Source organism: Hordeum vulgare, chromosome 7H (assembly GCF_904849725.1).
Source record: "Hordeum vulgare subsp. vulgare chromosome 7H, MorexV3_pseudomolecules_assembly, whole genome shotgun sequence".
NCBI classification, from domain to species: Eukaryota; Viridiplantae; Streptophyta; class Magnoliopsida; order Poales; family Poaceae; genus Hordeum; species Hordeum vulgare.
In genome coordinates, this window is record NC_058524.1 from 581,489,228 (window position 1) to 581,561,316 (window position 72,089).

The following is a 72,089-nucleotide window of genomic DNA, read 5'->3' on the forward strand; positions in this document are numbered from 1 at the left end:
CGCCTTGCTTCTAAGCCATTAAGTATTTTGAACTGAACTATCGCGTAGTCATCAGAAACATGTATGTCGGATGTTCACAACATCCAGAGACGACGCTCGAGGTGCAGCACACCGAGTGGTGTATTAAGGACATAAGCCTTCTGCGCAGCAACGAGGACAATCCTCAGTTTTACAGACTAAGTCCGCAAAGTTTGCTACTATCAACTTTCAACTAAATTTTCTCTAGGAACATATAAAAATGTAGAGCTATAGCGCAAGCCAAATCGTAATTCGCAAAGACCATTAGACTATGTTCATGATAATTAGTTCAATTAATCATATTACTTAAGAACTCCCACTCGAAAAGTACATCTCTCTGGTCATTTGAGTGGTACATGATCCAAATCCACTATCTCAAGTCCGATCATCACGTGAGTCGAGAATAGTTTTAGTGGTAAGCATCTCTATGCTAATCATATCAACTATACGATTCATGCTCGACCTTTCGGTCTCTTGTGTTCCGAGGCCATGTGTGCACATGCTAGGCTCGTCAAGTTTAACCCGAGTGTTCCGCGTGTGCAACTGTTTTGCACCTGTTGTATGTGAACGTTGAGTCTATCACACTCGATCATCACGCGGTGTCTCGAAACGACGAACTGTCGCAACGGTGCACAGTCGGGGAGAACACAATTTCGTCTTGAAATTTTAGTGAGATATCAACTCATAATGCTACCGTCGTTCTAAGCAAGATAAGGTGCATAAAGGATTAACATCACATGCAATTCATAAGTGACATGATATGGCCACCATCAAGTGCTCCTTGATCTCCATCACCAAAGCACCGGTATGATCTTCTTGTCACCGGCGCCACACCATGATCCCCATCATCATGATCTCCATCATCGTGCCGCCATCGAGGTTGTCGTGCATGCTATGCTATTACTACTAAAGCTACGTCCTAGCAATATAGTAAACGCATCTGCAAACACAAACGTTAGTTTAAAGACAACCCTATGGCTCGTGCCGGTTGCCGTAGCATCGACGTGCAAGTCGATATTAACTATTACAACATGATCATCTCATACATCCAATATATCACATCACGTCGTTGGCCATATCACATCACAAGCATACCCTGCAAAAACAAGTTAGACGTCCTCTAATTGTTGTTGCATGTTTTACGTGGTTGCCATGGGTATCTAGTAGGATCGCATCTTACTTACGCAAACAGCACAACGGAGATGTATGAATTCCTATTTAACCTCTCTCCAAGGGTCTTCTGGCTATGAGCAAGGTGTTGTTGCTTGATAACTGTATCACATCATTGGGAGAATCATGTGATGGACTAGACCCAAACTAATAGACGTAGCATGTTGATCGTGTCATTTTGTTGCTACTGTTTTCTGCATGTCAAGTATTTATTTCTATGACCATGAGATCATATAACTCACTAACACCGGAGGAATGCTTTGTGTGTATCAAACATCACAACGTAACTGGGTGGCTATAAAGATGCTCTACAGGTATCTCCTAAGGTGTCCGTTGAGTTAGTATGGATCAAGACTGGGATTTGTCACTCCGTGTGACGGAGAGGTATCTCGGGGCCCACTCGGTAATACAACATCACACACAAGCCTTGCAAGCAATGTGACTTAGTATAAGTTGCGGGATCTTGTATTACGGAACGAGTAAAGAGACTTGCCCATAAACGAGATTGAAATAGGTATGCGGATACTGACGATCGAATCTCGGGCAAGTAACATACCGAAGGACAAAGGGAATGACATACGGGATTATATGAATCCTTGGCACTGAGGTTCAGACCATAAGATCTTCGTAGAATATGTAGGATCCAATATGGGCATCCAGGTCTCGTTGTTGGATATTGACCGAGGAGTCCCTCGGGTCATGTCTACATAGTTCTCGAACCCACAGGGTCTGCACACTTAAGGTTCGACGTTGTTTTATGCGTATTTGAGTTATATGGTTGGTTACCGAATGTTGTTCAGAGTCCCGGATGAGATCACGGACGTCACGAGGGTTTCAGGAATGGTCCGAAAACGAAGATTGATATATAGGATGACCTCATTTGATTACCGGAAGGTTTTCGGAGTTACCGGGAATGTACCGGGAATGACGAATGGGTTCCGGGAGTTCACCGGGGGGGGCAGCCCACCCCGGGGAAAGGCCTTAGGGGTGCCGCACCAGCCCTTAGTGGGCTGCTGGGCAAGCCCAGAGAGGCCCCCGTGCAGGAGATAAGAAAATCAAAGAGAAAAAAAGGGGGAAGTGGGAAGGAAGGGAAGGACTCCACCTTCCAATCCTAGTTGGACTAGGATTGTAGGAGGAATCCTCCTCCCCCCCCCATCGGACGAACCCCTTGGGGCCTCTTGAGCCCCAAGGCAAGGCTCCTCCCCTCCCACCTATATATAAGGAGGTTTTAGGGCTGATTTGAGACAACTTTTCCACGGCAGCCCGACCACATACCTCCACGGTTTTTCCTCTAGATCGCGTTTCTGCGGAACTCGGGTGGAGCCCTGCTGAGATTAGATCACCACCAACCTACGGAGCGTCGTCACGCTGCCGGAGAACTAATCTACCTCTCCGTCTCTCTTGCTAGATCAAGAAGGCCGAGATGATCGTCGAGCTGTACGTGTGCTGAACGCGGAGGTGCCGTCCGTTCGGCACTAGATCGTGGGACAGATCGCGGGACGGTTCATGGGACGGTTCACGGGGCGGATCGAGGGACGTGAGGACATTCCACTACATCAACTGCGTTCACTAACGCTTCTGCTGTGCGATCTACAAAGGTACGTAGATCGGAAATCCCCTCTCGTAGATGGACATCACCATGATAGGTTTTCGTGCGCGTAGGAAATTTTTTGTTTCCCATGCGACGTTCCCCAACAAGGAGTTCCACCCTTGAAGGTATAGTTAGCAAGCATGGTGGAAATCTCAACCTCAGGTATCCTCCTCTTATTAGTCACAATATCTTTCATGTACTTAGCATACAGAAACATCTTGAGCATATCCGTCAAACGCATTTGCAGAAAGACAGGTCTGATCATTTCAACAAATCGCTCAAAATCCTCATCATCCTTTTTCTTGGATGGTTTGGGAGGAAAGGGCATAGGTTTCTGAACCCACGGTTCCCTTTCCTTACCGTGCTTCCTAGCAGCGAAGTCATTCTTATCGTATCTCTTATTCTTAGGTTGTGGGTTATCAATATCAACACTAGGTTGAATCTCCACATCCTTATCATTACTAGGTTGAGCATCATCATGAACATCACTATTGATATTATCATTAGGATCATATCCATCACCAGATTGTGTTTCAGCATCAGAGACAGAGACATCGTTTGGACTCTCAGGTGTAGCAGCAACGGGGTTGCTAGCGTGCAGGTTCCTATCATCTTTCTTCTTCTTTCTAGGATGACTAGGTGCATCAGTGCTAACTCCTTGAGAATCTTGTTCAATTCTCTTAGGATGACCATCAGGATACAAAGGTTCCTGAGTCATTCTACCGCCTCTAGTGACGACTCTGACGGAATTGTCATTCAACTCATCGAGCAAGTCATTTTGAGCTTTAAGTACTTGTTCTACCTGAGTAGTAACCATAGAAGCATGTTTACTCACAAGCTTAAGATCATTGACATTTCTGTCCACACAAGCACTTAAATGACTAAGCATACGAGCATTCTGTTCCAATTGTCTGCTAACATAATCATTTAAACTTTGTTGTTTGGCAACGAAGTTATCAAATTCATCCATGCATAAGCTAGCAGGTTTATCAAAAGGAATATCACTCTCATCAAACCTACGCAGAGAATTTACTTCTACTACCTGTATCGGGTTATCGAGACCATGGACCTCTTTGATAGGTGGTAGATTTTTGACATCTTCAGATTTAATGCCTTCCTCTCGCATAGATTTCTTGGCTTCTTGCATATCTTCAGGACTGAGGAATAGAATACCTCTTTTCTTCGGAGTTGGCTTAGGAGGTGGTTCGGGAATAGTCCAAGCATTCTCACTGCACAAGATATTATTCAATAGAATCTCAGCTTGTTCTACGGTTCGTTCCCTAAAAACACAACTGGCACAACTATCTAGGTGGTCTTTGGAAGCATCGGTAAGTCCATTATAGAAGATATCAAGTATTTCATTCTTCTCAAGAGGGTGATCAGGCAAAGCATTCAGTAGCTGGATGAGCCTCCCCCAAGCTTGTGGGAGACTCTCTTCCTCAGCTTGAGCAAAGTTGTATATTTCCTGCAAGGCAGCTTGCTTCTTATGGGCAGGGAAATATTTTTCAGAGAAGTAGTAGACCATGTCCTGGGGGCTACGCACACAACCAGGAGCAAGAGAAGTGAACCAGGTCTTAGCATCATCCTTTAGTGAGAAAGGAAACAGCTTGAGGATATAGTAGTGGCGGATCTTTTCCTCACTAGTGAATAGGGTGGCTATATTGTGCAGTTTGGTAAGATGGGCTACAACCGTTTCAGACTCATAACCGTGAAAAGGATCAGATTCGACCAGAGTGATTAACTCAGGGTCGACAGAGAATTCATAATCCTTATCGGTCACAAAGATAGGCGAAGTGGCAAACTTCGGGTCGTATTTCATCTTAGCGTTCAGAGATTTTTCTTTCCACTTGCGCAGTAAATTCTCAACATCATAGCTATCCTTACACGCAAGAAAATCCTCAGGTATCTCTCCCTCCATAACATAACACGCATCAGGCATATCAGGCAATTCAGGCATAGGAGAGATAGTTCTAGCAGGCAAAATAGCAGGTTCTACTTCAATAGTATCAGCAGTTTCAGAAGTATCATCACATCTAGCAGCAACTCTAGCAATATGTGCATCAAGGAATGCACCAAGTGGCAAAGAAGTATCAAGCATAACATCATCAGGCATAGTATCAAGCATAGCATCATCAGACATAGTATCAAACATAGCATCATCATAAGCATCATGGGCAACAGAAGTAGCATCATCAAGCACAGGCGACATATCAAGATTTCTAGTAGGAGGTGGTGTCGCAAACTTACTCATAACTGAAGGTGAATCAAGTGCAGTGCTAGATGTCAGTTCCTTACCTGTCCTCATAGTGGAAGGCAAGACTTCAGTTCTTGGATCTTTCGGATTCCTCATAGTGATCAGCAGACGTAAATCCCAAGTGACTCAGAGAATATAGGTGTACCTCCCCGGCAACGGTGCCAGAAAATAGTCTTGATAACCCACAAGTGTAGGGCATCGCAACAGTTTTCGAGGGTAGAGTATTCAACCCAAATTTATTGATTCGACACAAAGGGAAACAAAAGAATATTCTCAAGTATTAGCAGCTGAGTTTGTCAGTTTCAACCATACTTGAAAGATTAGTGTCTGCAAGCAAAGTATTAGTAGCAAAGTGGTATGATAGCAACGGTGCCAGAAAAGGGTCTGTTGACGGCAGACTATTCCTAACTTGTTGTATCAATGGCGCCTAGAAAAGTCTTGCAACAAGTAGCAGCAAAGTAACAAGTAACAACAGTAGTGACTAGTGACAGCAGCATCAAGTAACAGCAGTAGCAAGTAGCAGCAGAGTAACAGCAGTATCAACAGTAGTAGCGACAAAGTAACATAGCAAGGACCAGTAGTAAAAGACTCGTAGGCATTGGATCGGTGATGGATGAGTATGACGGATGTGATTCATCATGTAAGAGCTATAACACGGAGAGATATGTAACTAGCTCCCGTTCGTCAATCTAATGTAGGCATGTATTCCGTATGTAGTCATACGTGCTTAGGGAAACGAACTTGCATGACATCTATTGTCCATCCCTCCCGTGGCAGCGGGATCCTAATGGAAACTACGGGATATTAAGGTTCTCCTTTTAATAAAGAACCGAACCAACGCATTAACACTTGGTGAATACATGAACTCCTCATACTATGGTCATCTCCGGGAGTGGTTCCGGCTATTGTCACTCCGGGGTTGCCGGGTCATAACACATAGTAGGTGACTACAACTTGCAAGATAGGATCTAAAACACACATATATTGGCGACAACATAATAGGTTCAGATCTGAAATCATGGCACTCGGGCCCTAGTGACAAGCATTAAGCATGGCAAAGTAGTAGCAACATCAATCTCAGAACATAGTGGATACTAGGGATCAATCCCCGTCAAAACTAACTTGAATACATGATAGATCTCATCCAACTCATCACCGTCCAGCAAGCCTACGATGAGATTACTCGCGAACGGTGAAGAGCATCATGGAATTGTCGATGGAGGAAGGCTGATGATGACGATGGCGACGATTTCCCCTCTCCGGAGCCCAAAACGGACTCCAGATCTGCCCTCGAGATGAAGAACAGGAGGTGGTGGCACCTCCGTATCGTAAAACACGATGAATCCTTCTCCCTGATTTTTTTCCGGGCGAAACGGAATATATAGAGCTAAGTTTGGAGGCGGTGGTGCCACATGGGCCCCACAAGCCCTCACGGCGCGGCCAGGGGGGGGGGGGTTGCCGCGGCCCCTGGGCTTGTGGCCCACTGGCACACCTCCTCCGGTGGATCTTTTGCGCAGGTATTTTTCATTTATTCCAGAAAAATTCTCCGTAAATTTTCAGGACATTCCGAAAACTTTTATTTCTGCACAAAAACAACACCATGGCAATTCTGCTGAAAACAACGTCAGTCCGGGTTAGTTCCATTCAAATCATGCAAATTAGAGTCCAAAACAAGGGCAAAAGAGTTCGGAAAAGTAGATACGACGGAGACGTATTAGAGGCCCAACATAGTCTACGAGAATAAAGTTGCTTAGTTGATATCAACGGTTCCTTAAACGGGCCTCAAACGCCCGGGCTGACTGGCACCCCTCACATCCAACCCAAATATGGAGCAGATATGGGGGCGCCCATGCGCGACCGTCATGTCGGACCCGAGAGCCCAACCTCGTCATAATTTGCGCCAAATCCACTAAACCCTTCCTCTAATATGCAGACTTCTTGTTGGTGAGAGCTTGGTTGACCACAACAATGGATCCAGTATGCGGCACCGAGCAAATGGTGATCAAGTGTTGGGAGAACATTTGATAGGAGAATCACGACCAAAAGGAATATGTGGAGCCTCACCCTATTGTGACCACCCACAATGTGGCATCTCTCCAACATCGATGGAGGATCATTCAAGGGGAAGTGAACAAAGTACGTCGGCTACTACTCACAAGTGACCAACTGCCCTCAAACTGAGATGGGAGTGGAAACTCACGTAAGCTCAATTGCTTCATCTTGTCACCATTTGCATATTCTTCTCGTGTTTACATTCTCGTGCTTATACATATGTTGTTTGCTAGTTGAAGGTGGCGGCCACTTTGTATCACGAAATGGAGAATAAGTCGTTTACTTTTAGCCATTGTTGGATCATATTGAATGAAGTGCCAAAGTGGACACAACTTGTGGCCGATCTCAAGGCAAACAAGAGGAGGAATGAAGACTCAAACTCCCACCAATTAATTGGGCTGGACGATGAAGAGGACGACATTGTCATCGAGAATGGAAGAGCCATCGTGCCAAAGGATAAGCGTCAAGTCATGGGAAACAAGTGGGAGAAGGCAAGGGCCTCCTGTGACGCCGCAACAACAAAAATGTCCTCCACATGGGCGTGCATTTTTTTCCGCGAGGGAGAACAAGAAAAAGGATAGGTACAAGCTCATGTTGAATGCACAAAAGGAGAGGATGGATTGGGACCGGAATAGGGCGAAGAAAAAGCTGGAAATTGAAAGGGAGAAGATTGAGTTGAAGAAACAAGAGGCGGCAATCAAATGGGAGCTCGAGAAGGCCAAGAAAATTGAAGAGATTGGGCTTGAAAATGAGAGATTGCAACTCGCACGAGACGCTGAGGATGTCAAGATCATGTTGGCGGACTACGTCCTCTTGAATGAGGAGCATGCAAAAAAGTGGCTTGCGAAGAAGAAAAAGTAGATGAACGAGCATTGGGGGGGACGAGCCGACGAGGGCGGTTGCGACTCCTGTTTAAGAATTTGTCCGATTAACGAGTTAACTTGCGATTAATCCCTACTTGTAGGCTCACCGAGTAACCGATTAACCGATAAATCGTGTGATTAATTGATTAAATGACCGATTAACTCTATTAACCCCTTACTCACCAACCAACCGAGAAGTTTCTAATTAACAATTTCCTCAACAATGGTTGCGACAACAACGGAGCATGCAACAATGATGCAAGGATGGCCTCGGAGCATGCGAAATACTCCCTATGTACCTAAATACTTGTAGTTGGAGGGAACTAGTCTAGTTCCCTCCAACTACAAGTATTTAGGTATAGATGGAATAGATGGCATCCGGCTAGTGATTTGACCAGCAAACGAGGCATCCGTCACGCTCGGATACTGATTTCATTTTGACATGTACGAAATGTTGAATTATAATTTACTTTGTTTTGTTTTGAACTATTGAATTTGAACAATTTGTATTGTATAATCGATGTTTATGGATTGCATAGATTTAAGCCTTCACATTTATGGTATATAGATGTACAACACTTTATATGAAAGACCGACGGGTGTTATTCACGGACACATTCTTTTTTTAACACAGTACAGACGCAAGTGCTCATATGCACGTGCATACACTCACCCGTATGAACGCACACACGCACACTCTACCCCCTATGAGCACCTCCGAGAGACTGATCCGACATATCATCTTGAGATTTACGAAGTCATCGTAGACGCCTCGTCGTTGACGGGAACATCTCCTTCAACTGAAAGCGTATCGCCGGAAATCCTGAAATAAATTCAGAAATAATGCAAACAACAGGATTTGAACCCTGATAGGACGAAGATACCGTTGTTTCTCTAAGATCCAATCATAGGTTGGTTTGCACGAACGTGTTCACGAGCGCATGGGTGTTCGGATTTGAGGAGTAGATGCTCTTAGCATTTTCTGGAAAGACCGGTCGGTAGTAAAAATCAGAAAACCGAATTCTTAAAAAAAACCGAGAAACCGAAAGCCCGGGCAGCGGCCCGTGCCCTCCACGCGCGGTTGACCCCAACAGGCCACCAGTAAACGAACTCCCCACCATCCCTCCTCGCTGGCCGCCGCCGCCGCCGCCGCCTCCCTCCCGCTAAATCCTCACCATCCGGTGAATTCACACCGTACCTCCTCGCGCCGCCTCGGCTCCCCTCCGCAGCTCCCTATTCTGCACTCCCGGCGCACTCCTCACCGGCGACTCTCACCCGGAACCCTAGGCAGCAGCGATCGCAGGCGAGCAGGCCATGGATGGCGGCGGCGCGGCGGAGCTGCGCGAGACCCACCGCCTGACGGGACACGCCGACCGCGCGTGGTCGCTCGCCTGGAACCCCAACCCGGGTGCCGGCGCCGGCCCCGTCCTCGCCTCCTGCGGCGGCGACAAGACCGTGCGCATCTGGAAGCGCGCCCCCGACGGCGTCTGGGACTGCTCGGTAAGGCCAATCTGCTTCAGCCTGTTCCAGAGCTCCACGCTGCGTTGCAGTGGTTCGTTTCCTTATCTGGCGTCCGTCCACCTCGCTTTGTTCAGGACGTGCTCGACGGCGTGCACGAACGCACGGTGAGGTCCTGCGCCTGGTCCCCGGACGGGAAGCTGTTGGCGACCGCGAGTTTCGATGGCACTACAGCGATTTGGGAGTACTCCGGTGGGGACTTCGAGTGCGTCGCCACATTGGAGGTGAAATTCTTGCTCAATTTGTTTTTTGGGTTCAGTGTCACCACTATTTGCTGTGGAGACTGCTGGTTACCTGTGGATGTTAACTCTCTGCTGGCGATGGGTAGGGGCATGATAATGAGGTGAAGAGCGTGTCGTGGAGCCAGTCCGGTTCGCTGCTCGCCACGTGCAGCCGGGACAAGGCTGTGTGGATATGGGAGGTGCAGCCAGGGAACGAGCACGAGTGTGTAGCCGTGCTGCAAGGGCACACTCAGGACGTGAAGATGGTCCAGTGGCACCCAATCCTTAATGTTCTGGTTTCTGTCAGCTATGACAATACTATCAGGGTATGAACTCTTATCAATTTAATTTGTAATGCACTAGTTCGGCCCGCGTTACTTTGCTGTCTAGTGCTTTTAGGCTGTGGATAGGCTGCTCTTGCTCTGTTCGGTTTGCAGTGTTTAAGTGGCATTAATCATTAAGATGGAAGCTTCGGTGTAGGTCTGGGCTGATGACGGCGATGATGACTGGCATTGTGTACAGACATTAACTGAAGCCGGTAACAGGTAATGAGGCTCTTCGGTCCAGCCCTTTTTGCCTTTCTATGGTTGATAAAACTTGTACTGCTTGTGGTATAATATGCTTTGACTTATTTACTCCCAGGCAATGAGTACATTGTAATATCTTGTAAATGCCCAGCTTATGTTTCTTTAGAAGATCAATCCCAGATTATTTACTCCCAGGCAATGAGTACATTGTAATATCGTGTAAATGCCCAGCTTATGTTTCTTTAGAAGATCAATCCCAGATTATTTGATGCTGATGATTCATGATTGTGAAAAAGATGTGATGCATGAAAACCCATTTTATGAGTCTTTTGACTGTTGATTTTATGATCTGGACTAAACTTCTGCCCCATGACCATATCGTCTTTTAATATGTTTGGATCTTGCATATTTTATTTTCCACTAGCAACCATGTACATGCACGCACGATTCTACCAATGTGTATTGGATGAAAATATAACTAGTAACATATTTCAGAAGATCATGCATTTACCCAACATCCCCCCCCCCCCCCCCCCCCCTCCTTAACAAACCACTTTATGGATGGAAAAAAATCCAAGGTCCAGGTAGTTAGCAAGCTTGATTCTGAACTAATTATAAAGTGTGTAATTAGTAAGAGATAATTCTAGGGATCCAACTTAAACCATGAGGTGTTGATGAGAGATTTATGGACAGTTAAGATCAATAGTATCGCATCAAACTGGTGTCCTTTTGTTTTGGTATAAATATCCCTTAATTATATCACTTCTATTTTTTTTCACAGTTCCCACTTTGCTAAAACATAATCTGGGATTACATGTCAATCATTGTAATGTGTTTGTGTTATGTTGCTATTAACTATTAAGATTACCCTGACACTGTTCCATCTTGTTTGGATGATTATGCTACACTTTTTGCTATCATCTTTAAAAATAATAGAGCATATATTTATCTCCTTTTGAAGTTTTGATTGTTCATTTCAATTGTTGAAGGACATTACGTTCTCTCATTAGTAACAGAACACTACTATATTGATTATTCTTTCTGGTGTTGGAGCTTAACTGATTATTGCATCTTGCCCTGCTATAGTTGATCTCCTTTTTTCTTGATTACAGTGGTCATTCCTCAACAGTATGGTCAGTATCTTTTAACCAGAAAGGGGATAGGATGGTCACATGCAGGTTCGCTCTACCATGCTTGATTAATATCCCTCTTTATTTTATAGGCTCTTTTTGGAACGTGATATTTTCCCAGATTCTCTAGCACTGCTGAATTCCTCTGTTCCAGACAGGCCCTAGCAAAAGCTACTAATGTCATATGTTTTTTATCCAGTGACGACTGTACTTTGAAGATTTGGGATACGAGTGTTGATTTGTCGCAGCCAACAACTGGAGAAGGTCATGAATCTTGGTAAGAGTTTTCGTATTGATATCATTTTTGACTTATATTTATCGTATAAGGTTCAATAACACTGAAATAACACAGCTATGCCTAAAAGATATGATTGCAGAAGTAGACAAGCTGTGTGGTAGTTCACGTTTAGTCTCCACCCAAAAATTAGACTATGCCAGTGATGAATCAAGTATGTTAGTGTTCTTGTGCTTTCTGTTGTTATTAGTCTGGCATATCTCTATATTTTCATATTATCTGCCACTTTACTCCCTGGAATAGTTGCAAACTAATAATTGGCGATGTGCCTGTTCTTCACGGGGAAGTGGTTGTTTGGTATAGTATTACCAATGTATAAGTTAGATGTACTCATCGTTATTGCTATTAAGATCAAATATCAATGCTTACATTGAGTAAAATTTTGCTTCGCTTTCACCGGAGTGCAAATCTAGTACTACTCAGCCCTTTCCAGGCATATGGTGGCTTTAGTGTATTGTTAAGGTTCTGATTAGTTGAGACATACTTGCTAGTTCTGACCATTCCCTCGCTTATGGACTATGAGTCGACTTCAGTGTTTTTGTGTAACTGTTCTAATTCTGCTGATATTGTTATTATCACATCACTGCAGTGACGCCGTCCAGTCCACACCACCCATTAACAGAATTATTATTATTTAATTTCAGGCAACATCTTTCTACATTATCTGGATATCATGGTCGAACTATTTTTTCAGCCCATTGGTCAAGGTTAGTTGAACTCCAATAACTAACACATATTTACTGCGAGGGAGCAAACAAAATTACTCTTTATCAGATAGAAGAACACAAGCATATTTATGAAATCAATCAACAATATAAATTTTATAAAAATAGTTTCTGGCTTCTGGTTGAAAACATTATATTTCTGCAGAAAGGAGGCTCATTCTATTTATGCAAGTAAGCTTTTGATTATATACATCAATATTCCTGTTGGACCGATGATCAGAATCCTGCAGAAAAAGCCGATCAAAGTCCTTAACTGTCAGTTCTACATGTTCACGAAAGATATCACTGACCATTTATGTATATGTTTTCAAAATACAATTGTCGTATATTTATATGGAACAAATGTTGATAGTTGACCATTCTTATCTACCCAAGTCTTTACATAAGTCGATTTGGATTGACATGCTGGATTGAAATAGAATAGTCTTTCACCTTTTGTACTATTCTTTGACATTTTTCATGCTCCTCTGTGCATGCAGCGAGGATATTATTGCCAGTGGGGCAGGTGATGATGCTATCTGTTTATTTACCGAGGAGAAGAGTACTATGGTATCTTATCCTTCAGCTGAACATTCAAATTCTCACCACTCTTGATTTATCTCTTATAGGATCTGCTTAGCTGACTAGTTTGTCCAAGTTACATTGCGGTAGATAGTGGAGTGCGATGTTTCAATGTGGAGTGCATACTTTTCTAGGGATTAATATTTGAGCTTTATTCATTAAATGCAGTGACAGCCCTTTTTATTTAAATATTAACAGTTACCTTGGACGGTGCAGGTTGAGGGGCCTTCCTACAGATTAATACTGAAGAAAGAGAAGGCACATGACATGGATATAAACTGTGTCAGATGGTGTCCTCAGGTAATCTCAGAAAAATAGCAAAAAATAGCCATGATTGTGTTAAGCTGGTAAAGGGTTTCAATTGTTTAGAAATTCATACCGTTATGAGACTATCACATCACTGCAGTGAAGCTGTTAAAGGGTTTCAACTGTTAAGCTGGCTTATCAAAATTGTCGTATAATGGTTCAAGTATCTTTTACTTTGGTTAGAAGTGACTAATTCTTGTCTAATAAACTCGTAGGATCCGAGGGTGTTGGCTTCCGCGAGCGATGACGGCACAGTGAAATTGTGGGAGCTGCGGGGGAATGTACTGGATTGAGTTGTAGTCTATCGGCTGCAATATGATTATAGTTCTAGCTGTGTACCTTAAAATTGCAGATCAGTGTAGGGATTGCCATTTTGTTTCTGGTTTCCAAAACAATGCTCCCTTAGGTTAGCTGATACTTCTTTACCTGCAAGAGGATGGTGGTGATCTTTTAACGGATTTGCCATCCAAGCCGTGAGCTCTGGCATCCTGACAGGGTGTGGGGCTGTTGGTGTATACAATATGAAGCGATAGCCGTGTTATCATATTATTATTATTATTACAAATGAGCTATGAAACATCAAATTAAGGTCCTGTACCGATATAACTGGCACATAGTTTTTGCCATTGGAAAATGGAAATCCCATATTGTTTGTCGCACTGCCTGGCGATTTGATGTCATTGTTGCTGCCTCTTTGATGAGATTTTGAGATTCCATATCATTTGATAGCCGGAGTACCTGTTATTTTCTAACCCAGCGAGATTTATCTGGCAAACGATCATGTTCACTGTTGCTGCACGGGGTTTATAGTGGAAAGCTTCAGGAGCAGAATATATTGGCTTGCCATTGAAACAAATGTTAAAATTTTGTAAAGCGGAGTAGATGGTTAGCATTACTGTTTGTAATTCCTGATGACCGTTTCGTGTGGTCTTTACCCGAAGGTTAGTATCTGTGGACCAAAGCGTCAAAGGGATTGCTTGGCCTTTTGCAATCTCTACGATATAGAGGAGGGAAATCTCTATGAATGAAGAACGGACAAAAACTCTAACATCGAAAACATCATAGAAGGTGTATATAAACTCCATTTCGATGAACTCAAGCTTGTCATGAAGATGACTGAGCTCTCAACGAATGATACGATCAAACTACTCCCTTGATAGTATGACAATTGATCCTATAACCCGGTCTCCCAACTACCACCATGAGACCGATAAAATAGAAAACCTATCAAGAGCAAACCTATACATTGCACATAGTCCACTTGAGCTAGATCAAGACGATATTGACTTTCTCAAGATGGACCACCTTTCTTGATTGTGTTGGCTCAATGAAATACCGAGAATTGGCCTCACAAGGTTGAACAATTTCCATAAAAAGGGATCGACGCATTCGATACCTTCTCCGGAAAAGGTGCGGCGGATATGTTGGATTGTCCAGGAAGTAGTCTTGCATCAACATCTCGTTTCCAAGATGGCGATTTCGAAGAATGCAAAGACGGACGGCGGTCGATCCTTGCTGCCTCTTTCGGTTCTCGTCTTCATGCCCCTTCATGGCAAAGGCCATCACCAACGTCTGCTGGCGATAGTTGACAAGCAGCGTCTCAACATCCAAGTCGTCCTGATCGTCGAGCAAAAACTTCTCGCATGGGCTCAATTCCTTCTAAATTCACAAATACGCGTGCCGCTTTAACCAACTATGTATACCGCTCAGCACAAGCACAAGTACAAACTCACCGACTGCTCGGCGACGGTGGCTATCTGGCGATGGATCGGCGGATCCGGGGAGCCGATGCAACGACTCGGTGGAAGAGGGTAGGGGCAGCCCCGCGGCATGATTCCACCCGCAGATATGGCCGGAATCACCGGCGACGGACGGGCGAAACCAATGACGGGCGACGGCGAAAGGGGTGGGGAAAGGGCGTGGGCTGAAATGTCCCTCCCGCCAACCGCTTTCCTGGGATACGGGGCACCGTAGGGACGAGGAGGAAACCTGCGTTTCCGCAGGTTGGGATGGGATTTTGGCACACCCCTCAAAAATATTTACTGGACGGACACGTTTGTGGGGTCTGGTCGAACAACATTTTCCATGTCGACCTACATTTTAACAGTTATTTTGTGGGTCGCGGCTTTATATGAGGTCTGCTAGAGATGCTTTAAGGGTTTCCGGTTGTAGATGCTGTAACTGAGCTTGCTTCAGAGGAACAACCACCCACCAGGGTTGATTCAAACCATAGCGCCCCTCGTTTAATCCTCGTAGCAACACCATGATTTAAATCAAGTTCTAGGCGTCAGTGCCCTCCTCTTATTAGCACAAATCCAAAAAGGAAATAAAATAGTGAAGCCGAAATACGTCTCACACAATTCCCACTCTGCTCTGGTTATCACAGGTCTGAATAGAGTGCCGAGATACTTGTTCACAGGAAGTCTACTGAACTGGCAACACCAACCAATGCACAGCAAAACAAATGCAACGACACCACCAAGAACCACCACAGCTGCAAATCATCTACCGTAGGATAAGCTGACAGAAGAACATGTCCAACATGCTTATGCCAGTGCAGACCACAGGACCAGGAACAGGCTCATCAGCCCCACGAAGCTGGCCGACATGGTACGGTGCCCGGCGCTCTTGCCACCTGATGGAGAAGAACTTGAACCTGCAATCAACAGGAAGATGTTTGTGAGGCCGTGTATCATTGTTTATTTTGGCTATTCGAAACAAAGATGGGGTCAAACTTCCTGCTTGGAGATCAGGTTTTTGTTGTGTTTTGAGCTAATCTCTTAAACTGAATTTTACAAGCAACATAAGGAAACCCCTTTATGAACATCAAATAAGTATGGCAACTATGGTACTAGTAACAACTAACAACTCAACAAAACCTTCACCATGATGATTTATGGTGAGAATAAACGATCATATTGGCACTTAATATGAATCTCCAATTTCAATTTTCAGGTACATTGAATGGAACAAGGCGTATTTGGTTGGCTCTAACAAGTTTGCTAAAATTATGCAGAGTGCAGGTATTTGGTTGGCTAGCAGCCTTAAAGGCAGATCTACGTCAAATAAATTCCAGCAGACAAATACCAGTTCCTACTTTGTAATGCAATGCATTTATCACCTTGCCATGGACATGTTTCCAAATGGATGAATACATACAATGACCCCATCTGCAAATGGATCTGCTACACTGTTGTCCACATCAATCCTTGGGACCATGTCTACTACTCTAGTGCATGTCTGACGGAAAAGGAAATTCAAGCTCATCTAGTGCACATTTGTGTATTTTAGCCGTGAATTGACCCTAAAGTCTGAATATGTCTTAACTCTTCTCACATGCAGTGTCTAGTTTCCCATAAGTAAATGTTTCACAGGCCATGGCGCATGTCCAAGACCTATGCTCATATTACTAAATGCAACTAGGGTGATTTGGCTCTATAATATATTTTCCCATGTATAATCACAAGCAGCCACGATCATCCGATAACTGACCAACACGAGGTTTCAGCTGGCAAAGTGTCATGATTCAGACAACAGGGCAGCGAAGCATAGCAAGTGGCAACTTTAGTATGTATACTAGTACCATTTAGAAAGTATAAGATGCATATGTTACCTGGAGGAGAGTTCGTCGGAGAGGTGCCTGTGGATTGAAAATGCAACGAGATCAGCAAGTGAAAGTAAGATATATATACTGAAATTATCAGAACAAAATACCAGCTGCTGCCAAGGTCAAAGAATAGATTATGACAGTTGGACAAGTACAGATCAAACTGGATAATTTTCAGAGCCGATTTAACCACCACAAAGAAAAATGGAGAAAACAATGTGTACAAGACTGGGCTTAGACTAATATCCCCATGGCAACGATTATGTCATATTAAATCGGCATAATCTGACAAACTGACACCCTAATGTCGCTGGATAAAACTCAAATCACCACCACATCTGGAGTTGGGAAAATGAAGGCATCTAGAACTTTTGATGCCTCCAAGCTCTTCTTTCTCTCCATTACAAGCCACCTGGTCCAAGATTTCACACCTAGATTTTGCTTTTTTTTCCTTGTATACGGCCATTTGATGGCGACAGTCACAGAATTGCTAAAGACCAACTTCCCTACGAAACCCGCAACGAAGTAACAAACGTGTCAACCTAAGTACCGGGTTTTCCTTGAGCCGGGATCAGGATCAACCCGTTTCCCACTACTTGGATAACAGAAACTAAAAGTTCAAACAGGGGAATTTTTTTATCATCCCTTTGCACATTTTGATCTGCCAAACGTGATGCTAACTACTACTAACAGGAGTAGCTTACGTCTTACTGTACTTGGTTGCTTAGACAGATTGGTCACGCAATTCAGCAGTAATTTCCACGATATATTCAGATCAAGCATGCATTAATTCACCATCTTCTGCAATCAACCGTCCTAGCAAAAAAAATCCTAAACCAGAATCGGGCAAACCAAATCGCATCCGAAAGAAAACGGAGGGCATATCGCGTGGTAAAAAAAAATCCAGAAAAAAAGAGAGGAGAGGGAGGGGGGGGGGGGGGGTGAATTACTGGGGCAGCTGCTGACGTCCTCGGTGACGCCGCAGCGCTTGGAGAGGCGGAGCGCGTCGGTGACGTTGATGGTGAAGGCCTTGAAGATCTCGGGCGAGGCGTAGAGCGCGCAGAGGCAGGCCCGCTCGTTCTTGACGGCGTCCCTCAGCGGGCCGCAGCAGGTCTCCGGCGGCTTCTCCGCGTCCGTGCCGTTCATGGAGCTGGCGCAGCCCACCAGCTTGGACGCGCACGCCGGCGTGCCCGACGACTGCGCCGCCGCGCCCGCCGCCAGCACGCTCGCCGCCATCAGCAGCACCGCCAGCGCCGCCCGCACCCGCATCGCCATCTCTCTCTCTCCCGGGGGAAGCTCTGCTGCGGTGTCACGAGCGAAGAAAGGTGGTGCCTTTTTTTTCTGGAGCGTGGACTGGCGGCTTCTACAGACTGAGAGGGTAGCGCTGCGCTGCTCTTTATGAGAGGAGTGCGCCGCGTGTTCCGAGAGAAGAGAAGGGTATTCGCTCGCGGTTTCCCATGTCGACTTTTCGGGTTCCAAGAAATGGCCATCGACACTTGGCAGCCTACTCCGTCTGTTTTTTTTTTTATCAAATTCAAATTCAAAGGCTGTAGTGAAATCTATATTTACAAATGCAACAAGTCATCTCTCGGATTCTATCAAAAAAATGGTGTAAAATCAATTGTTATCGGTAATGCTTTTATGGCAAACTATGTTGTTACGATGGCAAATCGACGTTTTTCATCGTTTGCCATGATAGAAAACATGACGTTCAGTTTGTAGCGGACCGAATGTTATTACTTCAAATCGAACCTCTCTATATTTGACCAGGTATATACCAAAAAATACACCACTCCATGTATTTTATGTAGTCCAAAAATACAATTCATGGTGTTCTATATTTTTTCTAATGCCCCCTTTGCCTCATTTAGTGATTGTCCAAGCGATTAGGGCTTCTTCGTCTCTTGTCGTCGTCGCCGCCAATCCGCGTCGTGTAGGTTGATCTTAGGGTCATGGCGGCGTGATGGATCTTGAACCTTGCTGATGGGATGATTCATGTTTTGTTTTTAGGTGTTTATTGAAGGTCTTGTGCCTTGCTTGGGAAGTCAAGGCGACACCGGTTTTCTGAAGGTGGAATAACTTTCTCCTCGTCTAGCTTCTGCCCCATCAGAGGGCATGTGGATGTGTGTATCTATCGTATGATTCGGTCGGTGTTGGTTTTTGGCAGATCTTTATGGATATGTTGGATGTTAGTTATAGATCAAACAGGAATGTGATGGAAAAGAAAAACTAAAAATAGGGGTTGGTTGGAGCATGGTCGAAATCATGATTTTTTTCAAAACACAATATAGACGTAAGCACTCATGTATGCGCGCATACACCCATCCTATAAACGCACACAGTCACATACTATCCCTATGTACACCTTGAGAAAACCGGATCGTTATATGAACTTGAGATTTACGAAGTCACTGTATGCGTCTTGTCGTCGACGGAAACGTCCCCTTTCATTGAATATGCATCGCCAAAAATCCTAAAATAAGTTCGAACACCGGGACTTGAATCCCGACGAGCTAGTAATAACCATAATTGTTCTTATAACCATCCAATCACAAGTTAAATTCTTTCCGATAGGGAGACTTCTTACTTAAACCAGCCTCCGTGTTTTTCGAATGAATCTCTTGATTGCTGAGAGGGTTGCCCAAACGCGATCATTAGTCATGGCATCACTGAACGGTAGCCCCCATATTGATATCCGGGCGAATTTTTGTTTCAGAAGAACACGCTAGTTTTAGTCTGTCCCCATCACACGTTTCTTCCTCCTTCCACGGCAGGGGAATGAGCAATATACGTGTGAGCGACTCGGGGCCGGCTCGGTTCAAACCTGCGACCGAGCCGCGTGGACGAATTCGTCGTGACTGGCGGTCTGACCGGACAGCAGCTGCGCCGCAGACGTCTCGTTTCGATCGCCGGCTGCGCGGAGACGAGACGACACGGGACGGCACCGCTCTGTATGTGATGTGACGTGACGTGAAAAGTCTACACGTCCACAACTTCCACCTGAATATGTGCTCCTCACGGAGGACGAAAAAACGCGCAAAGTTCCGACGGACGGCGGAGGAACGTGCCTGCCGTGCCAGCCAATCAATTCCACGTGAAGAAACGCTCCATGTGAACATTCCAACCGGCCACGTTTGACTAGTGTATTACTACTGAGCAATCACACAAGAACGGAAAGATGCACACTGCAGTAGTAATACTTGGTAGCTATTAGTACATGACTAGTTAGGATCATGATCAGCACCAGTGCGTGACGATCCCGGCACTCAACAGAGCGTTTAATAGATTTTTTTTTTTTAAAAAGGCGGAGAAACAAGCAGGCGGCACATCAGGCGTGCGTCTAACAAAAATCTGCCATAACGAACAGGCATCAAGGCCCAGAAAAAGAGAGAAGGACATTGGCGTTCCAAAACGCGCGAGCTAACAAACAGCAGCAGCAGCAGCACCGGAGTTGGGAGTTTGTTTATTTTAAGGATAATAATAATAATAGAATCTAAATGGTGGTCAGACAAAACGGTGCGCGAGATTTCAGCTCAGCTCTTGTGCTCTCGGATCTCCTTGATGATGCCTTCGGCCAGGGTGTCTTCATCGTAGTTCTTGCCGAAGAACTTGACGAACTCCATTTTCGGGTTCATCAAGTACCTGCACAAGTAGATAACCAACTATCTGGTCAGCATTTAACATGTACTACCAACGCGAAACGACGGCATGAACCAACATCATCAGGTCAGTATCTAGTCTAAATCCCGCAAAAGAAGGGTACCTAGTCTACCAGCAACCAACTTGCTAATTGCTAATTCTAGGTAAACATAGTCGGTACGACTAACTCTGCATTTCACCGAGTCAATATCATGATAATTTGAACTCTGTGATATACAGGCTGAAAATACCTCTTTGGTGGTAAACAGCAGTACACGCTTACTAGAGCTGATTAAGGATCTCTCAACGAATTTAGATTCAAGTTAACACAATAATGGTAAACAGGAGTACGGTCAATATCACAGTTAACTTTCATTATAGTTGTTGGCTACAAAAGTTGATGAAAATGAAGAACAACTCAATAATGGAGACAGTGACAGAGTCCACGGGCGTAGCTGGACAGCCATTCATCACCACTCATCACAACAGGGTATAATCTATAATGGGTGCCACATGGGTTGTACCCAATATTATTGCCTACTTGATAGGTTCAGTTTGGAAGGCACATTAATTAGTTGCAGCTGGCCTTATTACAAAGGACAATAGCCAGGTGAAGTCCCGTTTGAACAGGGCAACTTGACAGATCAGGCGTTTTAGTTTAAGACCTGGCACGGGCAAGAACGACCTGATTGTTTTCCCTCCAATGAAGGTCTTCTACTTTTGGTTTGTTACTATTGCATACAGTAAAATTGCTATTCTATTGATTAGTGCGTACCTACTGCAAACCAGACATACCATCAAAGTTGAAAGAAAGCAATAAGATAACAAAATTATAAGATTTAGTTTTTACATACATGACAATTGAATGATCAACAAGGTAGTCAGAACCCTCCTCCTCTGTCTTCATATAGTAGACTCGATAAGCACGAGCAACCTTTCTCACCTCATCAGAGGTACCAGTTAGTCCTATGAGATCTTGGTGGAACTCTGCAACACAGACAAGTGACAATTGTTAGACATCACAACTGAAAACAATATGGACTGATACAGCAACCTCAATATATATGATAGTAATATGCTTCAGAAACTTAACAAGAAGGATAAAGAAATTCCAATGCATGCTGAAAAATAAACTAATGAAGGTGGCAAAATGAGCAATCCTCAACTGCACAAAATTGCGTACCTTTAACATAGTCATGGACTTGCTCAACAGTGTCTCTTTCAGGATCAACCGAGATGAATACTGGCACAATTTCCAGTTTTGCCTTTTCCTCTGAAGCAAATTAAAGCAAAACTTCGTGAATCGTGATGATATACATAGCACACATCCAAAAAATGAACACACAATAATAATACTATGTCTGCTGGTGCTGTTTTGTTTCATTTTTTGCCCTTTTTTGGAATCTTAACTACGGCAAATCAAACTATACCCTGAAACTTCACTGCAGCACAATGTGTTACACAGGAGTTGAGTACAGCTGTACATGTAGCTGAAAGTCTAAACACTCTAAAGCAGATAAAACAATCACATCCTAATGTTTGTTGGGGCTCTAAAGTTATATTTCCACAATACAGGCTAACTGGGTAACTGGGTAATAATCAAATTTATTGGGGTTGGGCTTCAGTGAGAGGGAAAACAGAAACAACCAATTCATTTGTGTAGGTATTATGTAAGATAAAGATATGGGTGGTACACAAATTCCTTCTGCCAGTGTCAACAACAAAATGTAACCCATATGTGCAATATCATATAATTTTCATATAATAACAGTGTTTGCAGGTTATCAGTGAAACAGTGATAAATTGGCAATTAAACTGATTCATTGCCCAATAAAAGACCATTAGCTTGATGAAAAGCTGATAAGTATGTTTTATGATTAACTCTGTACGCAGCAGTTCTAGCCAAAGCAAGATTGAATTGACTTACTGATTTTGTTAATAGCAGCAGCCATCTTCTGCAGTTCATCTGGACAGATGTCAGGGCAGTGTGTGAACCCAAAATATAGCAGTGTCCATTTACCCAAGAAATCCTTTTCAGTGACAGCTTTCCCATCATGATTTAGGAGACTGAATGGACCACCAATAGCAGCAGTTCCTACTGATTGTGCTGGTTTTACTGAATTCGTATTGTTTTTCAGCTCTGATTAACAAGGGACACAAGATTAGTCATGATAGGTTCAACAACATAGAAGTTTAAGGAGTACATTGCTTTACGCATGGATGGCACTTCCACAACAAGTTAGTAAAGACATGGTAGCATTGGCCTCCCCCATATCCGATAAATAAATTGTTTTTCTCTCAATCAAGGGAAGTATCATGTCAAAATGCACAATATAAAACAGCAGAACATACTAACATCCAGCATCTCGGACCTAAATGGACTTATGTCTGGTATGAGTCACTATCTGCACGATCACATGATAGAGCTGGATGGAGCTAGAAATATTGTTGCTCAGGCAAAAGATATCGATAATCAGAAATGCCATTAGAATTGATTAATCAGCAGGTGTAGCATTAAAAATAGGTTAATTGATTGACACTTTAGTAAAAGAAGCAAAATATGACACTCTTCTGCATATTCACATGATACGGTAGCAGCTATAGAAAAAAAACGATTCTCAGGTGAAATAGTATTACAGTCATAAACATCAGAACTGATTAATCTGCAGATATATATAGCATAAAAAACAGATTGATCGGTTCGTCCAATCGTGCTTTTACTAATAAAAAGAACCAAAAGATGATACTATTCAATTGCTATCACTGTAAAATTCATCTCAGACTTTGACTCACTAAGCTGCCTGGGATTATACACATCTTCTCAAAACACATGAGGCTGTTATACAGTCCAACATTCTATCTGAAATGGTAGTATGAACAGCATCAGAGTTTCTCTTTAGCACTATTAATAGCCCACTACCACAAGTTGAAACATGATCACAATCCCCACACATGAAAAGATCCACGCAACATAAAACTACACTAACTCACCATAGTAATCTACCTTCAATGTGACGCTTCTTTTCCTTGTCGTAGTACACTATGATTCCTCCTCCGGTCACAAGAAGCAGCAGAAAACTCAGCCATGAGACGGGCTGCAAGCAAGCAATATAGCCATTGAGAATTACTCTACGACTACCACATATAGTATTCAATGACAGAAGGCAGAAATGACCCATTTCTGGCGTTCCATATTCAGAAGCTCACTAGTCCTAAATCTCTCAGTTCCACGATGTGGCATCGCAGAGGTTTCAGTAATTTCAATTCAGAACCCGCATCACACAGCAAAGAGCACATGTAAAAAAGTGGAGGGCGTCTGAAACAGCTTACCCCTCCTCGGACAGACTTCCCGGAGTCCCCTTGCTGCGACTGCCCATCCCGCCCGCCGCCATCGCCACCGCCATCAGAACCCGACGCCACAGCCGCGGGCTTCGAGCCGCCCTGCGCCGCGCCAGAAGACGCGGAGGCAGCCGCAGCCGCAGCCGCAGCGGACTTCGAACCGCCCTGCGCCGCGCCGGCAGCCGCGGACGCGCCTGCGGCAGCTTCGGTCGAGAAGAACCCCGTCGACGCTCTCAGCGCGGCGACCTGCCGCGCGAAGAAGACACGCACGCAAACACATCCATCAGCTGCTTTAGCGACAGGAGAGGAACGGCGGAACGACGACAGATTTGGGACGGGCGGGGGTTCGTGCTGACCTGATGTAGATGGCGCTGGGGATGAGGGTGAGGACGAGGAGCGGAGGTGCGCACCGCGCGCGCGACGAGCTGGAGCGCGTGCCTCCTCATCGCGGTCGCAGTCGTCGTCGTCTCGTGCTCCCGTGCGACGCGGCGGCGGAGGTGCGGGAGGAGGAGACGGCGCCGCCGGGGTTTGGAGCAAGCTTTCTTACTTGTTTAGCAAGTGAGGGCTTCGGGCTTACCGGCCCTTTACTTTATCGTTGGGCCCGTTAGACAGGTACATCCCAGTTGGCATGACGCTCATGTGGGATTGACCGGCCCATTGGAGTACATGTTATGAGGAGCATGCAATGTACTCCCTCCGTTCCTAAATATAAGTCTTTGTAAAGATTTCACTAATGGACTATATACAAATTTATATAGACATACTTTAGAGTGTACATTCAACCATTTTGCTCCGTATGTAGACACATAGTGAAATCGCTTAAAAGACTTATATTTAGGAACGGAGGGAGTACTCTACTTCCTCCATTCCTAAATATAATTCTTTTTAAAGATTGCACTAAATGATCACCTACGAAGCAAAATGATGAATCTATATTTTAAGGTGTATCTATATACATCCGTATGTAGTCTCCTAGTAAAAACTCTTAAAAGACTTATATTTAGGAACGCAGGAAGTAGTGCATGAATATGACTTTTTCTATTTATCGCTGCAGGCGCCGGTTTCTTTGATTTTGTATTAACCGGCGCCTGCAGCCACGTTCGTTGGGCTCAGCCCATTTTGTTCGCCTGCCGCGTGATATTTTAATTCGCCTGTCACATAAAGCGTAAAAAATATGATAGAACGGTATCAAACACAAGAGCTCCTAGTTCAGTGCACAGAGTGGTAACCACCCCTCCATGGAGCCATGATGTGCTTCAAAACGTCATTTTCTTGCTTACCATCGTTTTTTCGGTTTTTTTTTGTTTTCCATTTTCCATTTCTTCTTTTTTCTGTTTCTATTTTCGTTTCTTTTTCTTTTGAATTTTCCGTCTTCCTGAGTCGTTTATTGTTTTAATCCATACATTTTTTTTAAATGACGAACTTTTTCCTAATTCTGTGAACTCTTTTCAATTTTGATAAACTTGGTTATAAAATTTGATGAACTTTTTTAAAAATCGATGAACTTTCTTCAGGACTGAAGGTTTTTTCCTTTCAATATTTGAATTTTTTCCGAAATGATGAACATTTTTTAAATTTGATAAACTTTTTCAAAATTCACTGAACCTTTTTCAAATCCAATGAACTTTGTTTGAAAAGTTGGTGAACTGTTTTCAAGTTTGATGATTTTTTAATTTTTAAATCGGTGAACTTTTTTCCAAACTTCATGAACTTTTTTGTCAAAGGTATTGAACTTTTTTCCAAAAATGATTAACATTTTAAAAAAATCATTACATTTTTCTAAAATTGGTGAACGTTTTCTTCAAAAATGATCAATTATTTCAAAATTGATGAACTTGTTTTAAGTTTGTGAACTTTTGCCTCAAAATTGATGAACATTTTTACATTCATGGTTTTTTCTAAATCTAAGTGCTAAATATTTAGCGCGGCCGTACTAGTCCATTGACTTTTAGAGCTGCTAAAATCACAAGTGTCGAGTTGGTGTGATGGTCGGCTGAGATCGACTTGTGCGTTTTTCTAGCGATTTTTATTCGTTTTCCTTTGCCTTCGCGGGCCGGCCCAAGAAGTCGCTGCAGCGAGCGCCAAGGCGCCGAACAGGAGCTCCCCATGAATATCGGAGTTCGAATGGGTAAACCCTATTTGGCACTGCAGACGCCGGTTATAGTGCATTTTTGCTAACGGGCGTCTGCAGCGCACACGTCCTATCGCGCTTGGGCCGGCCCAATTAGCCCTCGTTTTTTTGTTCGTTTTTTTGTTTGAAACTCCAAAATTTAAATGCGACGTTGAGATTCGAACACGCAACCTCTTGGGTCGTGGACGCAGAGAGAACACTAGGCCATCACGGTCGATGTGAACACTATATTCCTTTTTCCTCTTTATCACTGTATGCATCCAGTTTTATCAGCCCGGTTTTTAAGGAAGGTTCTAGAAGTTTCACAAACCGGCGTTATTCAATTTTTTATTCTGTTTCAGCGGCGTTGTATTTTGTTTTTTTTAATTTGTGGAAATTGTTTTCAAATTCGTGAAAAAAATCAATTTCATGAAGCTTTTTCAAATTCAATAAACTGTTTCCAAATTTGATGATTTGTTCCAAAATCGATGGAATTTTCTAAAAATCAAAGAACTTTTCTGAAATTTCGATAAACTTTTTAAAAAAACATCTTTGAACTTTTCTCGAAATCGATGAACTGTTTTAAAATTCTATGAACTTTTTTTGAAATCGATGAACTCTTTTCAAATTCAATGAACTTTTTAAAAAAAATCGATGAACTTTTTTCGAAATTGATGAACTCTTTTCAAATTCGATGAACTGTTTTAAAAATTTGATGAACTTTTTCCAAATATGATTAACATTTTTTAAATTTCAATGAACTTTTTTGAAATTTGATGAACTTTTTTATAAAACCAATTATTATTTTAAAAAGTTTAATGTGCATTTTTTGAAATTGCTGAACTTTTTTTCATTGGAAGAACTTTCTTTTACAAAATTGATGTACTTTATTTTTTGAAAATTAATGAACAGTTTCAGGGCCTGCAGGGGCGTCAGATATATTTGCTAGGCCGGCCTAAGGCGGGGCACAGCAGGCGCCAAAAGGGCAAAAGGACGCCTGCAGCACCATATAAGAGGTCCCGTTCAATGTGAAGACTCGCAGTTTAGCGAAACATATTATGAGGTTAGGGGAAGGCCGACATGTATGGCTAGACATCCCGCGAGATTTCTCTTTTGTACCTTTGAACATTGATCAATAAAGTTTTGCGAGATTGTCTACAAAAATGTTAAATAAGCCGCACGCCTAAGAAATCGGCCGCACGCGCACGCGAAAGCAGCGTTCGAGGAGCCGTGCGATAAAATCAGGGAACTCCTATTCAGCGCCATCGGCGCCAACTAGCAAGCCTGACGCTCACGCGTGTGTTAAGCAGGCCATGGCCCATTAAGCGCTCATATGCCCGCTAGCTCGCTGGCCTTCGCTCCTTCATCCGGATGTTTGTAGTTGACTCGTGAAGTTGATCAGATTGGTGGACGAGGTCCGTTGACCAGTTGACATTCGGTGAAAAAATCAACAAAAAATATTGCAAAAATAAAAAAACTCACAGAATTCAACCAAAGTTGGTGCATTTAAAAAAGTTCATCAATTTTAAAGAAAGCTTCATGAATTTGAAAAACAGTTCATTAATTTAGAAAAAAAAATCATCAATTTGAAAAAAATCATGTAATTTAGGAAAAGTTCATTAAATTTTCAAAAAGTTCAGTAAATTTGAAAAGGTTCATAAAAAGTTCATTGAACTGAAAAAAAATCATAAATTTAAAATATTCATCTATTTATAAGAAGATGTTCATCAAATTTCAAAAAAGTTCATCAATATTAAAAAGTATTTGTTGAAATTTTAGAAAAGTTCATCAATATTCAAATAAGTTCACAGAATTTTCAGAAAAAAAGAAAGTGTCACAAAGCCTAGATGGGCCGGCCCAGTTGAAATGCCAAAGGCGCGAGTTAACGAAAATGCGGCGTCTCTGGTGCCAAATAGGAAATCCCATAAAAACGTGTGAGTGCGCCGGAAAAAATTGCATCGCGCGTGGCTTATTTGGTGCGCTTGTTCCAGCATGTTGAACTAACCAAACTCGTGCGCGAACCTCTAACAGTCACTGATCGCTCCGGCCGCGCCTCGCCCCGCGCCTCTGTCGGCGTAATTTCAGTGATGGACGGTCGTGCCGACATCCCTACAACCCCTCCCTATGCCCGCGACCCAGTGGTCGCCTCCGCCGTCGTTGGCTCAACCCCTTGCGCGGGGATGACCTCCAGCTTCACCTCCGATGCAGCACCAACTCCAAGCACCGGTCTCGCGTGCGGCCTTTTCATGGCTTTACGGACAAACTTGCAGGATGGCTTCGCGCCGCCGCCCGCCACGCAACCACGAAGCTCCGTCTCCAAGCGACCGTTGGCGGCGGCGGCGATGGCGTCGTCGATGGCGGTGACCCTAAAGAAAAAGAAGGTGGTGGGGAGAAGGAAACCAGCAGCGCCTCCGGCCCTGTCGATGTCGTCGCCGCCTGAATTTTTATTTAAAAAAAAGTCAAACTTGTCTAACTTTGACCAAGTTTGTACATCAAAATATCAAGGTCTAGAATACCAAATCATCATCACTAGATTCATCATGAAATATATTTTTATATTATATATATTTGATATTGTAACTCACTTTATATTTTGCTATAATGTTGGTCAAACATAGACATGGTTTAACTTAAAAAAAAACTAATATACTTTATATTTAAAAACGGAGGAAGTATATGTGAGCCTACTCAATGCCGAGTCATGGCGATTCATACGACCTTTTTTCTTGTACACATCAGTGTGTGGCTGCTCTCTTAGTGCTCTCCTTCCTCATGCAGCACTAAGGGCATATACAATGGTGTTATCTTAAGAGTGTCACATAGGATAAATGACGAGGTGGAGGAGAGAGAACTTGAAAAAAGGCTTTGCCTTCTCTTATTTAAGAGAAGACAAGAGATGATCTCTTAGCACAATATGTTTCATCATATTTTTAGGAATAACTGATTATATAAGATAAGGCTAAGAGATGATCCATTGTAGACTCTCTTTTTTGCATCGTTAAATTACATGCAAGATTTAAGATAAGACTATCTTATCAACCATTGTACATGCCCTAATGGTCCAGATTGTCAGCATGCGACCGGGTGTGGCAGTGTGGCATCAATAACAACCACGTATTGATTCCATGTTTTTTCTTTTATGTTCTTATTTATCAATGCTCTGATTTATTTTTCTTTTTGGTTTATGCGTGTTTTCTCTATTTTTTTTTTCTTTTGAGGATTTTCTATTTATAGTTTTTTTTTTACAAATACATGTTCACTCTATTTAAATATACATTGAACTTTTTGTTTATATGAGTTCTTCACTTTTCAGATACTCGTTAGATATTTTTCACAAATACATGTGCACAATTAATAAATTAAATACACGATGAACATTTTATAAACACACGTTGAATATTTTTGTTCAAGTACTAAGCTCCCGGTGCTTGGTGGCTCCTGGGGTCTTTATGGGCCCCATTTGTAAGGGGGGTTGTCGCTTGTTGGGAATAACACATGTGTATCTCTACTAATAAAGAAGAATCTGCCGTCGTCGTGATGGTTCAATCTCATCCTTCCACCTTCCCTTGTACAAAAAACCCTAAAAAAAGGGCAACAAGCGCCAGTCCGTCAGCCACGCACACACGCACCCATCTCCCCCAACCCCTCGCGCCCCTCACTTCCATCTCTCACCGAAAACAATCATCTGCGTCTCTGCCACGACGAGCCGCCCTTCTCGGTAGCCGTCAGCTGTTCATCGTCATCGCTACCTCGTCTTCCCCTTGCTGTTGCGTTTGGGATCACCGGTGTGGGAGGAGCCGCAGCCCATGGCACCATAGAAGCCTCCCTCATCAGACAACATGATGGTGAACCGGCCGACGAAGAATACGGTGGTGCCGAGCGCAACAGCACCCACTCAGACGCAAACATCAGCAAGGCCGCCGCCCTGGACTCCAATGCAACGACACGGTAGTCGACGCTTCCCCTCCCCTCCCAGGACATCTCTCCTCCCTCTAACTGCACTCTGTTCAACGTGCGACGGCTTGAATCTAGACCCCCATGAACATGACGGCCTGAACACCCTCTCTCCCATGCCATCTTTCTCTGGCTTGTTCTTCCTGTAACATGAAGAAGTCCAGGACCGACAGTCTCAAGTTGGGGGCTTATGGTTTAGTTTCTTGGTTGTAATGAATACAAATTTGGCCAAAGGATTTTTTTTGGCAGATGGGGGACTTGTTCACCATTATTGTAGCACGGAGACATCTTTCAGATATTTGACATGTCTTTGTATGGTTTCTTTTTTGTTCTGAATATGTATGCTCACATGCAGATCAAGTTGTTATGGAGGGAAAAATGGTGCATTGCAATATATATTTGACTATTAAATGCGTGGCATAATCTTTTGAGAAATACATTAGGTATGTGGAGTATGCTTCAGGTAATTACCCACTGCATCTTCTTCATCAATTATTTCTTTTCATTCACGAAACTCGAGTGTTTAAGTTCAGAAAAAGTTCTCCCATTGGGTTGCCACTAGAACGAAACGAGCTTATAAATAACTATTAAGCATACTCTGTTTTTGCTATTGAATGGAAATATTTCTGTCGGTCTATTGATAAAACTTAAAGAAATGCAACCTTCATAATTGAATGTATACATTCATTTTGGAAGATCGCAGAGCTATATATCACGCCACGCACAGTCGCCACAGGTCGCCATTTATTCTTTCCACGACAACCTACGACGGGAAGGAGGAGGAGGAGGTGGGTGAGGCGCTGAGGGCGACCGCAAACGGCAGGAGGAGTTGAATCGTTTATGGAACGTGGTGTAAGTCAAGGGCCACTAGCATGTGCGATGGGGTCGACCGGAGGTAATTAAGCAATCTTTCCTCTCTCACCTCTCATCTAGGCATCCTTCGCGCGTCTCCTCTCTCCTCTCTCTCGTGTCGCTGAAGCAAGGCATACTTGGTGGCGCTGGCGCACATGAAGATGGGTTTAGTAGGGCCCCAACGGGTGGGCAAGGACGGTCGTGGCAATCACTATCTATGTGTCAGCGAACATACTGAAACCGTGTGTGACAAGGACGAACATGGCATAGACAACATCGAGCGTGGTGCATAGGCGACTGTTGGAAGCATGATCCTACTTGATAAGGAGCAGATAGATCTGTGCGCGGGCAATGGTTGGCAGTAGCGCCGATGGTCAAGTGGGGGAAAACACAAAATATGAAGACCTGCAGCCGCATCAGGCATGTATGTATAGCTGATCCATGGCTTTGTATATTTGTGTTGGAATGGTTCAGATAGCCTTAACTGCAGGTGTGTACGTGCTTTGTTTGTATGCATGTATTTTCTTTTTATTATTGGAGAGAATGACCTAGCTAGGTTTGCAGTGGCACAAACAGACTATTTTAGTCTCATTTTCTCATGTTTTTGCAATTAATAAACAAAATATATGGACTAAAATAAAGATGTCCTGTATTAATTTGTCAATATGTATTTCCTTCACGGAATTACTTTCAGAGTACAATGTTGTGTATTCGTAAGTAGGTAGTATGTTCATCCAAAATGCATGTGTTGCTTTAAATTGTTTCGGTACGTGGTATATGTTCATGTGACATGCATGTGCTACTTTAAATTGTTTATACAGAACCCCTCAAAATTATCTTATAATCTGCTTTACAAAACATGATTTTATTTCCATGCATTTTCTTGCTTTACTAGGCTCGGTGGTGTATCCGACTTACATCGGGTAATAGTAAATCTGCGTGATATTTACATCGGGTAATAACATAAATCATCAATGGGAGAGAGATGTTCACTTATATATCAAAGTTTACAACGTTTGCAGCGATGAGAATTTGAGCACAATATATTCCTCTCCTTGCGCCCTTTTAGTTGCATTTCCTTTTAATTTTGGTTACATTGCTGGAATATAATGTGCCATGATAACCCAGATGTGAATTAGCTATCATGAAACCACTTAGAAGAATTATTGTAAATTTTGTAAGCGCCATTATTGCAGATCTTAAAGTTATATATTTAACACATTCGATGTTTATCCCCCGTTACAACGGACGGGTATTTAGCTAGTATGGTCATAAAGTACTATGCGTTTTTTCTGGTTTTCTCTATCTATTTTAATAAGTATGTTTTTTTTCCTGGTTTTCCTTTTCCTCGTTCTTTTTTTTAATCCTTTCAAATTTTAATTCATGAACATTTCAGAAAAATCTTGTATGTCTTTTGGGATTCATGATAAATATGTTTTAAGTTCATGAACATTATGAAATTCTAGAGTTTATTTTTTAGTTTGTGACCCTTTTTCAAATTCGAGAACATTCTTTGAGATCCAAAATATTTTAAAATTCATGAACATTTTATTTAAAAATATATTTTTAAAATTTGTAAAGCTTTATAAAATAGAATTGCGAACATATTTTAATTTAATAATTTTATTCAAATAGATATGTGATAATATGTTTTACCGAGGTAGCATTGGAGCGAATGGAAAAATGGAACTAAGCGAGCGAGCGAGAGCTTGATGGCCTGGCCCATAAGTGAGCATTATATCAGCAATTTCGTCGTTTTACTGTGGAATAGTTGCTTTCCAAAAGGGGAGCGCTCTGCGCCGGCGCACCGGCCGAAACTTTCGGCCGGCCACGCGTGGGCCGCACAATCTACCAACCCCCGCGCGTCTATACCGTTGAATCTCCATGCAACGTTTTTCCTTCGATGCAGCAAAATTTTGATGCGATGCAGTAATTTTTTTAACGGTTGCAACAAAAACAAAAAATTGTAGCAAAAAAATATCTACATGATCGTAGCAAAAAAACGAAGCTGATGGTATGTGGTAGCAAAAGTCAAACGCCGGTTGTAACAAATATTTACGTGACATGTATGCAACTTTTTTAACGAACGGTTGCAGCAAAAAATGATGCCGGTTGTAGCAAAAATTAACACGGTTGTAGCAAAAGTAAAAAAACATCGATTATAACGAAAAATTCGAAGAACTGAAGTTACAACCAAACGTATATGCAGCAAATATGACGCTGGTTGCAACAAATTTGCACGAGAAAAAAAGATGCAAGGAAAACGTTTGTATAAAAAAACACGGTTACAACAAATTTGACAGAAAAATGTTGCGAGCAACTGTCAGCGAGGCGCACGGCCCGCACGCGACCGGCCGAACGATTCGGCCGACGCGCCGGGTAAAAACGATTCCCTTTCCAAAAGGCTAACACAACCAACATTGGTTGAGACTGAGTTCGAAACGCGTAAGGACATCCAACCACGCACCGAACATCACCACTCAGCACGCCAACAAAATTCAGAAGAAAAAACCAGCAGCCCTGGTATGAAAAAAACAACGCCAGAACAAAAATTAAAACCGAACCAACGCAGATAAATCATACAACCGACCGCAATAACCGCAATAACGTGCTAAAGATAAAGAAGAAAAAGTTAATCCTACGGATGAAAACGGGCGCAGCAAAGCGCGCGGTCGCCTCTAGCTAGCTAGAAGATGGGTTCATGCATAGTAACTTTGAAGAAAGTTAGACTGGAGTACTGCAACGTTATGCGCCGGGGTACGGCCGCCCGGGGCCAGGTCGCTGCCTCGCCCCTGCTGTCCTGACGATATCCGAGCGACAGGGACAGACGGATGCGTGCACCGATTAGTTGGCGGTTGAGCTTGTTTTGTTTGCCATTGGCGACTTGGTGGTACCACGCCGTAGGAGCAGCGTTTCTCTTGGAAGAGGCACGCACCTACCGCGCCTACGCCACAGTGGTAAGGGTCGTCCCGGCTGCACTGTTTGAGAGCCCACTGATCGCCGGCGCCGTGCCCTTCTTCGTACTACATGCAAAATGCATGATATCCATATATATCCTGACCACGTACTACTAGTACGTCGCGTAATGTATATCGGCTACGGCTAGTTCCTCCCGGATGGGCAGCCTCCCCCCGTACGCGCACCGTTCACGGGTCAGGGTCAAGCCGATCGCCAGCGGCGGAAGACCACGACCACGACCACGACCACGACGACGCCGATTCCGCCGCGACGTGTGTCGGCGTGGGGAGCTGTATGCCGACGCTGTCGCGTGGGGCTGCCGTGCCTTGTTGCTTTCGAGTTTCGTCGCGGCGTCTGCGCACAGTGATCGGCTCGGCTGGTCATCCGCTGGTGCTGTGGCGGGCTTCGCGGTCACATAGCTAGCTAGCTGTTCCCCTACGTGCATGACACAGGACAAGGAGTTAAATAGCAGGTGCCCTAACTTTCCCCTACCCGATCAGTTTGGTGTCAAAAATACATAAAAATGATGCTGCAACTTGTCCGAGCATTCAAATAAGGTGCCTCTGGACGTATGTCACCGTATACTGTAGAATGCATGTGTGGCATGCCAACGTGTCACTAGGACACATGTCAGCGACTGCGGGCTTGGACATGTGCTATTTTTTTTTATGAAAAATATCCTTGAACTTGAATTAATTGTCTCAAAAAATAAGCAAGAACTTAGCATGGAACCTGCTTGCTGTCTGACAAATGAGCGGACCACCAGGCCACGCTTTGATTTGCGTTTAAATCCAAGCTAGCAATTTATATGGACGATTCCATGTATCGTTCTGCATATTTTTTCCACATACTAATTTTACTTTATTTTACTTAATTTCAAGTGTGGCTTTATTTTCTTTGGTGAAATTTCTATTTAGTTTCATGATACATAAGTTTTCTCATATGAAAAAAAAACAATGATCATCAATAAGTAATTATTATTTATTTCATATCTTTATTCGGTTTTCATTCTTATATACCTTGAAAGGATAAATATGAATTTTTTAATAATTTATGTGGATTAAAAAAGTTGAACGTATATAAAAACACAGTGTAACACAAAAATTGACAATATTGTACTTTACTATATCATGTTTTATATTGCTCACCTGTTTTCATTCAGCACCAAAGGCACACACAATTATTGTATCTTCATTGTATATCTTTTAAATACAAATTTATTAGAAATTGACAATATTGTATTTTTAAAAAAGTAAAACATGTATTAATAATAAATCTTAGGAATGTACTAACATGTTAGCATTTTGTCAAAATGTAAAAACAATTTTACACACCATGTTTTTAATACACGTTCAACATTTTCTAAAACACAGTCAGCATTTTCTAAAATAATATGAAAATAAAAAAGAACGTGTATTTTAAAAAATGCTCATCTGGTTTTAATATACGGTTAACTTTTTAAATACACGAAATTTTAGAAACAAAATTATCTTTATCTCTTCAAAGTACATGATAACAAAAACAGAGTAAAGATATAAAGTAAACTATAATTGAATACTGATAATCATTTTATTTTTTCATATGGGGAAATTTATCTATCATGAAAAAAAACTTCACTCAAATAAAAACAAGATAGAAACTTGGATAAACTAAAAAACTAAAACAAGTAGAAAACGTGTGCAAAATGATACGTGGAATTGTCTATTTAAACTGTTTGCTGGTAGTCAAACACAAACCAAAGTGTTATTGTGTGGTCTGCTCGTTGGTCGGCCGACGAGGGTTGTGTGTGGTTTGAATTCCCTCCAGCCGGCTTCGTCTGTATTTTTAACAACAATTAATTAAAGTATAGGAAGTATTTTTTGTGACAATTAATTAAATTCCAGGGATACTATTGTGATAATTAATTAAATTGCAAGGGTTCCCGCAAAAAAACAGCACATGTCCAATGCCCAAAGCCTTTGACAAGTGGCCCAACAGTACGCTCACATGCCATGTGGGCACTTGATACGGCTGCGTGCGTTTAGAGGCACCGTATTTGAACCCTAGGTCAAGTTACAACATCATTTTTGTGTATTTTTCAAGTTTGGACACCAACTGACCGTGCGGGACAAGGTAGGGCACATACTATATACATTTTTATACTATATGGGCATATGCCGGAGGACACACCAAATGACCGGGGTCCGCTTGTAGATCCTCTTAGCGTCCAAGGACGCCCATGGTGTGTCCTCCGCGCGTCAATGAATGGGTTGCACGTCTGCCACGACGTTCGTACACCACACGAACCGCACCGCCTCCGATGAGGCAATGATGTCGGATTTAATCATCGATTATGCCGACACAATGAATTCGCGACGCTGCGAGTACGAGTGTTGCCGTCGGTCGACCGCCTCCCGGAAGCGGTGGGGCACAACGTGGACGACCATCTCCTCCTCGGGGCCGCATGTGATGAGCTCATGATCGGCGGATCTGAAGGTGAAGGACTCGGATCCACTGGCCGTCATGCTGGAGATTGCCGGAGGTGAGCCTGGGTGGCAGATGAGAGTGGAGAGGAGTGAATTGAAGTGGCTGGGGTTTGATCCAGTGAGTGGGTGGGAACGGATATATGTGGGGTTGATGCGGGCCAGCGCGGGCCAGCCCGACATGACTGTTGGTGAACGTTGCATGGGAAAAAAAATCCTACGCACACGCAATACCTATCAATGGTGATGATCATCTACGAGAGGGAATCTACATACCCTTGTAGATCGCTAAGCGAAAGCGTATATAACACGGTTGATGTAGTGGAACATCTTTGCGATCCAAATCGCACCCCGTCCCACGATCCCATCACGATCCACCCCGATCTAGTGTCGAACGGACGACACCTTCGCGTTCAGCACTCGTACAGATCCATGACGATCCCCGCCTTCTTGATCCAGCAAGAGGGGGCGGAGAGGTAGATGAGTTCTCCAACACGACGGCGTGGTGGTGGTGGTGGTGAACTAATCCATCAGGGCTTTGCCAAGCAATGTTGAACTGGACTAGAGGAGAAACAAATCTAGATGAAGTAGAGGGAGCACATGGCAATTAGGATTAGCCCTCATCTCTAAAACCTCTAGTATATATAGGAGGAAGGGGAGGGGAGGCAACCTTGGCTCCTACTCCAAGCAGGTTTGGCCAAACCAAACAAGGGAGGAATCCACCTCCCACAAGGGAGGTGGAATCCTATTAGGACTCCTTCCAATTTTGGAAACTCTTTCCACCTTTTGGCCTTTTGCCTTATCCCTCCACTCCAGCCGCATGGGCCCTTAGGGGAGGCTTCGGTCAGCCCACCAGGGGCTGGTCTACCTCCTCTCACCGCCCATGAAGCCCTTGGGTCGTCACACGCCTCCCGGCGGTCCACTGGTACCCTCCCGACACTCATGGTACACTACCGATGAGCCCGGGACTTTTCTGGTGACCAAAACATAACTTCCTATATACTAATATTTACCTCCGGACCATTCTGGAGCTCCTCGAGATGTCCGGGATCTCATCCGGTACTCCGAATAACCTTGAGTCACCCACATACATAACTCTACTATACCTAAACGTCACAAAACCTTAAGTGTGCACACCCTACGGGTTCGAGAACTATGTAGACATGACCTGAGACACTCTTCGGTCAATAACCAATAGTGGGACCTGGATGCCCATATTGGCTCCTACATATTCTACGAAGATCTTTATCGATTGAACATCTATGTCAAGGATTCAGTTAATCCCGTATGTTGTTCCCTTTGTCCTTCAGTATGTTACTTGGTCGAGATTTGATCGTCGGTATCTCTATACCTAGTTCAATCTCGTTACCGGCAAGTCCCTTTACTTGTTCCGTAATACAGGATCCCGTAACTAACTCATTAGTCACATTGTTTGCAAGGCTTGTTGTGATGTTGTATTACCGAGTGGGCCCCGAGATACCTCACCGTCACACAGAGTCACTACAGGAATCAACTTCTTTGCCGTCTACCATCACAGACGGCAAAGAGGATTCCACCGACGGCAAAGAGTAATACACAGACGTCAAAGAAAACTCCTGTCGGCAAAAATTCCGCGTCAGCCTACGACGGCATTGTAGCTTCTTTGCCGTCAGCCTCACCGAAGCGGACGACAAAGATCTTTGCCGCCAGCTTTTCATAAGAGCAGTCGGCAAAGAGGTCGAGACGACAGCCGACAGGCATTGCCTCCGTTAGGGGCTAACGGAGGCTTTGCCGTCTGTCTGGCCCTCTTCTTTGCCGTCTGCCTCCACCTCCTCCCCCCTCCACTCTTTCTCGTCTGCCTACCCCTCCTCCCCCCTCCTCTGTGCCCTCTTATTTGCCGTCTGCCCCCCAGGAAGCAGACGACAAAGAGACTATATGGACACCCAGGGAGCACAGCTGGGTGCCATGTGGCACCTTTGCCGTCGGTCAGCTGATGGCAAAGGCCTTTGCCATCAGCTGGCAGACGGCAAAGAGCCTATATTGTCACATTTTTGTTTATTTTTTCTATTTCACAACACACACATATATATATATATAATTCATAGCACATATATGATAAATAGGTCACAACACATATATGATATACATATAAAGCTCATCAATGCCATTTGTTCATCAAAGTACATCCCATATATCAAAAGAACCAACACATACAAAGTTTCATCCATATATACATACATATAATTGCACATATATTGTTCATCCATATATACATATACATATAGTTCCACATTTTTCATCAACTCAAATAGAAACGGGAACTAAAGCACTCCAATGCCAGCTTCCATGCATGTAGTACATCCAATCTGCAAAATGGGAATAAGAAAGTCATAATAAGAAGAACAACAACATATATATGACAAATAAGCTAAATTAAAGAAAAAAGAGAAGAAGCAAGAAGAGAAGAAGGAGAAGAAAAAACAAGAATAAGGAGGGGGAGGAGGAGGAGGAGGATGAGGAGAAGGAGAAGGAGAAGGAGGAGGAGAATAGGAGAAGAAGAAGGAGAAGAAGAGGATAAGAAGGAGGGAAGATGAAGGAGAATAAGGAGGGCTCCTTCTCCTCCTTCTCCTTCTTCTCTTCTTCTTCTCCTCCTCCTTCTTCTCCTTCTCATTCTCTTCCCTTTCTCTTCTTTTTGTTCTTCCTTTTCATTTCTCCTCTTCTCCTCTTCTTGGAGCTAAATTAGCTAACTATGTCTTTTTGGAGCTAAATGGGCTAATTATGTCATTATAGAGGAAAACAAGCTAAGTATATAATATTAATGAGCTAACCAAGGTTCTTATGCCATTTTGAACTTATAATGTCTTTTTGGAGCTAACTTGGCTAATTATGTCATTGTTGGGGAAATTAAGGCAAGGAGAATATGAAAGAGGAGAAGAAAGAGGAGGAGGAGAAGAAGAAGAAATAAAGAAGAAGGAGGAGAAGGACTATAAGGTCCTTGGCCTTCTCCTTCTCCTCCTCCTCCTCCTTCTCCTTCTTCTCCTCTTCTTCTTCTTTCTTTTTCATTTTTCCTATTTCTTCTCCTCTTCTCCTCTTCTTGGAGCTCAATAAGCTAACTATGTCTTTTTGGAGCTAAATGGCTTATTATCCCATTTTAGAGGAAAACAAGCTAAGTATATAATATTAATGAGCTAACCAAGGTTCTTATGCCATTTTGAGCGTATAATGTCTTTTTGGAGCTAAATGGGCTAATTATGTCATTGTTGAGGAAATTAAGGCAAGGAGAATATGAAAGAGGAGAAGAAAGAGTAGGAGGAGAAGAAGAAGAAATAAAGAAGAAGGACTAGAAGGTCCTTGGCCTTCTCCTCCTTCTCCTCCTCCTCCTCCTCCTCCTCCTTCTTCTCTTCTTCTTCTTCTTCTTCTTCTTCTTCTTCTTCTTCTTTCTTTTCATTTTTCCTATTTCTTCTCCTCTTGTCCTCTTATTGGAGCTCAATTAGCTAACTATGTCTTTTTGGAGCTATATGGTCTAATTATCCCATTTTAGAGGAAAACAAGCTAAGTATATAATATTAATGAGCTAATCATGGTTCTTATGCCATTTTGAGCTTATAATGTCTTTTTGGAGCTAAATGGGCTAATTATGTCATTGTTGGGGAAATTAAGGCAAGGAGAATATGAAAGAGGAGAATAAAGAGGAGGAGGAGGAGAAGAAGAAGAAATAAAGAATAAGGAGGAGAAGGAGGAGGAGGAGGAGAAGGACTAGAAGGTCCTTGGCCTTCTCCTCCTCCTCCTCCTCCTCCTTCTCCTTCTTCTCTTCTTCTTCTTCTTCTTTCTTTTCTTTTTCCTATTTCTTCTCCTCTGCTTGGAGCTCAATTATCTAATTATGTCTTTTTGGAGCTAAATAGGCTAATTATCCCATTTTAGAGGAAAACAAGCTAAGTATATAATATTAATGAGCTAACCAAGGTTCTTATGCCATTTTGAGCTTATAATGTCTTTTTGGAGCTAAATGGACTAATTATGTCATTGTTGGGGAAATTAAGGCAAGGAGAATATGAAAGAGGAGAAGAAATAGGAGGAGGAGGAGAAGAAGAAGAAATCAAGAATAAGGAGGAGAAGGAGGAGGAGGAGGAGAAGGACTAGAAGGTCCTTGGCCTTCTCCTCCTTCTCCTCCTCCTCCTCCTCCTCCTTCTCCTTCTCTTCTTCTTCTTCTTCTTCTTCTTCTTCTTCTTCTTCTTCTTGTTTCTTTTCATTTTTCCTATTTCTTCTCCTCTTCTCCTCTTCTTGGAGCTCAATTAGCTAACTATGTCTTTTTGGAGCTATATGGGCTAATTATCCCATTTTAGAGGAAAACAAGCTAAGTATATAATATTAATGAGATAACCAAGGTTCTTATGCCATTTTGAGGTTATTATGGCATTTTGGAGCTAAATGGGCTAATTATGTCATTGTTGGGGAAATTAAGGCAAGGAGAATATGAAAGAGGAGAAGAGAAACTGACCATAGTGGTCATCGAGGAGGAGAAACACCTGGAGAAGGGTTGTGCGATGCCACTCGGGAGTTATTCTGCAGAAAAGATATTTTGCAATGTCTCAGTTAGCATGATGACACTCAATTATTAATACTAGTTTATAATGAAACTCACCGTGCATGAATAATAAAAATTAAAATGTATATAATTTAAGTTGTGAATCTTACAAACTAATAATTATAATCAATAAATGCATCATCATCATCAATATGACGCATGTCTTCATGAATGACGTGCTCGTCGGGTTCAACGGCGTGAAGTTGTGAAAGGCCTTTCTGTAATCGGTGAAACATTGACAGGTCATCCGCATCAGTAACCTCTACGAGTTCCAGGTCTTTTGGTTCCGGCTCAGGGGTGGAGTCGGATTCATTGTCGCTGTCTACTTCCATGTTCTTGGGTGAAGCACGGTGGTTCTTGAAATGTTTCTTGGAAAGACGTGTTTCTTCGAAGAATTCTCCATCATATGTGTCTGGGTTAATGTGGGGTTCATAATCCTGTTCATTTGGGAGAGGTGGTCTGACATGTGGCGGCACTTCATAAACAACATACCAACCTTCCAGATTCTTATCCGTTTGGCATGCCCACGGTAGATAGAAAACTTGGGTCGCCTGTTGAGCCGTAATATAGACATCGGGAACATCTAAATGGGTGTTTGGATTGTTTTCGACTATTCCTATATGTTCATGAGTCCTTCTAGTCTCCTTCGTCTGGAACCAATAACATTTGAAGACTACGACGTTCGGTGGGTTTTCACCATAGAATTGAAGTTCATAAATTGCTTCAACTCTTCCATAATACTCGATAACACCTTCGCCGATAGCAGAGACACCACAATTTGTAGATTTCCGGTCGGGCATAGATAGCTCTTTGCCAAAGGTACGAATGAGATACCCGTCGATGTTGTATTTCTCAAATGAACGAACCATATAGTCAAAACCATTAGCGACTTGTCTCAATTCGGCGTCCATAGAGTCTGAATTAGCCTACAAGTTTAATACGAAACGATTGTTGCATTAGCCGCAAGTTAGACCAAGAAATGCAATGGTCCATTATTGATAATTACCGTTCGTTTCAACCAAGAGATGAAACCGGGATAGCCGCCTCCTGTCTTTGACAGAAGCTCATACTCTTCGACGGAATCATTTTCGATCACCGCTCCATCCGAGAATTTGGCGACGTAACGGCTGTTTGAAATATCCAGGAATAAGAGCAGTTCAAAGGAATTAGAAGTTACGGGAAAATGTGTCGAGAACTCACTCGATGTACGACCGCACTTCTATTAGGTTGTTGAAGATATACAACGAAATGTTCCGCCATTCTTCGACATCCAATGTTATTGGTTTCGAAGCACCGACTCGTGCAAGCTTCCCTTTGAATAGGCTGAGGTTGGACCCACCTTTTTTAGGGTCTGCATCATTGTGCCGAGGCTTCGGATTATGCAAATGATGATTTTTGGCTTCGTAGTGTGCTGTCACAAAGTTTGCCACCTCCTAAGTAATGAATGCCTCAGCCATCGATGCTTCAATTCTACGCTTATTTTTACATTTAGCTCGAAGGGTCTTCTGCATCCTCTCAGTTGCATAGCACCAACGATCTGGCATGGGCCCACCCCAATCTTGCCTCGGTCGGTAGATGTAAAATCAAATGTTGCATTGGATTAAAGAAGCCCGGTGGAAAGATCTTCTCTAACTTGCACAACAACTCCGGTGCAAACTCCTCCATGTCTTCTACCACGCCAGGCGACAAATCTTTCGCACAAAGAACACGGAAGAAATAGCTCAGCTCCGCCAGTACTAGCCATTCATCCTCAGGAATAAAGCCACGTAACATCACCGACATTACCCGCTCTAGCCATATGTGCCAATCATGACTCTTGAGATCAAAGATTTTTAATTTTTCAAGACTCGCTCCCCTATTTAGATTCGCTGCATACCCATCGGGGAACATCAAGTGCATTTTGACCCACAAGATAATTTCCCTCATAGCTGGCCTTCCAAGATTAAAACATGCCTTTAGCTTCGACCACTTCTACTTTCCTTTGCCTTCTCGCATGTTTTGTAACGGTCTATGACATAGTGTCTCTTGATCGACTCTAGCCTTGGTATTATCCTTTGTCTTCCCATCTATGTCGAACAATGTACCAAAAATAGCCTCTTCGATATTCTTTTCAGTGTGCATCATGTCGATATTGTGTGGAAGAAGGAGGTCTTTGAAGTAAGGCAGATCCCAGAAGCATGACATATGAGTCCAGGCGTGTTTTGAATTATACCCCTTGAAATACCCTGGACGCTCTGGATCAGGCTCGAGGGCGTTTAACTGATCTAGGATCTGTTGGCCTGTCAACGCAGGTGGTGCCAAGTTTTTGACAACTTTACCTTTGGTAAAGTTCTTCTTGTCTTTTCTGAACTAATGGTCAGGATCCAGTAACTGTCTATGCAAGTCAAAGCAAGAATACTTCCGACCCTCCTGCAACCAATGAAACTGAAGAGCTGCCTTGCATTGGGGGCACGGGAACCTTCCATGCACACACCATCCAGAGAATAGTGCATACGCCAGCAAGTCATGCATAGAGTACATGTACCACACATGCATTTTGAAGTTTTGTTTTCTAGCGGCATCGTATGTCTTGACCCCATTATCCCAAGCTTCTTCCAATTCATCCTTAAGCAGCTGCAGGTACACATTCATATTCTTCCCCGGATAATTGGGCCCTGGAATTACCAACTTCAGAAATATGTTCTTTCTTTGCATAATCTGTACGGGGGGGGGGGGGGGATTGAGTGGAATGACAAATACAGGCCAATGATACGTCCATTTTGCATAATGCTTTCATGTTGATATTTATTGCTTTTTGGGCTGTTATATTACTTGTGGTACCATATTTATGCCTTTTCTCTCTTATTTTGCAAGGTTTATTTGAAGAGGGAGAATTCACGCAGCTGGAATTCTGGACTGGAAATGGAGCAAATCTTAGTCCACTATTCTGCACATCTCCAAATGCCCTAAAAAGTTACGTGGATTTTTTTGGGATTATATAAGAAATACTGGGCGAAAGAACTACCAGAGGGGGGCCACCAGGGCTCCACAAGCCCTACCACCACCACCACCCCCTAGTGGCGGAGTGGGGGCTTGTGAGCTCCCTGACGGCCCACTAGCCCCCCTCTTTTTATATATGAAGGGTCTTGGTCCAGAAAAAAGCATTCGGGAGCTTTTTTGTGGTTTCGCCGCCGTCAAGAGGCGGAACTTGAGCAGATCCAATCTAGAGCTCCAGCACGACGATCCTGCCGGGGAAACTTCTCTCCCGGAGGGGGAAATCGTCGCCATCGTCATCACCAACACTCCTCTCGTCGGAGGGGAGGCATCTTGATCAACATCTTCGTCAGCACCATCTCCTCTCTAATCCCTAGTTCATCTCTTGTAACCAATCTCCGTCTCACGACTCCGATCGGTACTTGTAAGGTTACTAGTAGTGTTGATTACTCTTTGTAGTTGATGCTTGATCCTTGATGCTATTCATTACACCTCTGATCATGATTATGATTATGCTTTGTGAGTAGTTACTTTTGTTCCTAAGGTCATGGGATAAGTCATGCTGATAATAGTCATGTGAATTTGATATTCGTTCGGTATTTTGATATGTTGTATGTTGTCTTTTCCTCTAGTGGTGTTATGTGAACGTCGACTACATAACACTTCACCATATTTGGGCCTAGAGGAAGGCATTGGGGAGTAGTAAGTAGATGATGGGTTGCTGGAGTGACAGAAGCTTAAACCCGAGTCTATGCGTTGCTTCGTGAGGGGTTGATTTGGATCCACTAGTTTAATGCTATGGTTAGACGTTGTCTTAATTCTTCTTTTGTAGTTGCGGATGCTTGCGAGAGAGGTTAATTATAAGTGGGATGCTTGTCCAAGTAAGGGCAGTACCCAAGCACCGGTCCACCCACATATCAAACTATCAAAGTAACAAATGCGAATCATATGAACATGATGAAACTAGCATGACAGAAATTCCCGTGTGTCCTCGGGAGCGTTTTTCCTCCTATAAGACTTTGTTCAGGCTTGTCCCTTGCTACAAAAGGGATTGGGACACTTGCTGCACTGTTGCTACTACTTGTTACTTGTTACTTTTTGCTTGCTACGTTTCACCTCGCTACACAATCACTTGTTACCGCTACTTTCAGTGCTTGCAGTTATTACCTTGCTGAAAACCGCTTATCAGAGCCTTCTGCTCCTCGTTGGGTTCGACACTCTTACTTATCGAAAGGACTATGATTGATCTCCTATACTTGTGGGTCATCAAGACTCTTTTCTGGCGCCATTGCCGGGGAGTGAAGCGCCTTTGGTAAGTGGAAATTGGTAGGGAAACATCTATATACTGTGCTGAAATTTATTGCCACTTGTCACTATGGAAACTGTTCCTTTGAGGAGTTTGTTCGGGGTATCTTCACCACGAACGGAAGCACGAGGAGTTTCTCCTCAACCTGAGGTACCTACTGAAAATATCTTTTATGAAATTCCTTCGGGTATGCTTGAGAAACTGCTGGCTAATCCTTTTACAGGAGATGGATCTTCACATCCAGACTTGCATCTAATCTATGTAGATGAAGTTTGTGGTTTATTTAAGCTTGCAGGTGTGCCCGAGGATGAGGTAAAGAAGAAAGTATTTCCTTTATCTTTGAAGTATAAGGTGTTGACATGGTATAGGCTATGTGATGATACTGGATCATGGGACTACAATCGGTTGAAATTGGAATTTCATCAAAAGTTCTATCCTATGCATTTAGTACATCGTGATCGGAACTTTATTTATAACTTTTGGCCTCGTGACAGGGAAAGCATAACTCAAGCTTGGGGAGGCTTAAATCAATTCTATATTCATGCCCCAATCATGAGCTCTCAAGAGAAATCATCACTCAAAACTTTTATGCTCGGCTTTCTCATGAAGATCGTACCATGCTTGACACTTCTTGTACCGGTTCTTTTATGAAGAAGGATATTGATCACAAGTGGAATTTATTGGAGAGAATCAAACGCAACTCTGAAGATTGGGAGCTGGAGGAAGGTAAGGAGTCAGGTATGAATTTCCAGTTTGATTGCGTTAAATCTTTTGTTGAGACAAACACTTCTAGAGATTTTAGCGCTAAGTATGGACTTGACTCTGAGATAGTAGCTTCTCTATGTGAATCTTTTGCTGCTCATGTTGATCTTCCCAAAGAGAAGTGGTTTAAATATCATCCTCCTATAGAAAGCAACATAGCCAAAACCAATCTAGTTGAGGAGAAAGTCATTGCTTTTAGTGATCCTGTTGTTCCTTGTGCTTACACTGAGAAACCACCATACCCTGCTAGGATAAAGGATTATTCTAAAGTTCCAACTATGATACGTAGGGGTTTCATTAGACCACTTGCACCCCCTGAGGAGATTAGAGTTGAACCTAGTGTTTCCATTATCAAAGATCCCTTAGCCGAATACATAGATGGGCATGTTATAAAATTCTGTGAGGACTCCGCTAGAATTGCTAAACCTCACGCGAAAGATAAATACGGACCTGTAGTTGGCCTGCCCGTTGTTTCTGTCAAGATAGGAGATCACTGTTACCATGGTTTATGTGATATGGGAGCTAGTGTTAGTGCAATACCCCGTTCTCTATATGATGAAATCAAAGATGAGATTGCACCTGCTGAGTTAGAACCCATTGATGTCACTATTACGCTAGCTAATAGAGACACTATTTGCCCTCTGGGAATTGTGAGAGACGTAGAAGTCCTGTGTGGTAAGATGAAGTATCCTACTGATTTACTCGTCCTTGGTACTGCACAAGATACCTTTTGTCCCATCATATTTGGTAGACCCTTTCTCAACACTGTCAATGCTCACATTGATTGCACTAAGCAGACTGTCACTGTTAGTTTCGAGGGTGTGTCTCATGAATTTAACTTCTCCAAGTTTAGAAGACAACCCCATGAAAGAGAGTCGTCTGGTAGGGATGAAATCATTGCTCTTGCCTCTATTGCCGTACCTCCTACGGATCCTTTAGAGCAATATCTACTTGAGCATGAAAATGATATGCATATGGAGGAGAGAGATGAGATAGATAAAATTGTCTTAGAACAATATCCTATTCTCAAGAATAATCTGCCTGTTGAACTGCTTGGGGATCCTCCCCCACCAAAGGGTGATCCTATGTTCGAGCTTAAACAGTTGCCTGATACTCTTAAGTATGCATATCTTGATGAGAAGGAGATATATCCTGTTATTATTAGTGCTCTCCTCTCAGAGCACGAAGAGAAGAAGTTACTAAGAACTCTGAGGAAGCACCGTGCTACTATTGGATATACTCTTGATGATCTTAAGGGTATTAGTCCTACTCTATGTCAGCACAAGATTAAAACTGATCCTGACTTCAAACCAGTTGCTGATCATCAAAGGAGATTGAATCCTAAGATGAAAGAGGTTGTTAGAAAAGAAATATTAAAGCTTCTGGAAGCAAGAATCATTTATCCTGTTGCTCATAGTGATTGGGTAAGTCCAGTACATTGCGTACCTTAGAAGGGAGGTATCACCGTCGTTCCTAATGATAAGGATGAACTAATCCCACAAAGTATTATTACCGGCTATAGGATGGTGATAGACTTCCGAAAACTAAACAAGGCAACCAGGAAAGATCATTATCCTTTGTCGTTTATCGGCCAAATGCTAGAAAGGCTATCAAAACACACAAACTTCTTCTTTCTAGACGGTTATTCAGGTTTCTCGCAAATACGTGTTGCACAATCTGATCAAGAGAAAACCACTTTCACCTGCCCCTTCGGTACCTTTGCTTATAGACGTATGCCTTTTGGCTTATGCAATGCACCTGCCACCTTTCAAAGATGTATGATGGCTATATTCTCTGACTTTTGTGAAAAGATTGTTGAGGTTTTCATGGATGACTTCTCCGTTTACGGGTCTTCCTTTGATGATTGCCTCAACAACCTTGATCGAGTCTTACAGAGATGCGAAGAGACCAACCTCGTCTTGAATTGGGAGAAGTGCCACTTTATGGTTAATGAAGGCATTGTCTTAGGGCACAAGATCTCTGAAAGAGGTATTGAAGTTGATAAGGCTAAGGTTGATAAAATTGAGAAAATGCCTTGCCCCACAGATATCAGAGGTATACAAATTCCTAGGTCATGCTGGTTTCTATAGAAGGTTCATTAAAGACTTCTCTAAGATTTCTAGGCCTCTTACCAACCTCTTGCAGAAGGACGTTCCTTTTGTTTTTGATGAGGATTGTGAGGAAGCCTTTGAAATACTTAAGAAGGCTTTGATAACCTCACCTATTGTTCAACCACCTGACTGGAACTTGCCCTCTGAAATCATGTGTGATGCTAGTGATTATGCTGTTGGTGTTGTTCTAGGACAAAGAGTTGACAAGAAGTTGAATTTTATTCACTACGCTAGTAAAACTCTAGACAGCGCCCAAAGAAACTATGCCACTACGGAGAAGGAATTTTTAGCAGTCGTGTTTGCATGTGAAAAGTTCAGATCTTATATAGTTGACTCCAAAGTCACTATTCACTCTGATCATCCTACTATTAAGTACCTTATGGAGAAGAAGGACGCTAAGCCTAGGCTAATCAGATGGGTTCTCCTGCTACAGGAATTTGATTTGCACGTCGTTGACCGAAAGGGTGCTGATAACCCTGTAGCAGATAACTTGTCTAGGCTAGAGAATGTCCTTGATGACCCACTACCTATTGATGACAGCTTTCCTGATGAGCAATTAATTGTCATCCACACTTCACATAGTGTACCTTGGTATGCCGATTATGCAAACTATATCGTAGCCAAATACATACCACCCAGTTTCACCTATCAGCAAAATAAGAAATTCTTCTTTGATTTGAGACACTACTTTTGGGATGATCCTCACCTTTATAAGGAAGGAGTAGATGGTGTTACTAGACATTGTGTGCCTGAACATGAACAGGGACAGATCCTGCAGAAGTGTCATTCCGAAGCCTACAGAGGACACCACGCTGGAGATACAACTGCCCATAAGGTATTGCAATCAGGTTTCTATTGGCCCACTCTCTTCAAGGATGCCCGGAAGTTTGTCTTGTCTTGTGACGAATGCCAAATAATAGGGAACATCAGTAAGCGTCAGGAAATGCCTATGAACTATTCACTTGTCATTGAACCATTTGATGTCTGGTGCTTTGATTATATGGGACCCTTCCCAAGTTCCAATGGGTACACTCACATCTTAGTTGTTGTGGATTACGTCACTAAGTGGGTACAAGCTATCCCCACTAAAAATGCTGATCACCACACCTCTATTCAGATGCTTAAAGAAGTCATATTCCCAAGATTTGGAGTCCCTAGATATTTGATGACTGATGGCGGTTCACACTTCATTCATGGTGTTTTCCGCAAGATGCTCGCTAAGTATGATGTCAACCATAGAGTTGCATCTCCTTATCATCCTCAGTCTAGTGGTCAAGTGGAGTTGAGTAATAGGGAGATCAAGTTGATCTTACAAAAGACCGTCAATAGATCTCGAAAGAATTGGTCTAGCAAACTTGACGATGCACTATGGGCTTATAGGACTGCTTATAAGAATCCCATGGGCATGTCACCGTATAAAATGGTTTACGGTAAGGCCTGTCATTTACCTCTTGAGCTGGAACACAAAGCTTATTGGGCAATCAAAGAGCTCAACTTTGATTTCAAACTTGCCGGTGAGAAGCAGTTGTTTGATATCAGCTCGTTAGATGAATGGAGAACCCAGGCATATGAGAATGCCAAGTTGTTCAAGGAAAAGGTTAAGAGATGACACGACAAACGAATACAGAAACGAGAGTTCAATGTAGGTGATTATGTCTTGCTATACAATTCTCGTTTGAGATTCTTTGCAGGCAAGCTTCTCTCTAAATGGGAAGGTCCCTATGTTATCAAGGAAGTATATCATTCCGGTGCCATCAAAAGCAATAACACAGAAGGAAATTTTCCTAGAGTGGTAAATGGGCAAAGAATCAAGCATTACATATTTGGTACTCCCATAAATGTTGAGACCAATATAATCAATGTCATAACCCCAGAGGAGTACATAAGGGATGTTTATCAGCCTGTTTCAGACCCTAAAAACGAAGATGTATCTGTTTCGGTAAGAAATTAGACTCCGATGCTTCTCCAATAGGAAATTTCTTCTGTTTTGGAATTTTTTGGAAAATTAGTAAAATAACAAGCAGTCCGGAGAGCGCACGAGGCGGCCACAAGCCCTGCCACCGCCCCTACCCCCCTGGTGGCGGAGGGCAAGCTTGTGGGCACCTCATGTGCCTCCCGGACTCCGTTTTCTTGCGGAGCACTCCTTCTAACCCAGAAAAAAAATCAATATATAGTCTCCCAAAGGTTTTGATCTCCGTATCGCGTAGTTTTCCTCTGTTTTCGTTTCGAGCCTGTTTCCGTGACAGATCTAGATCATCATGACTTCCCCAAACGCTCCTAAGGACAAGATCTTCGAGAAGGTCATCAATCCCTACCTCACGGAAGTGCTGAAACACCCCCAATCTATCAAGATGAGCAAGGGGGTGTTGCACATCCGTGATGTTGAGGGGCCTAAGAAGACCGGAAGCATGGAGACGAGGCTCGAAGCAATGGAGCAACAAGTCTTCAAGTGCCAAGGGATGGTGGAGCGTGGACTCAACGCCAACCACACGATGATCACGGAGTTCACTAACAATCACAAGATGGATGCCATTGACATTGGGAAACACCTCTCCAGGCTCTATGACAAGGTTGATCAACTTCAGGGCCAGATCTATGACTTGTAGAACCAAAACTGTGAGTATGAGTACATATTTAAATCAATAAGGTTGGCTGCAGATTTGAGGATTCCGGCTACTCGTTCATCCTGCCATGATGGAGCACCTATGCCTTGGAGGACGGAGGATCAGACTACTCCGACAACTCCACCACCATCACCACCGAAGGAAGACAACTAAGCATTGGTATGGGCAATTCCCTTGGCTTCTGCCAAGCTTGGGGGAGTTGCCCTGGTATCGTATCACCTTTATATCTTTTGCTTTTACCTTTGTTTTAGTTCTTTCCTTTTCAGTTTTTATTTCTTCTCTTAGAGGAATAAGTCTTTTGTTTTTAGTTTGAGTCTTTTGCTTTTGTCTCTCCCCCGATGTATTTGAGCTTGTGAGCTATATAATAAAGAGTATCTTAATCAAGGGCTTTGCTTTGTGCCATGATCAAAAGTATGAAAAGAACGATAGCATGAAATATCATGAGACGATCTTATGAAAAGTGATAGCTTCACTTATGACACGTATGATGATTGAAACTTGTTGAGAATAGATCAACATAGACCTCAGTCATTGTTGCAATTAATAATAAGTAATAAGGAAAGAGAGGTTCACATATAAATATATCATCTTAGACACTTTTTACAATTGTGAGCACTCACCAAACTATTACATGCTTAGGAGTAGATGTTGGACAAGGAAGACAACATAATGAATTGTGTTTGCTTGGTTCCAAACAATGTTATATGATTAGAGATCCCTTAGCATGTGACGATTGCTTCCACCTCATATTAGCCAAAACTCCCACACCAAGTAGAGATACTACTTGTGCATCCATAAACCTCCAACCTAGTTTTGCCATGAGAGTCCACCATACCTACCTATGGATTGAATAAGATCCTTCAAGTAAGTTGTCATCGGTGCAAGCAATAAAAATTGCTCTCTAATATGTATGATCTATTAGTGTGTGGAAAATAAGCTTTGTACGAACCTGTGATGAGGAAGACATAAAAGCGACAGACTGCATAATAAAGTTCTTTATCACATGAGGCAATATAATGTCACGCCCAAGATGCGACCCTATCCTCAATTTGGCACGAGGGCCTCGTCAGGGATAGAAGCGCATCTCGTCGTGTCGCAAGAATGGATATCGTTACAAGTACATGTACTGAAAAGAAGAGATATATAGAATTGGCTTACACTCGCCACAAGCTACATCAGAGTCACATCAGTAGATTACATAATCATCAAGAGTAAGAGCAGGGTCCGACTACGGACGAAATCAAACGAGAAAAATAAGAACAACGTCCATCCTTGCTATCCCAGGCTGCCGGCCTGGAACCCATCCTAGATCGATGAAGAAGAAGCAACTCCAAATGAACAATCAACGCGCTTGCGTCAAGTAACCTTTACCTGTACCTGCAACTGGTGTTGTAGTAATCTGTGAGCCACATGGGACTCAACAATCTCATTTCCAAAGGTATCAAGACTAGCAAAGCTTAATGGGTGAGGTATGGTAAAGTGGTGAGGTTGCAGCAGCGGCTAAGCATATATTTGATGGCTAACTTACAAGTACAAGAAATAAGATGGGGAAGATCTACGCATAGCGGACGTGAATTACGGGTGATCAAATGAATGATCCTGAACACCTACCAACGTCTGACATAACCCCACCGTGTCCTCGATCGGAGAAGGAACTCACGAAAGAGACAGTCACGGTTACGCACACAGTTGGCAAGTTTTAATTAAGTTAACTTCAAGTTGTCTAGAACCAGTGTTAAACAAAGTTTCCACGTTGCCACATAACCGCGGGCACGGCTTTCCGAAAGATTTAACCCTACAGGGGTGCTCCAACTAGTCCATCACAAATTACCACAAGCCGCATAGAAATCCTCGATCACGACACTCGCGATCTCGTTGGATTCCATAGTGGAAAACCTCAACTCTGAGATTACCCAAAGCATCACCGGAATCCCGATGCACAAGATACCTCGTCAAAGGTAAAACTAATCCAGCAGGGCCGCCCGACGTGTCAACGAACCCGATAGGAGCCGCGTATCTCGTTCTCAGGACACGACGGATGGAACTAGCTACAGGTGCCAAACCTCGAGTTTCCTCGCGGTGGCCCCGCAGGCAGACCGTTTGGGACCAACACCATCAGCACTGGCCCCCCTGTTTATGTAAAATTACTCCTCGGGTAGCGCTAACTCCCTATGCATTTCAATATTATCAAGTTATTATGTTGGGCAAATGTAAAACCAATGTTGGGCCTTGCCAGACTAGCTTTAATCTAAAACGAATTATCCAGGGGGTCCCCATGACAACCCCGATCGTGTTAGGAGCGCTCAATTATGGAACATAACACCGGTAGCCGAAACTAAGGGGGAAAAGGTGGAACAAAACACCAGGCTAGAAAGGCCGAGCCTTCCACCTTTTACCAAGTATATATGTGCATTAAATTAAATAGCTTTAAATATGGTGATATAACAAGGAACCCTTGTTTTCACATGGAAGCAACTGCACCTGCAACTAGCAACGCTAACAACATGGTTAAGCAAGCAGTAACATAGCCAACCAGTGGTTTGCTAGGTTGAACAGGTTGAAGGTTTCATGGCATTGTTGGGAGGCTGATATTTAACATGTGGTAGGCAACGAGACATAATCGATAGAAGCGATAAACTAGCATGGCAATGATAGTAATGGTATCTGGGGAAATGATTATCTTGCCTGAGATCCCGCTTGGATGAAGAATGCCTCCGTGAAGCAGACGAACCGACGTAGTTGAACGGGTCCTCACAATCCGACACGTTGCGGAACTCTATCGAGACGAAGCAAACCGGAAACACAAATCAACACACGGAATTCACCACACGGTGCACAACACAAATGATGCATGAGCAGCTGAATACATGCAAGTCACGGCATGACAATTCCACACAATCAAAACTACACATTAAGTGAAGTTCAATATGCAACGAGTTGCATATTGATGAAACTCCACATTGAATTATTTAGTTCACTCTCGGTTATTTACACGGCAATATTAATGTTGTCAAACATGCAAGAGGTGAAGCGGAAATTAAACTACCTATCTAGACATTTTAAATGAGGTCGGAAATGTCATATAGCACCTCCGAGACGACCTCACATGTTAATTTACAATTCTGTCCAGATCTGAACTAACACATATAATTGGTTGTTAAACAGCAAAACAAATAGGTTCACGTGATTCTACGCGTCAATCAAGCAATCTACACATAAAGAACATCTCCAACGGAGCTACGGATCAAAAGTTACAAGCACCGCAAGATATGATGGCATGAATGCAATATGTGTGCAACGAAGGCTACGAGCACTTCAAAACATACAACCAGCAAGAGAAAATGAAACTACACGAGATTCTAAGCAAGTATCATGTAGGACTTGATCAAAACGGAGCTATGGTTCAGCATCTACGAGCAAAACAAGAAATCACTACAATCTGCCAAAATCAGCCACATAGCATTTTCTACGCCCCACAACTACGAGCTACACAAGTCCGATATGCTCAAGCAAGGCATGGCACGGAAGAGTGCAAGAAGCAATACTACAAACAACTAACAACAACTAGCATGGCATCATTGAACACTAGGAAAAGAAGTCACAAAATGGCTTCCCACACAGCATTTCAGACTTAGTGAAAATTACACCTCATGAAAGTGCAGTTTTCGATCTGAAGCATTATTGACAGAAGAAAAAGCTATAGCTACAAGAATCCAAATGGCATGAAAATTTACAGCATGCTAGAGAAACACAAGGGGTACAACTAACTCCATTGGACCCACCTCAAAAGAGCTACAGATCACAAGATGCAAGCAAGACAAGACAACAACAAAATATAACGGATTCCAGACTTAGAAATATTTCAGCTCCTCCAAATTAACACTATTTCTAGCAACTTGAGAGCTAGCAAACAAAACCTAAACATGCATTTCTATTGCAACCAAAATTACCACGGGCTATACTAAACACCCAAGAACAATTCCCTAGTTGACAACTAATTCAAACGAGGCACGGGATAAATCCTACGAATTAATCAAAAGGGCAACATGGCAAAATATCTCACGAACTAACTTACTCAAAAGCTAAAACTAACTGCACAGAAAAATCCCAGGGATTTTTCTACCCCGGAAACATATAAAATATGTGGGGTTTGCAAGACAAAAATAATGCCACACGTAAATGCGAGAAAGATAACCTATACACGGGAAAATAAACTACCGACAATCCATACATGCAAAAATACCTATGGCCGCTCTAAAATACATGGAAAATAGGTTTCTAAAACATGGACATTTATGCTATGGCATCCGAGCAACCCGGACTTGCGCGAAAAATAATTACGGGCACTAATCTAATGGGACAGCATGTTACTCTAGGCAAACAGTGGGTCAAACCTCATCAAACATTTATGCAAGTTGCAGAATACTACGCGAAAATCTACACAAGTTTCATATGTAACTCATCTTGATCCGACACTCGGGTAAATATCTACGGGCTTTTGAAAATCATGCTCTTCTGTGAAAATTACTAAATTCGCCGGGATAAAAAAATCCTATGGGCTAAATCTGCCAACTAATGGGCCAAAATGCATGGGCAAAGGTTAACAAAACTGCGCCTTGGGCGACGTATAGCACGGGTGGGGAACACTGGGCTGCTCACCTTACCGGGTTGTGGCCCATGGCGTGGGGAGGCGATGGGCCGGAGGAGGTCCCTGAGCCGCAGTGCAGCTCGGCCGCGAGGGCTCTCCTGGGCCCCAGAGCGCTCTGGCCCGACGCTGGCCAGCCGAGCGGGAGGCACAGGCGAGCGCTGCGCTCGGTCAACGAGGAGACGACGGGGTCAGATCCCGGTCCAGAACAGCGACAGCGGCATGCAACGCACGGGAACGGGATGAGGTGGTCGGGATCCGACGGAGCACCGGATCTGGAGAGGGGAGGAGCGGCCGGTGCTCCGGCGAGCGCTCAAGGCGGCGGCCGGCAAGCTCCATGAGCATGGGAACCTGCGGGAAGAAGGAGAGAAAAGTGAGGCCAAGAGGAGAAGGAGAGGGAGAGGAAAAAAGAAGGGAGAGGGAGGATGGAAGGAGGGATCCGGCAGAGGGAGCTCCGACGGCTCCGGCGAGGTGGCGCCCTGGCCGGCGGCGGGATGAGCTCGGGCTGCTTTGGAGACGAGGAGGAGCTTGGGAGGAGCTACGCGAGGAGGAGATTTCGGGCACGAGACGGATGTGGGCCGTTGGATCTTTGATCTGAAGGACCAGATCGCTCAGATTGGATCTGAGTGGATAAGGTGGAGAAGGTGGTGGTGGTTGGCACTGATTTTGAGTTGGAGAGGGTTGGGTGTCCCAAAGTGAATAGCACGGGAAGATTAAATATGAAAGGAGGCTAGGGTTACCCGAATCCACTTTCGATTTCGACCACGGGATCGCGATCGGACGGCGACGGACGCGGGAATGAAATAGAAGGGCTAGACGGGCTGTGTAGAGTGGCTAGGTGGGGATGAGAGGGAAATGGCACCCGGCTACGTATTTTTTTGAAACACCGGAAAATGTCCGACGAATAACCGAAGACGGTGCCGCTACGGTCGACCGTTCGGGTACCAGACGAACCCCGATCGCGACGAAATTCGACAGGCGGCCTAGCTATAACTAATCACGACCGCATGCCAAGTTTCACCTCGATCAGAGAAAGTTTAACGCACACTTTTGAAAACAAGATTTGACGGTGCCGCGGGCGCGTGCGAGTGCGGTCGGGCTCAGAACGGACAACGACGAGAACCGGCAACTAACAACGGATGCAACGTTTGAAAACTGGCGGCAACGGAGATGCCGATGCAATGCAGATGATGCGAATGATGCGATGATGATGCGACAAAATAAAACAGACACACGAAGAAAACGGAAAGGAAAGGGAATCTTTTGGAACGTCGGCATCGGGCTGTCACAACTCTCCTACACTACAAGAGGATCTCGCCCCGAGATCGAAGAATGAAAGGGGGAGAAGATGAGAAAGGAAGAGGTAAAAATTTAGTCGCTTCTTTGACAAACGAGTGAAACCAACAATCCTTGAAGGTTGCAAAGAGATGAGGAATGATATGGGAAAGAAGCAAGAATTCACGGAAAAATTCGGCAGCACTTCGGTAGGAAAATGGGACAAAAAATTCGAAAAGGTAGGATAATTAGACAATATTCACAACAAACAACTAAATAGAGCAAGGGAACACCATGATCTTGGTAAAACAACATAATAGACCCAAAAGAGCAACATCACAATGCCTCCGGAACAACAGAATAGGAACTAGCTCATACGGAAAAAGAGAATGAAGAGAGAATGACCACTGCTATCTCAAATGAACTTGGCAAGCATCCTTGCAAGGAGAATTGGACGAAGTTGTTGGAAAAAGAACAACAAAAGGAACGAGATAGCAGTGGGCTTATGAAAATCATCTTAACAATGTGAGGTGACAACCAACCACCAAAAGAAACAAGGAAGATTGGGAGAAACAAGATATGAACAATTACTTGCACCAAGAGGATACATTGAGAACTTAGATTAATGACAAGCACCATGATAGCAACAATCCATAGGAAAAGCTTTAGGTGAAATCCAAACCAAGATAGCTCAATGAAGAAATCATGGGTTGAAATATCTCAACACCATATAATCGGTGGGTTTAATTATCTCATCCTTGAAAGGAATTCTCTTCGAGACTCCTACACTAACAAGAATGCTATAATACCACCTCAAAGGATAAAGGAAGAACAATTGCACATATAAATGCAAGAGAAAGGATACTTGAGGTTCTCCAACAAGAATCTTGAAGAACACTTGAGAATGGATTGAAACCTTGATGAACCACCAAGAAGGACCTCCGTATAAAAAATGAATGATGCAACGACATGAAGGTAGAAAAAAATAAGATTATGCCTTGTCAAGATTTAGATGAAGCTTCACGAAGAGATACTTGAGAAAACTTGGAACTCCGGAAAAGAAAAGATAAGCACACTTGAGAAAAGAATTGATATCATGAGCCACTCCGTAAGAAGAATTCAAAACACTATGAACAAGAATAAGAATTATGTTATGCTTATCCTTCATCAAGTTAAATTGATGACAAGCAACGGATATAGCATACCACTTATTCTTTTTGAAAGAATTTTAAAGAGAGAGATAGGTATGCACCACATGAAGCATAAACGAAGGAAGCACCGGTAAGAATTCACCACTGAATGGGAACACCATGAATTAATGGAGAAACATGAGAATGAAGAGCTCATGAGCCACCTGAGAGAAAACTAGAACAAGACACCAGAATAATTGAGAGACGAACGAAGAGACAACAATTGAGACGAATTGAGGATGAAAGCTAAAATCTGAGAACGAAGATTCTTCTAAAATGATGGCCTTCGGAGGACGAGAAATAAAAAACAACTCAGAGAAGCATCGGATAGGAAGAAAGGGATTACTCGTGATTGGAACAATTAATATGATGGCACCAAGATTTGAGAGAAACACCCCTTCGAAATTGCAAGCTGAGAATGATGACGAGAAACAGCCCGAAGAATTACTGAGACACTCCGAAATAATGAAGAATGAAAGGTTGAGCCAAATAAGACAAGTATTTCAAATAGGCCTTGGAGAAGGGATATGACTGATGAAATTCATACTTACATCATAGTTGCAAAGAATTAAAGATTTCCAGAGGATTACAAGAGCTAAAAGATCCTGGGAAAAACCTGTGGGTTATGGGCCCACTCGAAGAAACCACCGTTGAAAAGATTGCTGGAACGAGAGATATTGCACCGGTACAAGAAAACTAGATGAGGTTAGCACCTCGAAATAATTGAAGGATTGAAAACCAGAACTACTGAAACATCTTTAACACTCCGGATAGAGAAGAGATGAATAAACAAGATAGGCTGATAAAATCTCCGACATAGGAAAGAATTACAAGGATGAAAAGGATATGATGACACAGACAACTGAATTAAATTCACCGGGTAAGAGGGAAAAGAACAGATAGCGGAAGCACAAAGAAGAGAAAACTCTTGGATGAAAATTGAATCATTGAAGAAAAGGGTGGGAGGGCGGGGAAAACAAAGACGACTTGGGACAGATGAGACAAACTCCGGTAAGAATTGAGAGAATGATCTTGCAAAATTGGATAGGATAGAATTACATGAAGAGAAACACACCGGTTGAATGGAATTGATACGATGACTCCGGTTGACAAGAATTGATATGACAATTGATTGAGCAAGAGAATTAGCATTCACATAAAAATATGAGAACACCTCTTAGGAAAGATCTGAAATCACCACTTGACATCGAAGCAACTCAAATTACCATATTCCAACAAAACAAAGGGTGAGGCTCATGAAACAAGCCAGAACAAACTCATGAGAAAGATTTCGTCCGTTATTTTCATGGACAGGATCGCACAGGCTCGATTTTACAGTAGCCATCAAGTGCAAAGCAGTGCACCCAACATACGAAGTATCCCCGAGTCGTAGCAAGCTACAAGGACTCTTTAAGACACAACGTGTACCGCTGTAAGTCGACCGTGAACAAACGAATCCACTAGATGTCGAACCCCAACCTAACATCATGTATTTGTTGGAAGATTGTCCTATAAGCAACTACTAGAATTCCCACCTATGAATTCCCGAAATATCTGGTCATGCAATCTGGTACACGGATACAAGGAGTAATAATCACACAACTCCTATACTAACCCGTCACCTGTATCACATCCGTCAACACACAACTAGAATCTCGGACCTTCATCTACAACAGACCCTCGTGATCACAACGATACAAAGTATGGCAGTACTCCCGAACAATCTGCACCAGTACTCGGGACATCGGGGTTATCTCGCCACTACTAGTATTGAAGCAATTACGAACATCCTTCGTTCTGAGATACTAAGAAATCTGAATGATAACGATGTGCTCAAGAATCCCCTGGAGCTCAACTCCCCTGAGACTTAGAGGAGATAGGAGGCACTAAGACAGAACTCCGTCACATCGGCATCATATAGATCTCAAAAATATCTGCGTGATCCTAAATTTTTTTTGAGTGAGAAGAGGAGTAGAATTAATTATTACGTCAAGATTCCTCACCCGAGCATAGAAGAGGAGAAAAAAGAATTCTACTCTCCGATATATAACTAGACTCAAATCATTTTTTCACTAGACTCGACTCGGTCAAGTTCGATCAATCAAGGGGGCTCCTAGGTCGGTACTGCTCTGATACCAACTTGTCATGCCCAAGATGCGACCCTATCCTCAATTTGGCACGAGGGCCTCGTCAGGGATTGAAGCGCATCTCGTCGTGTCGCAAGAATGGATATCGTTACAAGTACATGTACTGAAAAGAAGAGATATATAGAATTGGCTCACACTCGCCACAAGCTACATCAGAGTCACATCAGTACATTAGATAATCATCAAGAGTAAGAGCAGGGTCCGACTACGGACGAAATCAAATGATAAAAATAAGAACGACGTCCATCCTTGCTATCCCAGGCTGCCGGCCTGGAACCCATCCTAGATCGATGATGAAGAAGAAGAAGAGGCAACTCCAAATGAACAATCAACGCACTCGCGTCAAGTAACCTTTACCTGTACCTGCAACTGGTGTTGTAGTAATCTGTAAGCCACAGGGGACTCAACAATCTCATTTCCAAAGGTATCAAAACTAGCAAAGCTTAATGGGTGAGGTATGGTTAAGTGGTGAGGTTGCAGCAGCGGCTAAGCATATATTTGATGGCTAACTTACGAGTACAAGAAATAAGATGGAGAAGATCTACGCATAGCGGACGTGAACTACGGGTGATCAAATGAATGATCCTGAACACCTACCAACGTCAGACATAACCCCACCGTGTCCTCGATCGGAGAAGGAACTCACGAAAGAGACAGTCACGGTTACGCACACAGTTGGCAAGTTTTAATTAAGTTAACTTCAAGTTGTCTAGAACCAGTGTTAAACAAAGTTTCCACATTGCCACATAACCGCGGGCACGGCTTTCCGAAAGATTTAACCCTGCAGGGGTGCTCCAACTAGTCCATCACAAATCACCATAAGCCGCATAGAAATCCTCGATCACGACACTCGCGATCTCGTCGGATTCCATAGTGGAAAACCTCAACTCTGAGATTACCCAAAGCATCACCGGAATCCCAATGCACAAGATACCTCGTCAAAGGTAAAACTAATCCAGCGGGGCCGCCCGACGTGTCAACGAACCCGATAGGAGCCGCGTATCTCGTTCTCAGGACACGACGGATGGAACTAGCTACAGGTGCCAAACCTCGAGTTTCCTCGCGGTGGCCCCGCAGGCACACCGTTTGGGACCAACACCATCAACACTGCCCCCTGTTTATGTAAAATTACTCCTCGGGTAGCGCTAACTCCCTATGCATTTCAATATTATCAAGCTATTATGTTGGGCAAATGTAAAACCAATGTTGGGCCTTGCCAGACCAACTTTAATCTAAAACGAATTATCCAGGGGGTCCCCATAACAACCCCGATCGTGTTAGGAGCGCTCAATTATGGAACATAACACCGGTAGCCGAAACTAAGGGGGCAAAGGTGGAACAAAACACCAGGCTAGAAAGGCCGAGCCTTCCACCTTTTACCAAGTATATAGGTGCATTAAATTAAATAGCTTTAAATATGGTGATATAACAAGGAACCCATGTTTTCACATGGAAGCAACTGCACCTACAACTAGCAACGCTAACAACATGGTTAAGCAAGCAGTAACATAGCCAACCAGTGGTTTGCTAGGTTGAACAGGTTGAAGGTTTCATGGCATTGTTGGGAGGCTGATATTTAACATGTGGTAGGCAACGAGACATAATCGATAGAAGTGATAAACTAGCATGGCAATGATAGTAATGGTACCTGGGGAAATGATCATCTTGCCCGAGATCCCGCTTGGACGAAGAATGCCTCCGTGAAGCAGACGAACCGACGTAGTCGAACGGGTCCTCACAATCCGGCACATTGCGGAACTCTATCGAGACGAAGCAAACCGGAAACACAAATCAACACACGGAATTCACCACACGATGCACAACACAAATGATGCATGAGCAGCTGAATACATGCAAGTCACGGCATGACAATTCCACACAATCAAAACTACACATTAAGTGAAGTTCAATATGCAACGAGTTGCATATTGATGAAACTCCACATTGAATTATTTAGTTCACCCTCGGTTATTTACACGGCAATATTAATGTTGTCAAACATGCAAGAGGTGAAGCGGAAATTAAACTACCTATCTAGACATTTTAAATGAGGTCGGAAATGTCATATAGCACCTCCGAGACGACCTCACATGTTAATTTACAATTCTGTCCAGATCTGAACTAACACATATAATTGGTTGTTAAACAGCAAAACAAATAGGTTCACGTGATTCTACGCGTCAATCAAGCAATCTACACATAAAGAACATCTCCAACGGAGCTACGGATCAAAAGTTACAAGCACCGCAAGATATGATGGCATGAATGCAATATGTGTGCAACGACGGCTACGAGCACTTCAAAACATACAACCAGCAAGAGAAAATGAAACTACACGAGATTCTAAGCAAGTATCATGTAGGACTCGATCAAAACGGAGCTATTTGTTCAGCATCTACGAGCAAAACAAGAAATCACTACAATCTGCCCAAATCAGCCACATAGCATTTTCTACGCCCCACAACTACGAGCTACACAAGTCCGATATGCTCAAGCAAGGCATGGCACGGAAGAGTGCAAGAAGCAATACTACAAACAACTAACAACAACTAGCATGGCATCATTGAACACTAGGAAAAGAAGTCACAAAATGGCTTCCCACACAGCATTTCAGACTTAGTGAAAATTACACCTCATGAAAGTGCAGTTTTCGATCTGAAGCATTATTGACAGCAGAAAAAGCTATAGCTACAAGAATCCAAATGGCATGAAAATTTACAGCATGCTAGAGAAACACAAGGGGTACAACTAACTCCATTGGACCCACCTCAAAAGAGCTACAGATCACAAGATGCAAGCAAGACAAGACAACAACAAAATATAACGGATTCCAGACTTAGAAATATTTCAGCTCCTCCAAATTAACACTATTTCTAGCAACTTGAGAGCTAGCAAACAAAACCTAAACATGCATTTCTATTGCAACCAAAATTACCACGGGCTATACTAAACACCCAAGAACAATTCCCTAGTTGACAACTAATTCAAACGAGGCACGGGATAAATCCTACGAATTAATCAAAAGGGCAACATGGCAAAATATCTCGCAAACTAACTTACTCAAAAGCTAAAACTAATTGCACAGAAAAATCCCAGGGATTTTTCTACCCCGGAAACATATAAAATATGTGGGGTTTGCAACATAAAAATAATGCCACACATAAATGCGAGAAAGATAACCTATACACGGGAAAATAAACTACCGGCAATCCATACATGCAAAAATACCTATGGCCGCTCTAAGATACATGGAAAATAGGTTTCTAAAACATGGGCATTTATGCTACGGCATCCGAGCAACCCGGACTTGCGCGAAAAATAATTACGGGTACTAATCTAATGGGACAGCATGTTACTCTAGGCAAACAGTGGGTCAAACCTCACCAAACATTTATGCAAGTTGCAAAAACGTATACTACGCGAAAATCTACACAAGTTTCATATATAACTCATATTGATCCGACACTCGGGTAAATATCTACGGGCTTTTGAAAATCATGCTCTTCTGTGAAAATTACTAAATTCGCCGGGATAAAAAAATCCTATGGGCTAAATCTGCCTACTAATGGGCCAACATGCATGGGCAAAGGTTAACAAAACTGCGCCTTGGGAGACGTATAGCACGGGTGGGGAACACTGGGCTGCTCACCTTACCGGGTTGTGGCCCATGGCGTGGGGAGGCGATGGGCCGGAGGAGGTCCCTGAGCCGCAGTGCAGCTCGACCACGATGGCTCTCCTGGGCCCCAGAGCGCTCTGGCCCGGCGCTGGCCAGCCGAGCGGGAGGCACAGGCGAGCGCTGCGCTCGGTCAACGAGGAGACAACGGGGTCAGATCCCGGTACAGAACAACGGCAGCAGCATGCGACGCACGGGAACGGGACGAGGCGGTCGGGATCCGATGGAGCACCGGATCTAGAGGGGGGAGGAGCGGCCGGTGCTCCGGCTAGCGCTCGAGGCGGCGGCCGGCAAGCTCCATGAGCACGGGAACCTGCGGGAAGAAGGAGAGAAAAGTGAGGCCAAGAGGAGAAGGAGAGGGAGAGGAAAAAAGAAGGGAGAGGGAGGATGGAAGGAGGGATCCGGCAGAGGGAGCTCCGACGGCTCCGGCGAGGTGGTGCCCTGGCCGGCGGCGGGATGAGCTCGGGCTGCTCTGGAGACGAGGAGGAGCTCGGGAGGAGCTACGCGAGGAGGAGATTTTGGGCACGAGACGGATGTGGGCCGTTGGATCTTTGATCTGACAGACCAGATCGCTCAGATTGGATATGAGTCGATAAGGTGGAGAAGGTGGTGGTGGCTGGCACTGATTTTGAGTTGGAGAGGGTTGGGTGTCCCAAAGTGAATAGCAGGGGAAGATTAAATATGAAAGGAGGCTAGGGTTACCCGAATCCACTTTCGATTTCGACCACGGGATCGCGATCGAACGACGACGGACGCGGGAATGAAATAGAAGGGCTAGACTGGATGTGTAGAGTGGCTAGGTGGGGATGAGAGGGAAATGGCACCCGGCTACATATTTTCTTTGAAACACCGGAACACGTCCGATGAATAACCGAAGACGGTGTCGCTACGGTCGACCGTTCGGGTACCAGACGAACCCCGATCACGACGAAATTCGACAGGCGGCCTAGCTATAACTAATCAAGACCGCATGCCAAGTTTCACCTCGATCAGGGAAAGTTTTACGCACACTTTTGAAAACAAGATTTGACGATGCCGCGGGCGTGTGCGAGTGCGGTCGGGCTCAGAACGGACAACGACGAGAACCGGCAACTAACAACGGATGCAACGTTTGAAAACTGGCGGCAACGGAGATGCCGATGCAATGCAGATGATGCGAATGATGCGATGATGATGCGGCAAAATAAAACAGACACACGACGAAAACGGAAAGGAAAGGGAATCTTCTGGAACGTCGGCATCGGGCTCTCACATATAAAGTGACGTTCCTCCACACTAAGAGGACACACATTCAAACCTCAAAAGCGCATGACAACCTCTGCTTCCCTCTACGAAGGGCCTATCTTGTACCTTTACTTTTTGCCCTTGTAAGAGTCATGGTGATCTTCACGAACTCCCTATTTTTTCCTTTATCTTGGCTACTGTCACATGCTTGGGAAAGACTATATTCATATATCAACTTGGAGTTGAGTACTCATACTTTATTATTGTTGACTTTACCCTTGAGGTAAACCGTTGGGAGGCAAAACTATAGGCCCCTATCTGCCTCTGTGTCCAGCTGAAACTTCGACACCATGAGTACCACGTGAGTTGTAACAATTGTGGAAAACAAAAGAGATGATTGAGTATGTGGGTTTGCCTTACAAGCTCTTATTTGACTCTTTCTGATGTTGTGATAAATTGCAAATGCTTCAATGACTATGGACTATTGTTGGTTACTTCTCGGTAAGGTTTTTTGCTTCATGCTTTGCTTTGTGAAGGAATTGTTACTTTCCCATAAGAATCTTTATGATTTATTGCTGTTCTATGTGTGATCATGATGCCGTCATGTCCGTATTATGTTTTATCGACACCTTCGTCCCTCAACATGTGGACATGTTTATGGAACTTGGTTTTCGCTTGAGGACAAGCGAGGTCTAAGCTTGGGGGAGTTGATACGTCCATTTTGTATCATGCTTTCATGTTGATATTTATTGCTTTTGGGGCTGTTATATTACTTGTGGTACCATATTTATGCCTTTTCTCTCTTATTTTGCAAGGTATATTTGAAGAGGGAGAATTCAGACAACTGGAATTCTGGACTAGAAAAGGAGCAAATCTTAGTCCACTATTCTGCACATCTCCAAATGCCCTGAAAAGTTACGTGGATTTTTTTGGGATTATATAAAAAATACTGGGCGAAAGAACTACCAGAGGGGGGCCACCAGGGCTCCACAACCCCTGCCACCACCACCACCCCCCTGGTGGCGGAGTGGGGGCTTGTGGGCTCCCTGACGGCCCACTAGCCCCCCTCTTTTGCTATATGAAGGGTCTTGGTCCAGAAAAATAATAATTCGGGAGCTTTTTGTGGTTTCGCCGTCGCCACGAGGCGGAACTTGAGCAGATCCAATCTAGAGCTCCGGCAGGACGATCCTGCCGGGGAAACTTCTCTCCCGGAGGGGGAAATCGTCGCCATCGTCATCACCAACACTCCTCTCGTCGGAGGGGAGGCATCTTCATCAACATCCTTGTCAGCACCATCTCCTCTCCAATCCCTAGTTCATCTCTTGTAACCAATCACTGTCTCACGACTCCGATCGGTACTTGTAAGGTTACTAGTAGTGTTGATTACTCTTTGTACTTGATGCTAGTTGGATTACTTGGTGGAAGAGTTTATGTTCAGATCCTTGATGCTATTCATTACACCTCTGATCATGATTATGATTATGCTTTGTGAGTAGTTACTTTTGTTCCTGAGGACATGGGATAAGTCATGCTGATAATAGTCATGTGAATTTGATATTCGTTCGGTATTTTGATATGCTGTATGTTGTCGTTTCCTCTAGTGGTGTTATGTGAACGTCGACTACATAAAACTTCACCATATTTGGGCCTAGAGGACGGCATTGGGGAGTAGTAAGTAGATGATGGGTTGCTGGAGTGACAGAAGCTTAAACCCCAGTCTCTGCGTTGCTTCGTGAGGGGTTGATTTGGATCCACTAGTTTAATGCTATGGTTAGACGTTGTCTTAATTCTTCTTTTGTAGTTGCGGATGCTTGCGAGAGAGGTTAATCATAAGTGGGATGCTTGTCCAAGTAAGGGCAGTACCCAAGCGCCGGTCCACCCACATATCAAACTATCAAAGTAACGAAAGCGAATCATATGAACATGATGAAACTAGCATGACAGAAATTCCCGTGTGTCATGAGGAGCGATTTTCCTCCTATAAGACTTTGTTCAGGCTTGTCCCTTGCTACAAAAGGGATTGGGCCACTTGCTGCACCGTTGCTACTACTTGTTACTTGTTACTTTTTGCTTGCTATGTTTCACCTCGCTACACAATCACTTGTTACTGCTACTTTCAGTGCTTGCAGTTATTACCTTGCTGAAAACCGCTTATCAGAGCCTTCTGCTCCTCGTTGGGGTCGACACTCTTACTTATCGAAAGGACTACGATTGATCCCCTATACTTGTGGGTCATCAGCACCATGTCTTCGATCCCGGTACCATGCTCGTCGGTGCGACGACGGACCACCTCAGCTCTTGTGCGTTGTATAGACTCACCATGAAATGTCCACACCGTATAATTAGGCTTAAAACCCCTCCTCTACAGGTGTTTAATCATTACAGCCTCTGTCGTCTTTTGATAGTTGTCGCATCCAGGACAGGGGCAATAGTTTCTTTCCTGGCCATTTGCGAATGCGGCTTTCACAAATTCCTTTGTTTTTACAAACCATTCTTTCGTCATCTCTTTCTGACTAGGGTGACTGGTATACATCCACGCGCGATCACTCATCTTTCCTAGCTACTAAAGACAGAAGAAATATATTTATATATAATTTAGCATTTATATTCATCGGTTAATCAGGTTCGCCATTTTTATTACGTCCAGGCAACCTACACGCTAATAGGTAAAGATAGGTCCTAATCCCACCCGAGTATGTGTAGATTGGGTTCGTTTTCCCATGCTCTGCTCCGGATCCAACGCATAATTTCGGCAGCACCTCCCCGCCGTTCTCCTGATACACGTCTTCGCAATAAATAGAGAGTATGTGCATCCGGAGAACAACAGGGAGGCACTGACGAAATTCTGCATCGGATCCAGAGCACAACATACGGGAAAACGAACCCAATCTACACATACTCGGGCTGTCCATGGATAATGTTGGACAATTCGAAAGGATGTCGGTTATAAATATGCAAAGACATGCATATTTATAGATGTCACCCTTTTGAACGGGAGACGCATACTGGTCACGCATACTGATAAATTAATTTAATTACCTAAATCTAGAAAGTTTCATCCGGAAACCGAGCCACAGTAAATGAAGGGGCGAGGAGGAGATGAAATTTGTACTGACCCACGAATGCAGGGGCGGAGCTCGTACAACGCACGTGGAGGTCTTCGCACAGCAGACCTCATAGCGACGAGACAACTGTCACATGTAAATCCACCGGATCAACACAAACATGCTAATTATGTCATTTTAGAGGAAAACAAGTTAAGAATATAATATTCATGAGATAACCAAGGTTTTTATGCCATTTTGTAGCTAAATGGGCTAATTATCTCATTGTTGGGGAAAATAAGGTAAGGAGAATAAGAAAGAGGAGAAGAAAGAGAAGGAGGAGAAGAAGAATAAGAAATCAAGAAGAAGGAGAAGGAGGAGGAGGAGAAGAAGGAGGAGAAGAAGGAGAAGGTATTTTTCTTCTCTTCTTCTTCTTCTTCTTCTTCTTCTTTCTTTTCATTTTTCCTATTTCTTCTCCTCTTCTCCTCTTGTTGGAGCTAAATTATCTAATTATGTCTTTTTGGAGCTATATGGGCTAATTATGTCATTTTAGAGGAAAACAAGCTAAGAATATAATATTCATGAGCTAACCAAGGTTCTTATGCCATTTTGGACTTATTATGGCATTTTGGAGCTAAATGGGCTAATTATGTCTTCTTCTCTTCTTCTCTTCTTCTTCTCTTCTTCTTCTCTTCTTCTCCTTCTTGTTTTTTTCTTCTCCTCCTCTTCTTCTTCTTCTTCTTCTCCTCCTCCTCCTCCTCCTCCTCCTCCTCTCCTCTTCTCCTCCTCCTCTTCTTCTACTTCTTCCTCTTCTTTCTATTAAGCTAACTAACTAACTAACCTAACTAACCAAGCTAACTAAACCTATCGCTAAACCTATACAACACTAAACAACAAAAAAATAACAAAAACATAATCTACCCCTAAGTAACTAAAAAAGAATCTAGCTACCACTAATTAACAAAACAAAATCTACCACTAAACTACCTACTAAATCTACTAATTAACTAACTAAATCTACCAACTAACTAAACTACCAACTAACTAAAGATAATCTACCAACTAACTAAACTACCACTAAATCTACTAATTAACTAACCTACCAACTAAACTATATATACCACTAAATCTATTAATTAGCAAAAAAAGAAAAAAATCACCTTGGTTAGTAGTGGGCAGCCGGGGCGGTGACGGTAGGGGCGGTGGGTGACCTGGCCGGAGCTGGTGGAGGAGGGGGTCGCGGGGAGGAGAGGGCACCAGGGCGAGGGGTGGCACAATGGTGGATGAGAGGGGGTCGCGGGGAGGAGGGCATCAGGGCGGTGGTGGAGCAGGGGCACGGAGAGTAGGGGCGGTGGTGGAGCACGGGCACGGTGGTGGAGGAGGGGGTCGCAGGGAGGAGGAGGGGGCGAGCTCCGGCGGCGGGTCACGGGGAGAAGGGAAGACGAGCTCCAGCGGCGGCGCGGGGAGAGAGAAGGGGGTTGTGGTGAACCGTTATGGGGGAGAGAGAGGGGGTGGGGTGGGGGTTGACGACGTTATGTCTAGTTGCCTCTTTGCCGTCTGCCCCCGACGGCAAAGTGGTAATAGGCCGACGGCAAAGTGTTGGACCGTTATGGGTTAGAGGGCGGTGTGGGGTGGGTTCTTTGCTGTCTGCCTGCATGTGCTTTGCCGTCAGCTGGCAGACGACAAAGAGTACACTTATGGCAAAGAGGATGTTTTCCATCAGCCTGCTCTTTGTCGTCAGGTTTTGGGTAGCTGATGGCAAAGAGTGTCTTTGCCATCAGCCAACAGACGACAAAGAAGCAGCAGATGGCAAATTCTCTGATTCCAGTAGTGAGTGACAAATCCGAGTCTTGATTCACGCCAACCCAACAGACACCTTCGGAGATACCTGTAGAGCACCTTTATAGTCAACCAGTTACGTTGCGACGTTTTATACACACAAGGTATTCCTCCGGTGTTCGGTAGTTGCATGATCTCATGGTCATAGGAACAGATACATTGGCATGCAGAAAACAGTAGCAGTAAACTGACACGATCATATGTTACATTAATAGTTTGGGTCTTGTCCATCACATCATTCTCCTAATGATGTGATCCTGTTATCAAGTGACAACACTTGTCTATGGCCAGGAAACCTTGACCATCTTTGATCAACGAGCTAGTCAACTAGAGGCTCACTAGGGACAATGTGTTGTCTATGTATCCACACATGTATTTGAGTTTCCAATCAGCACAATTCTAGCATGGATAATAAAACGACTATCATGAACAAGGAAATATAATAATAACTAATTTATTATTGCCTCTAGGGCATATTTCCAACAGTCTCCCACTTGCACTAGAGTCAATAATCTAGTTCACATCACTATGTGATTGTAATGAATCTTACACCCATACAGTTCTGGGGCTTGATCATGTCTTGCTTGTGAGAGAGGTTTTAGTCAACAGGTCTCCTTTCAGATTCGTGTGTGATCTACAAATCTCTATTTCATCCTATAGATGTTGCTACCATGCACCATTTGGAACTATTCCTAATGACTGCTCCACTATACGAATCCGGTTTACTACTCACAGTCATCTGGATTAGTGTTAAAGCTTGCACCGACGTAACCGTTTACGACAAACTCTTTGATCACCTCCATAATCGTGAAAAATTCCTTAGTCCATAAGTTACTAAGGATAACTTTGACCGCTGTCCTGTGATCCATTCCTGGATCACTCTTGTACCCCTTGGCAAACTCATCGCAAGGCACTCATGAGGTGCAGTACACAGTATGGCATACTATATAGCCTATGACTAAGGCATAGGGGACGACCTTCGTCCTTTCTCTTTCTTCTGTCGTGGTTGGACTTTTGAGTCTTACTCAAAATCACACCTCAGTATACAGTCAAGAACTCCTTCTTTAGCTGATCCATTTTGAACTCCTTCAAAAATCTTGTTAGGGTATGTATTCATTTGAAAGTTCTATTAAGCGTTTTGATCTATCTCTATAGATCTTTATGCTCAATGTCCAAGTAGCTCAATTCAGGTTTTCCTTTGAAAAACTCTTTTCAAACAACCCTTTATGCTTTCCAGAAATTCTACATCATTTCCGATCAACAATATGTCAATCACATATACTTATCAGAAATTCTATAGTGCTCCCACTCACTTCCTTGGAAATACAAGTTTATCATAAACTTTGTATAAATCCAAAAGCTTTGATCATCTCATCAAAGCGCATATTCCAATTCTGAGATGCTTACTCTAGTCCTTAGAAGGATGACTGGAGCTTGCATATTTGTTAGCATCCTTTAGGATCGACAAAACCTTCTCGTTGTATCACATACAACATTTCCTCAAGGAAACCGTCGAGGAACAATGTTTTGACATCCTATGTGCAAGATTTCATAAATAATACAGCAACTACTAACAGAATTTCAACAAACTTTTAGCATAGGTACGAGTGAGAAAGTATCATCATAGTCAACTCTATGAACTTGTCGGAAACATCTTTGCGACAAGTCGAGATTTCTTAATGGTGACGTTTCACCATCATCGTCTATCTTCCTCTTAAAGGTCCATTTGTACTTAACAGTCTTACGACCATCAAGTAGTTCTTCCAAAGTCTACACTTTGTTTTATACATGGATCCTACCTCGGATTTCATGGCGTCCAGCCATTTGTCAAAATCCAGGCCCACCACCGCTTTTCCATAGCTAGTAGGTTCATTTTGCCTAGTACCTTAGGATTTGGTTGTTCTTTTGCTATTGGTTCCACCGGTAGAAGTGGCAATTAGTTATGTACTAGAATAATGAAATAAAGGTAGAGAATTTGGGGTACTCACATTATCATATATATGTGAAATGGAGCTTGGAGGCGTTCCATGGAGATTGTTATGTTTCTATGGGGAAGCACAAACCCGTCTGAAAGGACGTGGATGTCGCCTAGAGGGGGGGGTGAATATGCGCTTTAAAATAATTATGGTTTAGGCTTGAAAAAATGCGGAATAAAACTAACATTTAATTTGTCGAGAACAAAACCTAAGACAACTAGGCTCACCTATGTGCATCAACAACTTATGCTAAGAAAGATAAACAACTAAGTGATAGCAAGATATATAACAAGAAACAATATGGATATCACAAAGCAAAGTGCATAAGTAAAGGGTTCGTGTAAGAGATAATCGAGGCACGCGGAGACGACGATGTATCCCGAAGTTCACACCCTTGCGGATGCTAATCTTCGTTTGGAGCGGTGTGGAGGCACAATGCTCCCCAAGATGCCACTAAGGCCACCGTAATCTCCTCACGCCCTCGCACAATGCAAGATGTCGTGATTCCACTAAGGAACCCTTGAGGGCGGTCACCGAACCCGTACAAACAAGGTTGGGGCAATCTCCACAACTTAATTGGAGGC

At 43.4% G+C, this 72,089-nt stretch overlaps 3 protein-coding genes across 3 annotated transcripts; 1 reads left to right on the forward strand and 2 right to left on the reverse strand.

Annotated features, from left to right (window-relative positions):
• The first annotated feature begins 8,989 nt into the window (after positions 1–8,989).
• LOC123409832 (protein CIA1) lies at positions 8,990–13,890 on the forward strand. The gene is made up of 10 exons (XM_045102702.1): positions 8,990–9,448; positions 9,544–9,690; positions 9,795–10,013; positions 10,168–10,232; positions 11,327–11,392; positions 11,544–11,621; positions 12,284–12,346; positions 12,844–12,913; positions 13,142–13,225; positions 13,447–13,890. Exons 1-10 carry the CDS (start codon positions 9,263–9,265, stop codon positions 13,522–13,524), a joined length of 1,056 nt encoding a protein of 351 aa, XP_044958637.1. The 5' UTR covers positions 8,990–9,262; the 3' UTR covers positions 13,525–13,890.
• A 1,608-nt stretch (positions 13,891–15,498) lies between these two features.
• LOC123413314 (non-specific lipid transfer protein GPI-anchored 9-like) lies at positions 15,499–18,280 on the reverse strand. The gene is made up of 3 exons (XM_045106257.1): positions 17,789–18,280; positions 16,845–16,871; positions 15,499–15,887 (listed from the first exon to the last, which is right to left on the reverse strand). Exons 1-3 carry the CDS (start codon positions 18,111–18,113, stop codon positions 15,778–15,780), a joined length of 462 nt encoding a protein of 153 aa, XP_044962192.1. The 5' UTR covers positions 18,114–18,280; the 3' UTR covers positions 15,499–15,777.
• A 1,893-nt stretch (positions 18,281–20,173) lies between these two features.
• Positions 20,174–24,376, reverse strand: LOC123413315 (protein SCO1 homolog 1, mitochondrial). Its single transcript, XM_045106258.1, has 7 exons — positions 24,173–24,376; positions 23,808–24,062; positions 23,482–23,572; positions 22,405–22,617; positions 21,661–21,750; positions 21,332–21,464; positions 20,174–20,480 (listed from the first exon to the last, which is right to left on the reverse strand). The coding sequence occupies exons 1-7, from the start codon at positions 24,260–24,262 to the stop codon at positions 20,372–20,374; spliced, it is 981 nt and encodes a 326-aa protein (XP_044962193.1). The 5' UTR covers positions 24,263–24,376; the 3' UTR covers positions 20,174–20,371.
• Positions 24,377–72,089: the final 47,713 nt, after the last annotated feature.

What these genes read in the sequence shown, in the direction of transcription:
- LOC123409832 (XM_045102702.1), top strand. Translation starts at nt 9,263, where the DNA reads ATGGATGGCGGCGGCGCGGCGGAGCTGCGCGAGACCCACCGCCTGACG. An exon ending in GATAGGATGGTCACATGCAG is followed by an intron (nt 11,393 to 11,543) that starts GTTCGCTCTACC and finishes TTTTTTATCCAG; the next exon opens with TGACGACTGTACTTTGAAGA. An exon ending in GTGTCAGATGGTGTCCTCAG is followed by an intron (nt 13,226 to 13,446) that starts GTAATCTCAGAA and finishes ATAAACTCGTAG; the next exon opens with GATCCGAGGGTGTTGGCTTC.
- LOC123413314 (XM_045106257.1), bottom strand. Translation starts at nt 18,113, where the DNA reads ATGGCGATGCGGGTGCGGGCGGCGCTGGCGGTGCTGCTGATGGCGGCG. An exon ending in GGACGTCAGCAGCTGCCCCA is followed by an intron (nt 16,872 to 17,788) that starts GTAATTCACCCC and finishes TTCAATCCACAG; the next exon opens with GCACCTCTCCGACGAACTCT. An exon ending in TCCGACGAACTCTCCTCCAG is followed by an intron (nt 15,888 to 16,844) that starts GTAACATATGCA and finishes TGTTGATTGCAG; the next exon opens with GTTCAAGTTCTTCTCCATCA.
- LOC123413315 (XM_045106258.1), bottom strand. Translation starts at nt 24,262, where the DNA reads ATGAGGAGGCACGCGCTCCAGCTCGTCGCGCGCGCGGTGCGCACCTCC. An exon ending in CCCAGCGCCATCTACATCAG is followed by an intron (nt 24,063 to 24,172) that starts GTCAGCACGAAC and finishes TTCGCGCGGCAG; the next exon opens with GTCGCCGCGCTGAGAGCGTC. An exon ending in GGAAGTCTGTCCGAGGAGGG is followed by an intron (nt 23,573 to 23,807) that starts GTAAGCTGTTTC and finishes GCTTGCTTGCAG; the next exon opens with CCCGTCTCATGGCTGAGTTT.